The 60,898-nt window shown below is 34.3% G+C and overlaps 2 protein-coding genes across 20 annotated transcripts; both read left to right on the top strand.

The window, feature by feature from the left end:
• Nucleotides 1-6,066: 6,066 nt before the first annotated feature.
• LOC18427805 (monooxygenase 1) lies at nt 6,067-38,783 on the top strand. Of its 10 annotated transcripts, XM_088851263.1 has the most exons (7): nt 6,104-6,235; nt 7,073-7,219; nt 9,960-10,016; nt 33,089-33,129; nt 34,713-34,878; nt 36,399-36,630; nt 38,204-38,783. In XM_088851263.1, exons 5-7 carry the CDS (start codon nt 34,723-34,725, stop codon nt 38,737-38,739), a joined length of 924 nt encoding a protein of 307 aa, XP_088707389.1. In that variant the 5' UTR covers nt 6,104-6,235; nt 7,073-7,219; nt 9,960-10,016; nt 33,089-33,129; nt 34,713-34,722; the 3' UTR covers nt 38,740-38,783. The 10 variants fall into 10 exon arrangements, 9 of the variants coding, with proteins under 9 accessions (XP_088707392.1, XP_088707387.1, XP_088707388.1 ...); XM_088851266.1 differs by lacking the exon at nt 7,073-7,219 and having other exon boundaries at nt 6,067-6,235; XM_088851261.1 differs by lacking the exon at nt 7,073-7,219 and having other exon boundaries at nt 6,067-6,235; nt 33,079-33,129.
• Nucleotides 38,784-39,221: 438 nt separating this feature from the next.
• On the top strand, nt 39,222-56,348 carry LOC18427804 (monooxygenase 1). 10 transcript variants are annotated; one of them, XM_088851250.1, is made up of 8 exons: nt 39,225-39,554; nt 42,209-42,374; nt 44,104-44,324; nt 50,938-51,084; nt 52,167-52,217; nt 53,409-53,574; nt 54,736-54,967; nt 55,654-56,348. In XM_088851250.1, exons 2-8 carry the CDS (start codon nt 42,246-42,248, stop codon nt 56,190-56,192), a joined length of 1,485 nt encoding a protein of 494 aa, XP_088707376.1. In that variant the 5' UTR covers nt 39,225-39,554; nt 42,209-42,245; the 3' UTR covers nt 56,193-56,348. The 10 variants fall into 10 exon arrangements, 8 of the variants coding, with proteins under 8 accessions (XP_088707382.1, XP_088707376.1, XP_088707378.1 ...); XM_020663284.2 differs by having other exon boundaries at nt 39,374-39,554; nt 42,186-42,374; XR_016043835.1 differs by lacking the exon at nt 53,409-53,574.
• Nucleotides 56,349-60,898: the final 4,550 nt, after the last annotated feature.

Here is a 60,898-nt window from a genome sequence, read left to right as displayed (position 1 = left end):
GTTATTATAAAAAGAAGTAGGGTGCATTAGTACACTTCTCTGGAAGCACATTGTGCACTTACTCCTTCGGGCAAAAGAGTGATCTTTTGGACAAATGTTTTGTGTTCCACATTGCAATCACCAGATGAGCATATACCATTGAATCTTAGTTTGATATATTTTCCTTTGGAGGTTGGTCGTAAGGTTGAGGAGGTCAAGTCTCCAAACTTGGGCTCCTAAAATTACTTCCAATTAAGGTTTTATCCGAGGGAGTGAATGGGTTATATGGTCTTGAAGGAGCACGTACTCCTTTTGCTTATTAAAAAGACAAAACGGTATACATACAAATAGATATCCTCTGCAAGAGAAGCCACACACTTTGAGCTTAAATCGTGAAATGAGCAGAAACGAAAACATACACTGAGTTCTCTATAGCTGCATCTTTTTATAACATGATGTCCAAGTAACAACCCAAACAAAGAGGAAAATGAAAAATAGAAAAAAGGATGCTGAAAAAACTCAGACATTAAGATATCCACTTAACTCTTGGTAAAACATTAACAATATAAGAGCATAATTGGAAGTGGCAGAGCGGCCTTGCTCCTATGATCTGTTGAGATTTAGCTCCCCGTCGCACCGATTCGTGAAGAAATAGATAAAACACTAAAAATAGTACATCATGATACACATAAAACACAAAAAACTGTTATGTTTGGTGATCGTCAAAATCACCATAGCTATATTTCATTCAAAAATTTGAGGGTATTACGGGGAAAAGAAAAAAAGGGCTTCTTTGGGTAACAAGAAAGAAAGCCCAATTGATCTCTATAAAAGAGGGCCAAAGAAGACATGATACTTATCCTTTTTAAGGTCATCCCTTTGGGGTTCATGGAAAAGGATCTCCAAAAAAGAGTCGCCAACAGAGAGAGAGAGAGGCAATATTATCATGGGATTTTGGGTTGGTTAAGTTTTCACTTTTAGAGAGAAAAAATCTCTCAGTTGCTATTTCCTGTAGCGGTATGGCGGTGGGAAAGATAAGATTGATTGACGATGTTGTTCGGTCGAGAGAGCGGGTTTAGAAAAGAAGATCAGTGAGGTCTTTTGCCGATGTTTAAAGAGAGGTATTTCTCTTGTGACCCAAAATTATAATCTTCATTGAGATAGTGGATTTCTACTTATCGAGACTATGAATGTAGGTCTTCAGGGTGAACCAAATAAATCCTGTGTTGTTGTGATGTGGTTTTTTTTTTTTACTTGATTTACGGTTATATTCATCTGATTCGCATTTAGTCAATTATCTACACGATCTTGGGTAGGATCCCAATATTTGGATTTCTAGTTCCGCAAGTTAGGGGTTCTTGAGAACCCTATAATTGGTATCAGAGCAAAAGGTGTGTATGGGGCTAAGGCTTGCATTAAGAAAAAGATGAATGACGGCGTTTGATGGTTAAATGGTTTGACGTGGAGAAATATGGAGGCAAATTATGTATACAAATTTTACAATGGAGGCAAGTGGCTAAAAATCTATTTAATGAAGGTGGTAGGATGAATTTTGTGTTTTTGCTATCAAGATGGAGATTGTTAGGTTCAGTTATAGTTAAAATCACCACACCTATGGGTAAAGAAAACTGAGGCTTCTTTGGGGAACAAGAAAGAAGCCCAAGTGATCTCTATAAAAGCGAGGGAAAATTGTAGATACTCTTCCCCAACCAATTTTTCTTCCCGCAACTCTTACCCCAAAACACACTTTTCTAGCAAATATCCCTAAGTAAAAAAATAAAGTAAAAAAGACCAAAATACCCTCCTCTTAAACTAAAGCCTCTGTCTCCAGCAATGTGGTTTGAAAAAATATGGGTCCGACACTTTATAAAGGCAGTCTGACACTAAATGTTTATGGAAAACTAAGGGGTCTGGCAATTCTTAAAGACGATCTGACAATAGGCGTTCTGGAAAAATATTGGGTCCAACATATAATACATGCGGTATGACACATTTCGATTCTCGCATATTTCGGGACCGGTAAATGTTAAAGGCGGGTCGGCATGTATTATATCGATTTGGCATGTCCTTTTCTTGGTCCGATTGGTCGATATGCTTTGTCTGCAGTCTGGCACATGGACCATAGGGTCCGGCAATATGTTCATGTGGTCCGGCATAACCATGTCCCTATTCGCCAATATTGGCCTAAGTTTGTCTTTACACATGTTTGGCAATTTTTCTCTCGGTCCAGCACTACGTTTGTGAGTCCACGCCATGTTTGGCCCAACATATTTATTTTTATACAAGAATGGCCATTTTCATCAAAGTTCATTTTAGGGTAAAAATTACGAAAAAAATTTGGTTATGGGGAGGTTTTCTAAAAAAGTCTACTTCTGGGAGGGTTTTTGTAATTTTCCCTAAAAGAGAACCAATGAAGATTCATACTCATCCTTTTGAGGGTGACTCCTTTGGAGTACATGAGAAGGGATCTCAAAAAAGGAGAGGGATCTCCGAAAGAGCGAAAGACGGCTTCCTAAAGATAAGAAGTATTCCCATGAGATTTTGGGTTGGCTAAATTTTCACTTCTACAGAAAGAAAATTTCTCAATTGCTTTCAAGATACTCTTTTTGTTAGTGGTATAGTAATGGGAAAAGATGTCAACAGGGAGAAGAGAAGATCAGTAAGGTCGTGTAAGGTTTAGAAGAGAAGATCAGTAAGGTCTTTTACCGATGTTTAAATAGAGGTATTTATCTTGTAACCTTAAATTGTAATATTTATTGAGATAATGGATTTCTATTTGCCAAGGTCATGGATGTAGGCCTACAGGGTGAACCACATAAATCGTGTGTTGTTATGTTGTGCTTTCTTTGTGTTTGTTTCATTTTTTACACTTGATTTACAGTTGTATTTATCCAATTCGCATTTAGTCAATTGTGTATACAATTTTGAATGAGATCTCGGTATTTGAGATTTCCCGTTCTGCAAGATAGGGGTTTTTGAGAACCCTACAAAAATAGCACATCATGATAGATATAAATTGTTCCCTCCATAAGACACTTCTCGATATAACCATGTCGAGTTTTTATTTAATTTCATTTATCATACTCAACTAAAAATCTTTTCTTTTATGCTCTTACCTCTCTCAGGTTTTCATCGGTTGTGAGGGTGTCAATTCCATAATTGCTGAGTCATTGAGAATGGGAGCTCGAAGAAAGGATTCCAGGGTAGGAATCAGGGGGGTCACTTCGTATTCAAGGGAGGGACACAATTTCGAGAACCATTTCATCCGATTTCAGAGTGATCGAACTATTGTAGCGAGGCTTCCAATCAACCACAACATGGTCCACTGGTTCATTCACATTTGGGTTCCTCAAGGTAATGAATTGGTAAAAGATTAATGTTCTTAATGTAAAAAAGTAGCAAAAAAAAAAAAAAGAGATTTGAGTGCATTTGTGTCAAACCAATATGAGATATGGCTAGAATTTTGGAGTAGGGAGGATTAATTGAAATTTTATTATGACTGAGATAATTAAATCTCAACTTTTAAAGCCAAATTCTGGCTGTAATTTACTAAGTAATTGGGCTTTTAGTGGGTGCTTTTGTTTCGACACTCCATTTTAGTTGCTTCTGCTGAAACAATACAAGATCAGGCAAAGAAGAAATAAATGCAGAGACCTCAGATTTGAGAAACCTTGACAATCTCTTTGAGCAAATATTGCCACTGCCAATCTCAAGTTTGAGATTGAAATGCCATTTCATTCAATTTTAAAATGAAGAAAAATTGGCTTATATGAAGCTTACTAATTAGGCAAAATAACTAAAATTCCCCTCATTTGAAAAGAGTAATATGCCTTTCTTCAAAGTACTATGGCAAGCTTATTGTTGTTTTCTATTTCTCAATTGCTATACTTTTTATCTGATGGAATGAGCAGATTCGGAGGTTTCCAAGGATCCCCTGCACATAAAAAAGGTGGCTCTCGATACTTTTAACGACTTCCCTGATGAAATAATCGAAATGGTTAAGAACAGTGTATAGAAACGAAAAGCAATCCACGAAAACTAAGAAGAAGAAACAAACACAAAAGAAAGAGACAACCAACCACAGCGCAATGATATTCGTGGTTCGGCAACGTGCCTACGTCCACGGGAGATGAGAACTTCTTTACTAGCAATGGAAAATAGGGTTACAAAAAACTCTCTTCCTCACGCCTCTCTGATTACATAGCAAACTGCGTTTTTCCTTTAACCTTAGATAAACCCCAAATCGTAACAATATATATCGAGTTTCAGATAGATGGTACAAATTACTAAAATATCTTTGGACAGATATATATTAAGTCCCAGATATATCGAATCCCATGTATAAATATATCCAAGTTTTTTCTCCGGGGCTGCCGCCCCTGAACCCCGACATGGATCGAGTCCGTCACGTCAACCGTTAGGACGACTCCTCCGGGCCTTAAGCCCTACGCGCCTTCGGGCTTTTAAAGACCCTCCGAAGTCATCTTGTTTATTCCACCTTGACAAATCTAGTTATTCAAAATACAAGACATCAATCCTCAACACAAAGTCACCCAAATTCATTGAGCATTAGTCACTTTAGATTCCTACCGCCATGGGAGCTAATCCAAACTAGTTGGTACAAAGGCACAATCTCTGTAGCCCGCAAGGCCATGCATGCTAGGGCACCATACATGGATCAGGGTTCCTCTGTTGGCCTCGAAGATGCAATCGTGCTAGGTCGTTGCATCAGCCTAGCCATACATGAATCTCGAGAAGAGAATGAGAGGCAAGCTAGAGAGGCATTGTGCTTAGCAATGGACAAGTATGTGAAGGAAAGGAAGATGAGAGTGCTAAGGCTGGCTAGCCAAATTTACTTGACAAGCTTGCTACTGAAGCCCTTATCACACCTCTATTCAACATGCCCATCCAAGTCTTTATGTTGGTTTTGTTTGGGAATCAGCATAGTGATGCCCGATATGATTGTGGGACTCTTTTGCCCCCATCATAGAATTTGTATGAAATTACTCATAAACATTTGGGTTGCGATCTTAAACAATCCAATTAAGGTCTACCTCTAAATTTTATCATAAATATAATTTAGATATAAAAAATTCTTAAGATGGCTTTAGAATCTATTTTCATCTTTATTTATAAAATTTTAAACTCTAAAAATGGTTCAAATCAAGTAAATTTATAAACACCTAAAGGTCTTGAAAATGGATGGCCAAGACAATGTGTTGCAACATACACTATTTTGCGGACTCAAAAGATTAAAACTCATTTTCTCTCCTTGTTATTATTGTTGATGTCAAGACCCTAATTACGAGAATTGACCGACCACATGATTAGTGAGGGATCTAGTCCCATCAGAACTAGATAAGTTCAACTAGAATTTTTTAAAATAAAATATATTAGACAAAAGCTTATCAAATTTGTTTGACCAATTGTTGTGGCTAAAAGTTAAAATAGGACGGTCAGACCAACCAAAATTGGGATCAACCTAGATTTTGCTTTTGACCCGACCAACCAAAATGCCTATCGGCAGTCTGACCTGTAGACTAGGTGATCTGGCTTGAGCTTGATTACTATGGCTGAGACCACCAATTTGTCTATGCCAGATCCTTGTTAATGCATACTTGAGGTGTGGGGTTTGCCCTTGCCTGGCCCTAACTCGGCTCGGCCCGGCCCTGCCCTGACCACGGCAAAGAGGCCATCACCCATGCCCGGCTAAAGAAAATACATGAAAACGAACTAAAGAAAAAACCTGATCAAACAGGGTTCGGTCGGGCCAGGCCAGCCGGCCTAGCCCAGCCCTCAGGGCCACAGTGGCTCGGCCCTGAGGCCACATTTCTTAATGTTCTGGGCCACAGTAGCTCGGCCCTGAGGCCACATTTCTTAATGTTTAGGAGCGGGGCCACCTCACCCATTGCCAGTGAGGTGGATAAAATTATAAAACTACTGTCCTACAACATACTTTCTGGAGCCCACCCAAATGCATGAAGCCAAGAAAGCCAGTCGAATCTTACCTTATCCCTACATCTGAGCCCAAATTTTCATGACAAATAATTGTGCACGATAAAAGGGACAAATAAGGATCACTTTTACAGGTTCAAGCAATAACACAGAGAGAGAGAGAGGTTAAAAATTTGGGCATTAGAACTGGATGAGAGATGGTGACAGAAGGTAAAGTAAGCAGAGTGAGAGAGATGGAGGAGGAAATAGTGATTGTGGGAGGAGGAATCATAGGCCTCGCTACAGCTCTCGGCCTTCACAGGTTTTCCCTTTTCCCTCAATTTCATTTATAAACTCATCAATTACCTTCCCATTAATCTCTCTTTTGTATTTTTATTTCATTTACCTTGATCTTAGTTTCGCTTTTCTCTTATTATTCTATTCGGGATGATCATGTAGAAAAATGGCATACAACATTTTTATACGTGGGAGAAGCTCACAAAGGATCCTTTCTAATTTTTTAATGCATGAAAAAAGAGGGAAATTTATCAAAAAACATGCGTAAGAGGTAACCTATTAAAATTTGGAAAAAGTTTACATAGTGCGCATGCTCTAAACAATCAAATTTGAGCCCACCTCAAAAATTAGTTGTTTTAATGCCCAAATATTTTCAAATTGATCATCTCGACATCAAGATGCATGAACATGATAAAAAAATGGATTTCAAGTCTTTGAAATAGTGCATCTTGTAACACATTTTTTGACCGTCAAATTTTCAAGATTTTCATATACCTACTCGATCTACACTATTTTTTAAGCTTTAAATTTTATAATTAAAAAGAAAAATATATTTTAAAACTATTACAAAGATTTTCATAAATTTCGTTGAAGGAATACCATTGATAGAGCAGAATGACATATTAGGATTTGTATTGCCAACCCTGATAGCTAAGAAAGGATACAATAAGAAATTTTTTTGTTGTGATTAATTTATGAGTTGAAGGGGCTACATCCCCAAAATTTGAACTCCTAAAATTAATTCTAAATGAGATTTTATGAAGGGATTAAATGTGCATTCTACTTCAAAAGGAGTAGACATATAATAAACTTTCATGTCTCTTTGAATTTTATTTTTTATTTCTTATTTTTGAATTGACAGAAATGGTATCAAAACCCTGATTTTGGAGAGATCCAAAGAGCTGCGCTCAGAAGGAGCGGCTCTTGGAATTTGGACGAATGGTTGGCGTGCCCTTGATGCTCTTGGCGTTGGTGACACACTTAGACATAAATCACTGCCATTGCATGCGTAATCTCTGTTTATCTTTGATTCATTCAATAGTTTTAGAAACAGGTATTGTAAACCACGGCGAACTGAATAGCTCAGGCCATGGTTGGGACCCGGATTAGTGATTCAATGGCTTGGCCTTGGCCAAGTTCGGACCATAGTTAGCAAGTCGGGGACTTTCAATAAATCGGTTTACTTAAAAAAATCCAAAAAAATAGAAAAAATCATGTTTCTCTCTCTAGAGCCACAAGCTTTTGAAACATGCAACTTACAGATAAAACCCCCATTTAACCACAATCTTTTTTCCGATGTTATAGAGAAAAACCCAAAAGAATGAAAAGGGCCATTTTATTCATTCTCCAACAAAATGTGTTTTTAACGTTATCATGAAAAAAACGCTTTTTTTGACAAACTTTTCAAAAAAATACCATTTTTAACAAAAAAAGTGACAATTAATCGCCGATTTGCTAACTATGGTTCGGACAAGCCCATCCGAGCTTGCCTATCATTGGCCCTTGCCCCAGCACAGACTCTAGGGCCAAATTTTGTGGCCCAAACCCAATTTTATGTTTTTTGGGGCCCGGGGTGAGCTACCTAGCCTGTTGCCAACCTCACAAAGAAGCCACAATCACTTCAAGTCGTCCGATATCAAATCCGACAGCTTTGTATCATAAAATTAAAACAATTTTACTTTGAACTTTGAGATTGACTGATAGACCTACCAAAAATAAATGATCTTATTATATACTTTCCCATTTATAACATTTAAATGCTTTGACGAACAAATTTCATCTTAGAGTTCGCCATGTAGATATTAGCTTAATTTAAGTACCATTCACCTAATTTCATGAATTCCTATAGTTGAGATTCTTAAAATAATGAGAACTGCACGTACCATTGAATGTTACTTAGTTCATTCACTTTCTATAATAAAAAATGTTTATGGGAAAACATCAATACAAATAAATTATCTCCAAAAATTACCTAATTAGTAAGCTGCATATATATAAGATTAGAGCTTCCTAATCTTATATATATATATATATATATATATATATATATATATATATATATATATATATATATATATATATATATATATATATATATATATATATATATATATATATATATATATATATATATATATATATTTCTTTAATCTCTTTTTTGAGATCAGAGATTGTAGGTTCTTTTTGAGAAGTATGTTGATCACTTACTCTTTTGATAATAGCAGAGAAATTATATTCATCTGGATTTTTTATAATAGGTGATTTTGATTTATTTTTGGTAATATTGATAAATTGAGTACTTTTCTTATCAGGATCAGTTATTTTATCTATAAAATTATCTTCCTGAGTAAGTGTATGAACATTATGTTGGGGTAATGGACACTTACAATCCTCTGAGGATTCTGTATTGGTTTCAGTAGAAGAACTATCTGTTCCTATAAAATCAAGGTCGTTACTATCTATGTCTTCTGTATAAGATCCACTAGAAGTAGAAGTGGAAGAGGAAGAATCGTAGGAAATTATATTCTTTAATTTTGATTTGGTTGTATCATCTAAATTTAATGAATCTATTTTCTTTTTTAATTTACATTGGTGTTTATAATGTCCTATTTTACCACACTTATAACATACTGGGAGTTTTTTCCTTTTCTTTGTATTTGGGGAAAATTTATTAATTAATTTTCTTTTGGATTTTTTATAATATTCTTTATCCTTATTCTTTCTCTTGGTTTTATATTTTTCTTTTTTGTATTTTTTCTTCTTCTTTATGATGTAATCTGGCATATTTTTTCTATCTAAGTAATAGCCAAATTGCTCACAGAAATCTCCAAGTTCTTTTTTCTTTGTGAGCTTTTGTTTATCTATTTGTCTTTTTAATTTCATATCGGTGCATAGGGCTAAGCCTTCTGCACATATTTCTGCGGAGAGTTCTCCGAGTGTATATGATGAATATACTATTATTCCATTATGTTTCTTGCGAAGTCTTTCTTTGACTTTTTCTGCAAATAGATATGGAAGACCAGCTATAAATTTCTCCTTCCAATGATCTAGCTGGCAGTCTTCTCGTATTAAAAGTCTTGAGAAAAATACATCTTTATACCATTTATAATGAGACAAAGTAGGACAGCGTAAGTTAGAGAGCAGATCTTCTGATCTTGCTGCTAGTAATGAGGTACTGCCTACAAAATGTAAAGTGATTGTGTATATCAAAGTATTGACAGCGTCACTTTCTGTATATATTACTTCTTGGTTTTGTTCATTTCTGCCTGTCCATTGTCTAGTATTGTTTAAAATCCTTTGTTTGGTATCATCATCGACATAAAAATCCCACCATCCCCGTAACCATCCTGTAAATCCATTTACTATTGCTTTCGCAACTTCTTGATCATGGTTGCTTGCCATTTTATTTGCAGAGGCATACATGGTCATAGGTCTCATGACATCTAATATTTTTAGTTCTGATAGACCATCGATTTGCCAATTGATTATAGATCTTCCGGAATAAGATACTGCCTGTTGTATTGAATCTTCTTCCATTTGAATATCAACAGGAGTAGGTCTCTTATGATAGGGTAAGGCTGTTATGGGTTTCCAATATTTTCCATAAGCTATTTTATTGATAGTGTCCATTAGAGGTGTAGTATCCATAAATGTTTTTTCCTGATTTTGGATTGTATCCTCTATTATGGGTTCTTCCTCTGTGAGCATCATTGTTTCATGCTCAGGAATAACAGCTTTTCCTTTGTCAGATGACTCAGGTATTTGGGAAGTGATGGTTGGTGCAGGAATATTGATTTGAGGTGAAGGTACTCCTTTCAGATCTAGCTGGGATAGTTTTGATATTAATTGATCCATAAGGGATTTATTATTTTCTCCAATGTGGAATTTATTTTTATTCAACTCAGGAGGTGGTTTGAATAATACTGATTTAGGAATGGGAGATATAGTAGGTGTTTCTTTGGATACTATTCTCTCTATTCGTTCAGTTTGCTTTCCAAGAGATTGTAGATATAGATTTGTATAATTATTCTGTTCTACAATATGAGGTATGTATTCCTGTTTTTTATTTATTTCTTTAGGTATGGCTTTGTATAGTGTAGCCACTATATCATAAAAGGATGAGGAGTGTACAGGTTCATTCTTTTTTGGAATACCTGCTTTAAGTATAATACTTTTCTCCGGTGGATGTGTACTAGCTGTTGTAGTACCATCAGTACTTATATAGGTTTTTTCTTCTATTGTTTGAATTTTATCGAATGAGGGAATAGTAATATTTTTTTCTAAACACATATCTTTGAGCCAGTGAAAAAATCCTATATTTAATCTTTCTTTATGTAAAAATTTATTATATTTTTTATGTAGTAATTCCAGTAGTCTAGGTGGCTGAAATCTTTTTAAATACCATTCTCGGATCTTTTTATTTTTTTCTGATAAATAATATTTTTGAATAAAAGCTTTATTTATTTTTCTTTGTTTCCTTTCTAGCTTGGCTGCTAGATAGGCTGCTATATATTCTTCTGAATATTGAGTATTATCCTCTTCAAGTTGTAATGTACAAACTTGGAAGTCTTGTAATTCTTCTATACTGGGTTCAGTATTAGAAGTTGTGGGATGAGGTTTTGATGTATATGTTGGAATTACAATATGATCTCTAGTCCTATGTGTGCCTTGAAATTGTATGTTTGAATTGGATGAATTAGATGAATTGGATGAGGACATTTGATTAGGAGGAGGTAAGATAATAACATTTGGGCTGTGAGAAATTGATTTTCTACTTGGTATGTTATGTTTACTATTTCTCTTCCTATTTATTTCAATATCATCCTGTACTTGTAAATTTGTATTTTGGAATTGTATTTCTACATTTCCATCTGTATGTTCTATGATATGGTTGGGAATATGATGTTGAGGAATTTCTTGTGGTTGATTGGCATTTTGTAATGCCCATGATTGGGGTAGAATTATATCTGACCATTTTATGGTTTTGGGAACTATCATATTAGATTTTTCTATATTTGTTTGGAATAAAATCTTTTGATCTTAAAAAAGAGATTAAAGAAATAAAAACTGAAATAGTACAATTGAAAGGAAGAATTCAAATATTAGAATTACAACAAATGTCTCAACAGGATTCTGAGACAGACGAAATAGAATTTAATAATTTGATCACTGATAATCCAATAGAGACTATTGAATCCTCAAAAGAATTAACAATACCAATTCCTTCAGTTAATTTGATAAATAAAATAGTTATACAAAAATGGTTTGTCCAAGTGAAAATCATTGTTGCCAAAAATTATAGTTTTGAAACATCAGCTCTCATAGACTCAGGAGCTGACCTCAATTGTATAAATGAAGGACTTGTACCTTCAAAATATTTTGATAAAACTACTCAGATATTAAATACAGCAGATGGCAGTAGATTATTTATCAAATATAAATTATCCAACGCCTCTGTATGTAATAATCACCAATGTATTGATACACCATTTATCATGGTTAAAGGATTAAGTCAATCAGTAATTCTAGGAGTTCCATTCCTAACATTGCTGTATCCTATAACCATAGATGAAACAGGAATGTCATCAACAATTCAAAATATTCCAATACATTTCAACTTCATACATAAACCTAAATTAAAAGAATTGAATAATGTCAAAAGCCAATTACAAGACAAAGAAAAATTTCTTTGTACACTTAAACAGGAAGTCAAATACAAAGTAATTGAAGAACAAATACAAACGCCTTCAATACAACAAAAAATTCAATCAATACAAAACCAAATAGAAACATCAATCTGTAGTGAACATCCTAATGCTTTTTGGGATAGGAAAAAACATAGTATAAGCTTACCATATGAATCAAACTTTACTGAAAGCCAAATCCCTACCAAAGCTAGGCCAATACAAATGAATACTGTTTTATTGGAAATGTGTCGAAAAGAAATAGCAGAACTCCTACACAGAAAGCTCATACGACCAAGTTCTTCACCTTGGAGTTGTGCAGCTTTTTATGTTAATAAAAATGCTGAAAAAGAAAGAGGAGTTCCTAGATTAGTTATAAATTATAAACCATTAAATAAAGTGTTAAAATGGATAAGATACCCAATTCCAAATAAAAAAGATTTATTAGATAGAGTTGCTCAAGCATGTATATTTTCAAAATTTGATATGAAATCAGGATACTGACAAATCCAGATCCAAGAACAAGATAAATATAAAACTCCATTTAATGTTCCATTTGGTCAATACGAATGGAATGTAATGCCTTTCGGTTTAAAGAATGCACCATCAGAATTTCAAAAAATAATGAACGATGTATTCAACTCTTACTACCATTTCATGATAGTCTATATTGATGATGTCTTAATATTCTCTGAATCTATAGACCAACACATTAAACATATAAATATATTTATCCATGCTGTAAGCTAAGCAGGCTTAGTACAAACTTGGAAGTCTTGTAATTCTTCTATACTAGGTTCAGTATTAGAAGTTGTGGGATGAGGTTTTGATGTATATGTTGGAATTACAATATGATCTCTAGTCCTATGTGTGCCTTGAAATTGTATGTTTGAATTGGATGAATTAGATGAATTGGATGAGGACATTTGATTAGGAGGAGGTAAGATAATAGCATTTGGGCTGTGAGAAATTGATTTTCTACTTGGCATGTTATGTTTACTATTTCTCTTCCTATTTATTTCAATATCATCCTGTACTTGTAAATTTGTATTTTGGAATTGTATTTCTACATTTCCATCTGTATGTTCTATGATATGGTTGGGAATATGATGTTGAGGAATTTCTTGTGGTTGATTGGCATTTTGTAATGCCCATGATTGGGGTAGAATTATACCTGACCATTTTATGGTTTTGGGAACTATCATATTAGATTTTTCTATATTTGTTTGGAACAAAATTGTTTGATCTTTTTGATCAAGTTTTAAGGTATTGGGACTTAAAGTATTCATGACCTTATAGTATATTCTATAGACTATAGCAAGATTTTGTGAACCATGGACCATATTGAATCCATGTGTTTTGAGATTTATTGTCAATATATCTAGAATATTTGGGTCGGTTGATGTTGTGTTACTGATAGACTTTCTTCTACAGTCTTGATGGCATAACCCATCTTAAGTTTAAATGATCCTTTATTATAGACATCATGAATTGGTACCTTAGGAATATTCCAATTTTGAATATTTTCCTCAATATCATTTATAATAATTTGTTCTTTATTCTTAACTCTAAGTTTTGAAGGTGAAGGTACAGTTTTACCAGTAAGATTCTTTATGAGATTTGCCATCCGTAGGTTGCGGATAATGACAATCTGGACATTCAGTGGCCTTAGCTTTTTTCCCTAAGCGGTTCTCCTGGCCTTGGCGGTACTTTTCGCATCGGCTTTCACTTGTCTCTTGTCTTAACTCTCGGACCAACTTTCTTGGTGGTCAATCTCACTTGGTTTCTTATGGTAGAATGTATCTTTATCTTAACCTATGGAGTGAAAAGAACAGTTTTACAAATTCTGCAGTTGTAACTGTTTGCACAGTTCCACTGTGGAATAGTTCTACTGTTGTAATTTGTTTTGACAGTATATCACTGTATGGCTCTGATACCACTTTGCGCCAGGATCTACAGCACTGTCATTTGCGTCGTTTTGACGACTTTTTATTTATTGGATTTTATGTTTCAGGTTTTCAAGATTATTTGAGAGATTATGATCAGAAATTATAACAAGTATGTAAACAGCAAGCTGTTGTACTGTATTAATGATTGTAAAATTCTATAATAATTTAGACAGAATAATATGATTCCTATGAACGAAACTATTGAGATATCAAGCACTATCCACTGGGCATAACTAGTGTTGCCTATTTTGATATTAAATAAAATATTAAATTGCATATCAGGCAATCATAAATTTATACTAACAGGTAGATAGAAAGTCACACTAGCATACTTTATTAATATTCACATCTGCTTACAGGTTTCAAGATGAAAACAGGGAGATATTACAGAGAAAAGAAAGAAAGATATTACATGAAAACAGGAAATAAAATAGAGAAATAAAACAGAGAGGGATAAAATAGAGCGGAATAAGCTAGAACGAAAGTAAGAGACTTACTGAGCACACAAACAGTAACTGAAAAATAATTTCCAGTGATGAGGGCAATACGAAGGTAAATCTGTGATATTACAATCACACATAAGTATAGACTGAGGTAAGAGAGAACCTGGTTGAGCTATGAGGGCGAAGATAGCTTCAGATAGGAACGGTATGAACTGTTGCAGAGGTTTGCACAGGTGTATGATGGCAGAGGTTTGGTTGTGATAACAGGATTGTTGCGGTTTAAGGTTCAGAGGTCTGGTTCAAGGTTCAGAGGTCTGGTTCAAGTGCAGAGGCTCAGTCGAGGTAACAGGGTTACAGAAGTCTGTGGCTTGGTAGAGGTAACAGGGTTACAGATGGTTCAAGTGCAGAGGCTCAATCGAGGTAACAGGGTTACAGAAGTCTGTGGCTTGGTAGAGGTAACAGGGTTGCAGAAGCTGCTGAGGTTTTAGAAGGCTCAGAGGTTTTAGAAGGCTTAGAGGTTTCAGAAGGCTTAGGCTTCGGAGGTTGAAGATAGGAGAAGAGGGGAGAAGTTAGGCCCTTCCGCTGAAGACGAGAAGGGGCTTTCCTTTTATAAGGCTTGAAGGGAATCTTTTAGGCTCAGATGGACCAGCTGGCAAAGCATAGTCGGCAAGAGAAGACAAAAGAGAGAGGGTGTCGGCAGGATGCGACAAAGGAGAGAGGACAGAGTGTCGGCAGGATGCGACGAAGGAGAGAGGACAGAGTGTCGGCAAGATGCGACAAAGGAGGGAGAGAGAGATGCTAGTGGACAAAAGTAAGAGCATAAGAGGATGCTCTTTGTGCAAAAAGACAAAAATAAAAAAGTAAAAGCATCTATGCACAGTGGCTCTTTTGGCCTTATTACAAGTGGAGTACAGTGTTTGCTGTCGGTGGTGGGACCCTTGTTTGTCCCATATGATGTCTTGTTATTGTCGCTTATTGCTTCTGGATGGTGATGTCATGGATGATGAATTTATGGTCTCTGACTGAATTCTTCTGGATCATCCTCTTCCGGATCCGTTTCTTCTGGATCTGTTTCTTTTGGATCCTTCTGATTGAGTTGGAGGTACCTATTGGTATGCAATGGAGAAGACTGAACTGTTTCTTCGGAAGATGTAGGTTTTCTTCCTGCTTCAGCAAAGATTTCTTTCATTTGTTTCTCCAGTTCTTCTTTGGAGGCATGTGGGTTGGTTTGAAGCATATTTCTAAGGTAGGTTGGAAAATCAAAAGAAGTGTTTGGAGTATTTGGGTTTTCCTGGTATATAGGTGCTTTAGGTGGTATTCTTTTTGGAGTGGTTTTGGTGAGATCCATTTGAAAGATATCCCACCATTTCACAGAGATGGTTTTTCCCAAACAAGGGATGTATGTATAATCATTGGAAGTATTGGGTGATATGGTATAATCCCATTTCATAATCCAAGGGATTTGATACAGGGCCATGAAGTAAAGGTGAGTGTCAACTGAATTATTGATATTATTGTATTGTATAAATTGCTCCTGCAACTCCTTAAAAGCAGGAGGTAAAATCATAGCAGTTGATCCCCACACGAAATACCAGTTTTGAAACCAAGTGGGGAACCTTTCAAAAATTGGTAGCCGGAACTGTAAATACCAGCTATGAGTATTATTAGGGTTTTGATAATAGAAAAATTTGTGCCAAGCTTCTATGTACTCAGCATATTTGAAATACTTATAAGAAAATTCAGGATTTTGTAATTTCTTTCCTTGTGCGGGATTAGAACCCCACTCAGTATAAGAAAGCAGTTTCTTTATCTGTACTTTTGAATAAGCTATGATTCGGGTATTCTGTTGAAAGTAGTGGACAACAGAGATGGACCCTGTTTATATAGCAGCCTATCTAGCAGCCAAGCTAGAAAGGAAACAAAGAAAAATAAATAAAGCTTTTATTCAAAAAGATTATTTATCAGAAAAAAATAAAAATATCCGAGAATGGTATTTAAAAAGATTTCAGCCACCTAGACTACTGGAATTACTACATAAAAAATATAATAAATTTTTACATAAAGAAAGATTAAATATAGGATTTTTTCACTGGCTCAAAGATATGTGTTTAGAAAAAAATATTACTATTCCCTCATTCGATAAAATTCAAACAATAGAAGAAAAAACCTATATAAGTACTGATGGTACTACAACAGCTAGTACACATCCACCGGAGAAAAGTATTATACTTAAAGCAGGTATTCCAAAAAAGAATGAACCTGTACACTCCTCATCCTTTTATGATATAGTGGCTACACCATACAAAGCCATACCTAAAGAAATAAATAAAAAACAGGAATACATACCTCATATTGTAGAACAGAATAATTATACAAATCTATATCTACAATCTCTTGGAAAGCAAACTGAACGAATGGAGAGAATAGTATCTAAAGAAACACCTACTATATCTCCCATTCCTAAATCAGTATTATTCAAACCACCTCCTGAGTTGAGTAAAAATAAATTCCACATTGGAGAAAATAATAAATCCCTTATGGATCAATTAATATCAAAACTATCCCAGCTAGATCTGAAAGGAGTACCTTCACCTCAAATCAATATTCCTGCACCAACCATCACTTCCCAAATACCTGAGTCATCTGACAAAGGCAAAGCTGTTATTCCTGAGCATGAAACAATGATGCTCACAGAGGAAGAACCCATAATAGAGGATACAATCCAAAATCAGGAAAAAGCATTTATGGATACTACACCTCTAATGGACACTATCAATAAAATAGCTTATGGAAAATATTGGAAACCCATAACAGCCTTACCCTATCATAAGAGACCTACTCCTGTTGATATTCAAATGGAAGAAGATTCAATACAACAGGCAGTATCTTATTCCGGAAGATCTATAGTCAATTAGCAAATCGATGGTCTATCAGAACTAAAAATCATTATTGCCAAAAATTATAGTTTTGAAACATCAGCTCTCTTAGACTCAGGAGCTGACCTCAATTGTATAAATGAAGGACTTGTACCTTCGAAATATTTTGATAAAACTACTCAGATATTAAATACAGCAGATGGCAGTAGATTATTTATCAAATATAAATTATCCAACGCCTCTGTATGTAATAATCACCAATGTATTGATACAGCATTTATCATGGTTAAAGGATTAAGTCAATCAGTAATTCTAGGAGTTCCATTCCTAACATTGATGTATCCTATAACCATAGATGAAACAGGAATGTCATCAACAATTCAAAATATTCCAATACATTTCAACTTCATACATAAACCTAAATTAAAAGAATTGAATAATGTCAAAAGCCAATTACAAGACAAAGAAAAATTTCTTTGTACACTTAAACAGGAAGTCAAATACAAAGTAATTGAAGAACAAATACAAACGCCTTCAATACAACAAAAAATTCAATCAATACAAAACCAAATAGAAACATCAATCTGTAGTGAACATCCTAATGCTTTTTGGGATAGGAAAAAACATAGTATAAGCTTACCATATGAATCAAACTTTACTGAAAGCCAAATCCCTACCAAAGCTAGGCTAATACAAATGAATACTGTTTTATTGGAAATGTGTCGAAAAGAAATAGCATTTTAACACTGTCATTTGCTTTCCATATGAAGGGGAACCTTCACCCCTGAATATTTGCTCACCATCTCAATCCCTAGTTCATCAAATTACATAACCAGAAGCTCGAACTTCAATTCCTACCTTTTCACCAGCCCAGTCAAAATCCACTCTTCCTACCAACACTCCAAGATCAGAATACATTGAAAGAGCCTTTCTGATGGACATTACCATTGATGAACATCAGGTTCACATAGATCCAAGCAAGCTTGCACCATTATACCTACTAAATCATCTTAATCCTATCAATGGGGTTAAGACCCGAGAGTATTACGAAGCCATTCTAATGGAAACAGGGTCCATCTCTGTTGTCCACTACTTTCAACAGAATACCCGAATCATAGCCTATTCAAAAGTACAGATAAAGAAATTGCTTTCTTATACTGAGTGGGCTTCTAATCCCGCACAAGGAAAGAAATTACAAAATCCTGAATTTTCTTATAAGTATTTCAAATATGCTGAGTACATAGAAGCTTGGCACAAATTTTTCTATTATCAAAACCCTAATAATACTCATAGCTGGTATTTACAGTTCCGGCTACCAATTTTTGAAAGGTTCCCCACTTGGTTTCAAAACTGGTATTTCGTGTGGGGATCAACTGCTATGATTTTACCTCCTGCTTTTAAGGAGTTGCAGAAGCAATTTATACAATATAATAATATCAATAATTCAGTTGACACTCACCTTTACTTCATGGCCCTGTATCAAATCCCTTGGATTATGAAATGGGATTATACCATATCACCCAATACTTCCAATGATTATACATACATCCCTCGTTTGGGAAAAACCATCTCTGTGAAATGGTGGGATATCTTTCAAATGGATCTCACCAAAACCACTCCAAAAAGAATACCACCTAAAGCACCTATATACCAAGAAAACCCAAATACTCCAAACACTTCTTTTGATTTTCCAACCTACCTTAGAAATATGCTTCAAACCAACCCACATGCCTCCAAAGAAGAACTGGAGAAACAAATGAAAGAAATCTTTGCTGAAGCAGGAAGAAAACCTACATCTTCCGAAGAAACAGTTCAGTCTTCTCCATTGCACACCAATAGGTACCTCCAACTCAGTCAGAAGGATCCAGAAGAAACAGATCCAAAAGAAACGGATCCGGAAGAGGATGATCCAGAAGAATTCAGTCAGAGACCACGAATTCATCATCCATGACATCACCATCCAGAAGCAATAAGCGACAATAACAAGACATCATATGGGACAAACAAGGGTCCCACCACCGACAGCAAACACTGTACTCCACTTGTAATAAGGCCAAAAGAGCCACTGTGCATAGATGCTTTTACTTTTTTATTTTTGTCTTTTTGCACAAAGAGCATCCTCTTATGCTCTTACTTTTGTCCACTAGCATCTCTCTCTCCCTCCTTTGTCGCATCTTGCCGACACTCTGTCCTCTCTCCTTCGTCGCATCCTGCCGACACTCTGTCCTCTCTCCTTTGTCGCATCCTGCCGACACCCTCTCTCTTTTGTCTTCTCTTGCCGACTATGCTTTGCCAGCTGGTCCATCTGAGCGTAAAAGATTCCCTTCAAGCCTTATAAAAGGAAAGCCCCTTCTCGTCTTCAGCGGAAGGGCCTAACTTCTCCCCTCTTCTCCTCTCTTCAACCTCCGAAGCCTAAGCCTTCTGAAACCTCTACGCCTTCTAAAACCTCTGAGCCTTTTAAAACCTCAGCAGCTTCTGCAACCCTGTTACCTCTACCAAGCCACAGACTTCTGTAACCCTGTTACCTCGACTGAGCCTCTGCACTTGAACCATCTGTAACCCTGTTACCTCTACCAAGCCACAGACTTCTGTAACCCTGTTACCTCGACTGAGCCTCTGCACTTGAACCAGACCTCTGAACCTTGAACCAGACCTCTGAACCTTAAACCGCAACAATCCTGTTATCACAACCAAACCTCTGCCATCATACACCTGTGCAAACCTCTGCAACAGTTCATACCGTTCCTATCTGAAGCTATCTTCGCCCTCATAGCTCAACCAGGTTCTCTCTTACCTCACTCTATACTTATGTGTGATTGTAATATCACAGATTTACTTTCGTATTGCCCTCATCACTGGAAATTATTTTCCAGTTACTGTTTGTGTGCTCAGTAAGTCTCTTACTTTCGTTCTAGCTTACACCGCTCTGTTTTATCCCTCTCTGTTTTATTTCTCTATTTTATTTCCTGTTTTCATGTAATATCTTTCTTTCTTTTCTCTGTAATATCTCCCTGTTTTCATCTTGAAACCTGTAAGCAGATGTGAATATTAATAAAGTATGCTAGTGTGACTTTCTATCTACCTGTTAGTATAAATTTATGATTGCCTGATATGCAATTTAAAATTTTATTTAATATCAAAATAGGCAACACTAGTTATGCCCAGTGGATAGTGCTTGATATCTCAATAGTTCCGTTCATAGGAATCATATTATTCTGTCTAAATTATTATAGAATTTTACAATCATTAATACAGTACAACAGCTTGCTGTTTACATACTTGTTATAATTTCTGATCATAATCTCTCAAATAATCTTGAAAACCTGAAACATAAAATCCAATAAATAAAAAGTCGTCAAAACGACGCAAATGACAGTGTTCATTTAATTTCGAAACAAATATTTGCCCGCTGGCAGGCTATTCTCTCTGCCTTCGACTTCTCTATTGAACATCTTCCCGGGTCTTCTAATTCTTTACCCGATTTTCTGACCCGTGAATTTTTGCAAAGGGGGGCAACACTGACGCCAACGACGAATCACCACTTTCACTTGCACTTCAATTATACCAAGATAATCTATCTGATAAGGATCTTTCATCCTTAAATATGGGCTCCCGAGGCAATACTCGCCGGGGAAAACAACCCATGCATTCTTTAGTTCCATATGAAGGGGAACCTTCACCCCTGAATATTCGCTCACCATCTCAATCCCCAGTTCATCAAATTACATACCCAGAAGCTCGAACTTCAATTCCTACCTTTTCACCAGCCCAGTCAAAATCCACTCTTCCTACCAACACTCCAAGATCAGAATACATTGAAAGAGCCTTTCTGATGGACATTGCCATTGATGAACATCGGGTTCACATGGATCCAAGCAAGCTTGCACCGTTATACCTACTAAATCATCTTAATCCTATCAATGGGGTTAAGACCCGAGAGTATTACGAAGCCATTCTAATGGAAACAGGGTCCATCTCTGTTGTCCACTACTTTCAACAGAATACCCGAATCATAGCCTATTCAAAAGTACAGATAAAGAAATTGCTTTCTTATACTGAGTGGGCTTCTAATCCCGCACAAGGAAAGAAATTACAAAATCCTGAATTTTCTTATAAGTATTTCAAATATGCTGAGTACATAGAAGCTTGGCACAAATTTTTCTATTATCAAAACCCTAATAATACTCATAGCTGGTATTTACAGTTCCGGCTACCAATTTTTGAAAGGTTCCCCACTTGGTTTCAAAACTGGTATTTCGTGTGGGGATCAACTGCTATGATTTTACCTCCTGCTTTTAAGGAGTTGCAGGAGCAATTTATACAATATAATAATATCAATAATTCAGTTGACACTCACCTTTATTTCATGGACCTGTATCAAATCCCTTGGATTATGAAATGGGATTATACCATATCACCCAATACTTCCAATGATTATACATACATCCCTCGTTTGGGAAAAACCATCTCTGTGAAATGGTGGGATATCTTTCAAATGGATCTCACCAAAACCACTCCAAAAAGAATACCACCTAAAGCACCTATATACCAAGAAAACCCAAATACTCCAAACACTTCTTTTGATTTTCCAACCTACCTTAGAAATATGCTTCAAACCAACCCACATGCCTCCAAAGAAGAACTGGAGAAACAAATGAAAGAAATCTTTGCTGAAGCAGGAAGAAAACCTACATCTTCCGAAGAAACAGTTCAGTCTTCTCCATTGCACACCAATAGGTACCTCCAACTCAGTCAGAAGGATCCAGAAGAAACAGATCCAGAAGAAACGGATCCGGAAGAGGATGATCCAGAAGAATTCAGTCAGAGACCACGAATTCATCATCCATGACATCACCATCCAGAAGCAATAAGCGACAATAACAAGACATCATATGGGACAAACAAGGGTCCCACCACCGACAGCAAACACTTGTAATAAGGCCAAAAGAGCCACTGTGCATAGATGCTTTTACTTTTTGTCTTTTTGCACAAAGAGCATCCTCTTATGCTCTTACTTTTGTCCACTAGCATCTCTCTCTCCCTCCTTTGTCGCATCTTGCCGACACTCTGTCCTCTCTCCTTCGTCGCATCCTGCCGACACTCTATCCTCTCTCCTTTGTCGCATCCTGCCGGCACCCTCTCTCTTTTGTCTTCTCTTGCCGACTATGCTTTGCCAGCTGGTCCATCTGAGCCTAAAAGATTCCCTTCAAGCCTTATAAAAGGAAAGCCCCTTCTCGTCTTCAGGGCAAGGGCCTAACTTCTCCCCTATTCTCCTATCTTCAGCCTCCGAAGCCTAAGCCTTCTGAAACCTCTAAGCCTTCTAAAACCTCTGAGCCTTCTAAAACCTCAGCAGCATCTGTAACCCTGTTACCTCTATCAAGCCACAGACTTCTGTAACCCTGTTACCTCGACTGAGCCTCTGAACCTTGAACCAGACCTCTGAACCTTAAACCGCAACAATCCTGTTATCACAACCAAACCTCTGCCATCATACACCTGTGCAAACCTCTGCAACAGTTCATACCGTTCCTATCTGAAGCTATCTTCGCCCTCATAGCTCAACCAGGTTCTCTCTTACCTCACTCTACACTTATGTGTGATTGTAATATCACAGATTTACCTTCGTATTGCCCTCATCACTGGAAATTATTTTCCAGTTACTGTTTGTGTGCTCAGTAGGTCTCTTACTTTCATTCTAGCTTACTCCACTCTGTTTTATCCCTCTCTGTTTTATTTCTCTATTTTATTTCATGTTTTCATGTAATATCTTTCTTTCTTTTCTCTGTAATATCTCCCTGTTTTCATCCTGAAACCTGTAAGCAGATGTGAATATTAATAAAGTATGCTAGTGTGACTTTCTATCTACCTGTTAGTATAAATTTATGATTGCCTGATATGCAATTTAATATTTTATTTAATATCAAAATAGGCAACACTAGTTATGCCCAGTGGATAGTGCTTGATATCTCAATAGTTCCGTTCATAGGAATCATATTATTCTGTCTAAATTATTATAGAATTTTACAATCATTAATACAGTACAACAGCTTGCTGTTTACATACTTGTTATAATTTCTGATCATAATCTCTCCAATAATCTTGAAAACGTGAAACATAAAATCCAATAAATAAAAAGTCGTCAAAACGACGCAAATGACAGTGTTGTAGATCCTAGCGCAAAGTGGTATCAGAGCCATACAGTGATACACTGCCAAAACAAATTACAACAGTAGAACTATTCCACAGTGGAACTGTGCAAACAGTTACAACTGCAGAATTTGTAAAACTGTTCTTTTCACTCCATAGGTTAAGATAAAGATACATTCTACCATAAGAAACCAAGTGAGATTAACCACCAAGAAAGTTGGTCCGAGAGTTAAGACAAGAGACAAGTGAAAGCCGATGCGAAAAGTACCGCCAAGGCCAGGAGAGCCGCTTAGGGAAAAAAGCTAAGGCCACTGAATGTCCAGATTGTCATTATCCGCAACCTACGAATGGCAAATCTCATAAAGAATCTTACTGGTAAAACTGTACCTTCACCTTCAAAACTTAGAGTTAAGAATAAAGAACAAATTATTATAAATGATATTGAGGAAAATATTCAAAATTGGAATATTCCTAAGGTACCAATTCATGATGTCTATAATAAAGGATCATTTAAACTTAAGATGGGTTATGCCATCAAGACTGTAGAAGAAAGTCTATTAGTAACACAACATCAAGAAGACTTTCACCTACTCTCGAAAAAAGTAATAGAAAAACATAAAGAAAATAATTACAAATATTTACACATTGGCCTCATTCAAATAGCCGTCAAACCTTTGACCCGACTAGGGTTGAACACTTCTGTGCTTGTATGCCTAAGAGATACAAGACACAATATATTCACCGACTCTCTACTAGGCATGGTTGAATCCAGCCTTTTGTAGCGGTCCAATTTATTTTAACTGTTTTCCTAATTTTTCTGTTCCTTTAACCAACCCAAATATCCTAGATATATTGACAATAAATCTCAAAACACATGGATTCAATATGGTCCATGGTTCACAAAATCTTGCTATAGTCTATAGAATATACTATAAGGTCATGAATACATTAAGTCCCAATACCTTAAAACTTGATCAAAAAGATCAAACAATTTTGTTCCAAACAAATATAGAAAAATCTAATATGATAGTTCCCAAAACCGTAAAATGGTCAGATATAATTCTACCCCAATCATGGGCATTACAAAATGCCAATCAACCACAAGAAATTCCTCAACATCATATTCCCAACCATATCATAGAACATACAGATGGAAATGTAGAAATACAATTCCAAAATACAAATTTACAAGTACAGGATGATATTGAAATAAATAGGAAGAGAAATAGTAAACATAACATACCAAGTAGAAAATCAATTTCTCACAGCCCAAATGTTATTATCTTACCTCCTCCTAATCAAATGTCCTCATCCAATTCATCTAATTCATCCAATTCAAACATACAATTTCAAGGCACACATAGGACTAGAGATCATATTGTAATTCCAACATATACATCAAAACCTCATCCCACAACTTCTACTACTGAACCCAGTATAGAAGAATTACAAGACTTCCAAGTTTGTACATTACAACTTGAAGAGGATAATACTCAATATTAAGAAGAATATATAGCAGCCTATCTAGCAGCAAAGCTAGAAAGGAAACAAAGAAAAATAAATAAAGCTTTTATTCAAAAAGATTATTTATCAGAAAAAAATAAAAATATCCGAGAATGGTATTTAAAAAGATTTCAGCCACCTAGACTACTGGAATTACTACATAAAAAATATAATAAATTTTTACATAAAGAAAGATTAAATATAGGATTTTTTCACTGGCTCAAAGATATGTGTTTAGAAAAAAATATTACTATTCCCTCATTCGATAAAATTCAAACAATAGAAGAAAAAACCTATATAAGTACTGATGGTACTACAACAGCTAGTACACATCCACCGGAGAAAAGTATTATACTTAAAGCAGGTATTCCAAAAAAGAATGAATCTGTACACTCCTCATCCTTTTATGATATAGTGGCTACACCATACAAAGCCATACCTAAAGAAATAAATAAAAAACAGGAATACATACCTCATATTGTAGAACAGAATAATTATACAAATCTATATCTACAATCTCTTGGAAAGCAAACTGAACGAATAGAGAGAATAGTATCCAAAGAAACACCTACTATATCTCCCATTCCTAAATCAGTATTATTCAAACCACCTCCTGAGTTGAACAAATCCCTTATGGATCAATTAATATCAAAACTATCCCAGCTAGATCTGAAAGGAGTACCTTCACCTCAAATCAATATTCCTGCACCAACCATCACTTCCCAAATACCTGAGTCATCTGACAAAGGAAAAGCTGTTATTCCTGAGCATGAAACAATGATGCTCACAGAGGAAGAACCCATAATAGAGGATACAATCCAAAATCAGGAAAAAGCATTTATGGATACTATACCTCTAATTGACACTCTCAATAAAATAGCCTATGGAAAATATTGGAAACCCATAACAGCCTTACCCTATCATAAGAGACCTACTCCTGTTGATATTCAAATGGAAGAAGATTCAATACAACAGGCAGTATCTTATTCCGGAAGATCTATAGTCAATTGGCAAATCGATGGTCTATCAGAACTAAAAATATTAGATGTCATGAGACATATGACCATGTATGCCTCTGCAAATAAAATGGCAGGCAACCATGATCACGAAGTTGCCAAAGCAATAGTAAATGGATTTACAGGATGGTTACGGGGATGGTGGGATTTTTATGTCGATGATGATACCAAACAAAGGATTTTAAACAATACTAGACAATGGACAGGCAGAAATGAACAAAACCAAGAAGTAATATATACAGAAAGTGACGCTGTCAATACTTTGATATACACAGTCACTTTACATTTTGTAGGCAGTACCTCATTACTAGCAGCAAGATCAGAAGATCTGCTCTCTAACTTACGCTGTCCTACTTTGTCTCATTATAAATGGTATAAAGATGTATTTTTCTCAAGACTTTTAATACGAGAAGACTGTCAGCTAGATCATTGGAAGGAGAAATTTATAGCTGGTCTTCCATATCTATTTGCAGAACAAGTCAAAGAAAGACTTCGCAAGAAACATAATGGAATAATAGTATATTCATCATATACACTCGGAGAACTCTCCGCAGAAATATGTGCAGAAGGCTTAGCCCTATGCACCGATATGAAATTAAAGACAAATAGATAAACAAAAGCTCACAAAGAAAAAAGAACTTGGAGATTTCTGTGAGCAATTTGGCTATTACTTAGATAGAAAAAATATGCCAGATTACAAAAAAGAAAAATATAAAACCAAGAGAAAGAATAAGGATAAAGAATAATATAAAAAATCCAAAAGAAAATTAATTAATAAATTTTCCCCAAATACAAAGAAAAGGAAAAAACTCCCAGTATGTTATAAGTGTGGTAAAATAGGACATTATAAACACCAATGTAAATTAAAAAAGAAAATAGATTCATTAAATTTAGATGATACAACCAAATCAAAATTAAAGAATATAATTTCCTACGATTCTTCCTCTTCCACTTCTACTTCTAGTGGATCTTATACAGAAGACATAGATAGTAACGACCTTGATTTTATAGGAACAGATAGTTCTTCTACTGAAACCAATACAGAATCCTCAGATGATTGTAAGTGTCCATTACCCCAACATAATGTTCATACACTTACTCAGGAAGATAATTTTATTCTAGATATTATAGATAAAATAACTGATCCTGATGAGAAAAGAGCTATCATTACTCAATTTATCAATATTACCAAAAATAAATCAAAATCACCTATTATCAAAAATCCAGATGAATATAATTTCTCTGCTATTATCAAAAGAGTAAGTGATCAACATACTTCTCAAAAAGAACCTACAATCTCTGATCTCAAAAAAGAGATTAAAGAAATAAAAACTGAAATAGTACAATTGAAAGGAAGAATTCAAATATTAGAATTACAACAAATGTCTCAACAGGATTCTGAGACAGACGAAATAGAATTTAATAATTTGATCACCGATAATCCAAAAGAGACTATTGATCCAATAGAGACTATTGATCCAGTAGAGACTATTGAATCCTCAAAAGAATTAACAATACCAATTCCTTCAGTTAATTTGATAAATAAAATAGTTATACAAAAATGGTTTGTCCAAGTGAAAATCATTGTTGCCAAAAATTATAGTTTTGAAACATCAGCTCTCATAGACTCAGGAGCTGACCTCAATTGTATAAATGAAGGACTTGTACCTTCAAAATATTTTGATAAAACTACTCAGATATTAAATACAGCAGATGGCAGTAGATTATTTATCAAATATAAATTATCCAACACCTCTGTATGTAATAATCACTAATGTATTGATACACCATTTATCATGGTTAAAGGATTAAGTCAATCAGTAATCTGTATCCTATAACCATAGATGAAATAGGAATGTCATCAACAATTCAAAATATTCCAATACATTTCAACTTCATACATAAACCTAAATTAAAAGAATTGAATAATGTCAAAAGCCAATTACAAGACAAAGAAAAATTTCTTTGTACACTTAAACAGGAAGTCAAATACAAAGTAATTGAAGAACAAAAGATTTCAGCCACCTAGACTACTGGAATTACTGCATAAAAAATATAATAAATTTTTACATAAAGAAAGATTAAATATAGGATTTTTTCACTGGCTCAAAGATATGTGTTTAGAAAAAAATATTACTATTCCCTCATTCGATAAAATTCAAACAATAGAAGAAAAAACCTATATAAGTACTGATGGTACTACAACAGCTAGTACACATCCACCGGAGAAAAGTATTATACTTAAAGCAGGTATTCCAAAAAAGAATAAACCTGTACACTCCTCATCCTTTTATGATATAGTGGCTACACCATACAAAGCCATACCTAAAGAAATAAATAAAAAACAGGAATACATACCTCATATTGTAGAACATAATAATTATACAAATCTATATCTACAATCTCTTGGAAAGCAAACTAAACGAATAGAGAGAATAGTATCCAAAGAAACACCTACTATATCTCCCATTCCTAAATCAGTATTATTCAAACCACCTCCTGAGTTGAATAAAAATAAATTCCACATTGGAGAAAATAATAAATCCCTTATGGATCAATTAATATCAAAACTATCCCAGCTAGATCTGAAAGGAATACCTTCACCTCAAATCAATATTCCTGCACCAACCATCACTTCCCAAATACCTGAGTCATCTGACAAAGGAAAAGCTGTTATTCCTGAGCATGAAACAATGATGCTCACAGAGGAAGAACCCATAATAGAGGATACAATCCAAAATCAGGAAAAACCATTTATGGATACTACACCTCTAATGGACACTATCAATAAAATAGCTTATGGAAAATATTGGAAACTCATAACAGCCTTACCCTATCATAAGAGACCTAGTCCTGTTGATATTCAAATGGAAGAAGATTCAATACAACTGGCAGTATCTTATTCCGGAAGATCTATAGTCAATTGGCAAATCGATGGTCTATCAGAACTAAAAATATTAGATGTCATGAGACATATGACCATGTATGCCTCTGCAAATAAAATGGCAGGCAACCATGATCAAGAAGTTGCCAAAGCAATAGTAAATGGATTTACAGGATGGTTACGGGGATGGTGGGATTTTTATGTCGATGATGATACCAAACAAAGGATTTTAAACAATATTAGACAATGGACAGGCAGAAATGAACAAAACCAAGAAGTAATATATACAGAAAGTGACGCTGTCAATACTTTGATATACACAATCACTTTACATTTTGTAGGCAGTACCTCATTACTAGCAGCAAGATCAGAAGATCTGCTCTCTAACTTACGCTGTCCTACTTTGTCTCATTATAAATGGTATAAAGATGTATTTTTCTCAAGACTTTTAATACGAGAAGACTGTCAGCTAGATCATTGGAAGGAGAAATTTATAGCTGGTCTTCCATATCTATTTGCAGAAAAAGTCAAAGAAAGACTTCGCAAGAAACATAATGGAATAATAGTATATTCATCATATACACTCGGAGAACTCTCCACAGAAATATGTGCAGAAGGCTTAACCCTATGCACCGATATGAAATTAAAAAGACAAATAGATAAACAAAAGCTTACAAAGAAAAAAGAACTTGGAGATTTCTGTGAGCAATTTGGCTATTACTTAGATAGAAAAAATATGCCAGATTACAAAAAAGAAAAATATAAAACCAAGAGAAAGAATAAGGATAAAGAATATTATAAAAAATCCAAAAGAAAATTAATTAATAAATTTTCCCCAAATACAAAGAAAAGGAAAAAACTCCCAGTATGTTATAAGTGTGGTAAAATAGGACATTATAAACATTAATGTAAATTAAAAAAGAAAATAGATTCATTAAATTTAGATGATACAACCAAATCAAAATTAAAGAATATAATTTCCTACGATTCTTCCTCTTCCACTTCTACTTCTAGTGGATCTTATACAGAAGACATAGATAGTAACGACCTTGATTTTATAGGAACAGATAATTCTTCTATTGAAACCAATACAGAATCCTCAGAGGATTGTAAGTGTCCATTACCCCAACATAATGTTCATACACTTACTCAGGAAGATAATTTTATTCTAGATATTATAGATAAAAAAACTGATCCTGATGAGAAAAGAGCTATCATTACTCAATTTATCAATATTACCAAAAATAAATCAAAATCACCTATTATCAAAAATCCAGATGAATATAATTTCTCTGCTATTATCAAAAGAGTAAGTGATCAACATACTTCTCAAAAAGAACCTACAATCTCTGATCTCAAAAAAGAGATTAAAGAAATAAAAACTGAAATAGTACAATTGAAAGGAAGAATTCAAATATTAGAATTACAACAAATGTCTCAACAGGATTCTGAGACAGACGAAATAGAATTTAATAATTTGATCACTGATAATCCAATAGAGACTATTGATCCAATAGAGACTATTGATCCAATAGAGACTATTGATCCAATAGAGACTATTGAATCTTCAAAAGAAATAACAATACCAATTCCTTCAGTTAATTTGATAAATAAAATAGTTATACAAAAATGGTTTGTCCAAGTGAAAATCATTGTTGCCAAAAATTATAGTTTTGAAACATCAGCTCTCATAGACTCAGGAGCTGACCTCAATTGTATAAATGAAGGACTTGTACCTTCAAAATATTTTGATAAAACTACTCAAATATTAAATACAGGAGATGGCAGTAGATTATTTATCAAATATAAATTATCCAACGCCTCTGTATGTAATAATCACCAATGTATTGATACACCATTTATCATGGTTAAAGGATTAAGTCAATCAGTAATTCTAGGAGTTCCATTCCTAACATTGTTGTATCCTATAACCATAGATGAAACAGGAATGTCATCAACAATTCAAAATATTCCAATACATTTCAACTTCATACATAAACCTAAATTAAAAGAATTGAATAATGTCAAAAGCCAATTACAAGACAAAGAAAATTTTCTTTGTACACTTAAACAGGAAGTCAAATACAAAGTAATTGAAGAACAAATACAAACGCCTTCAATACAACAAAACATTCAATCAATACAAAACCAAATAGAAACATCAATCTGTAGTGAACATCCTAATGCTTTTTGGGATAGGAAAAAACATAGTATAAGCTTACCATATGAATCAAACTTTACTGAAAGCCAAATCCCTACCAAAGCTAGGCCAATACAAATGAATACTGTTTTATTGGAAATGTGTCGAAAAGAAATAGCAGAACTCCTACACAGAAAGCTCATACGACCAAGTTCTTCACCTTGGAGTTGTGCAGCTTTTTATGTTAATAAAAATGCTGAAAAAGAAAGAGGAGTTCCTAGATTACTTATAAATTATAAACCATTAAATAAAGTGTTATATATATATATATATATATATATATATATATATATATATATATATATATATATATATATATATATATATATATATATATATATATATATATATATATGGGAGGAAATCTCTTAGAGAAAAGATAGCTTCTTATGAATAGAAACATTGCGATAGTGGTATCCTCTTAGAGAGAAAAGAACTTCTTATGGACAGAAAAGATTGAGATGTTTGTTTTTAGTAGAGAAATAGTTCCCATGGAGATTGTTAGTAATGGTTGCCAGAAGTAAAGAGAAAAAAGGAATAGTTGTTTAAAAAGGTTTGCACTATGGGTTTTGTCGAGGGTTAGAGAGGTAATTCTATGTTCTAAAATCTATGATATAATTTTATCGTGCCCGTGGATGTAGCCCTTCTAGGGCCAAAAATCAACATGTGAGGACTACTGCTTCCACGGACAACAAGTGGTATAACAATAAAGATTTCAAATGCAAGGTTCCACATAGAAAAATTTGATGGCAAATACTATTTTTCTACAAGAATGATGAAGACATTTATGTGGAAAAAGATGAAGAATTTTTAAAGTTATCCAATGGACGTTGGCACAGACAATTTTGATATTAAGGTGGAGATGGATTTAGTGCTATCCAAAATTACCCACATAATGAAATCCCATTTTATGTAACTCGAGACTACACTAAGATGGACTACACTTCGTTCGCTGGTAAATACGGATTGATATTATATTTGATAAGTTTACTTAAAAAAATAGAAATCCAAAAATATTAAGACTCTTGGATATATCTCTTGGTATTGAGATATATGTAACATCTATAGGAAGTTGCATATTTAATGTGGCTTTTTAATCTTATATATGGGATGAAAGTGCAGAGAATTAATATGCTCTATTTTGGTCATCATATGGGAATGAAGGTTTTCTCTAGAGAGAGACAGGGGCAGGGCCTCTTGTGCATGAGATGCAAGGTTTCCTCTTAAAGAAAAGAGAATTTATTATGGATAGAAATATTGCGACAGTGCCTTTTGTAGACTCTGAAGGTTTCCTCTTAGTGAGAAGATAATTTATTATGGATAAAAATATTGCGATAGTGCTTCTTGTAGACTCTAAAGATTGAGAGGTTTGTTTCTGGTAGATAAGTAGTTTCCATAGAGATTTTGGGTGGTTCACCTTTTAGTTAGAGAGAAAGTCAGTTTTCCGTTGCTCTTGCGCTCTCATGTCTCTATCTGGTGTTGTTGGGAAAGAAGGGAGAGTAGTTTAAAAATGTTTACCCAACTGGGTTTTGTCGAGGGTTAGAGAGGAAACTCTATGTCCCAAAATCTATGATGTAATTTTCATTGGTATAAATGGATTTCAATTTGTCATGCCCATGGATGTAGCTCTTTTGGGCCGAACGACGAAAATCTTTGTGTTCTTATGATATATGTTTCATACTTTATTTCTCTCACTTTATTTGCCAAAAATCAACCCGTCGGGATTAAACCTTTCACACACAACATATAGGTCTACTTGATTTGAACAATTTTAAAGTCTAAATCCTATAACTAGAGATGAAAATAGTTTCTCAAGCCATTCCTAAGAAGTTTTCACACCAACATTACATTTATGATAAAATTTATAGGTACGGCTTAATTGGATTATTTAATATTGCAATCTTATGCAAAACACACCCTTTTTTAATATCTATTGTTTCAAATTTGAAATTTGGAACAAGTAGGGCCAAAGCCAAATCATCCAATTGCCTGTTACTATTCATTTATTCAAATCTGAATAGGTATTTTTTTAAAAGAAAAATATGATGAGGTACTTTAGTAGAATGATCTTATTTAACCATTTTAATGATTTTTTTCGAAGTGATTTGACCATTTACAAAATGATTATTTTCAGTTATTCTACTTTGTAATCAATCTCTGAAACAGAATGACACAGGTTTCACTTCGAGATGGTAGGCAACAATCAACGCCTTGCGGGTACGTCTTCTTTAACAAACATACAAAGCTTTTACTTAGATTAGCTAACAGAGGGAAAGTATTATATGCTCGCATTAGTGTTCCTACATTTTGCTAGCCCCTTCTCAACCGTTAGATGTCAGTAATCGATAGTTGGGATTGCTACTTTTCCACTCAAAGTATTCCAGTGTAATAGTATATGAATGGTCAAAAAATCAAACCGGTCTTTAACCGTCCTAACCTGGCAAGTGCTGATAGGACAAAAAAAGTGCTTTTTTAAAAAATAAAAAATAAAACATAAAATTTAAAAATATGAAAAAGATATTTAAAGCATGATTAAACAAAGCACATCCTAATGAAATTGAAAATTAGTGAAAGAATGGACTTTAAAAAATCAATTTGTGCTTAAGAGTATTTTTTAATTTTTTTAAAAAAGATGGGAAAATGTAAATATAAGCATTCATGACTTTCTAATATTTGCCAAAATGATAAAAACATTCAAAGACGCATTACAAACAAATTCCTTATTTTATGGGATTTTATATATTTATTTTTGATTTTTTTTTTTTTTAAATATCCAACCAGATCACCAAAATCAACTAAAACCGGAACCAACCAGTGCCCGGTTCCTAGTTGAACCGACCGATATTGTGAACACTTGAGTGGAGGAAGGACACAACCCGACTATTAGTTCTTGATATATGACCGTTCGGGCAGTGCTTGTAAGCTATAGGAAAACCAAATACTAGCATCGTATACAAAACCTACTAAAGAAACAGAATGGGGAGTATTTCATACACATTCATCTATGGAATGTCATGCACCATAGAAACATCAGCCGTCCATTATCGAGGACAGACAACGGCGATTAACTATAGGGACATGACATTCATCCGGGTATGGTATATCCGCAACTGTCAACCACAAGGAATGGACGGTGATGCACTTAATGCCATATTTCAATCTTCTCTTTTCGGTTTGCAAGCCAAAATGACTATAATACCTCATGGGTAATTTCATGGCTCACATAAATAACCTCTAGAGATATTTAAAGTTTTGTTTTAAAATATTTAACTTAGGTTAGATACATATGATCATCCTAAAACTAATATTACCCCCCCCCCCCCCCCCCCCCCTCCCCCCTCCTCCTTCTCTATTTTTGAGATGGATTTTAAGATTCAATTTTTAAAGACAGATAATATTTAATATGGAGATTATAAATATGAATAAATAAATAAACTTTAAAAACTAAAAATAATATTTCTAGTACAAAAACATTTGGATCATTAGTTGTTGCCATTGTTTTTAGATGGAACACCTATTTGTATCCATCTTTAAGATGGATGCTTTACACTTTCTGGACCATATATAGAAATGCGGTCCAACCCGCATGAAACAATTTTCAAGAAAAAAAAACCACAAAAAAAAAGGTTCGCGTCTCGATTGAATGAGGGACTCAAGCTAAAAGAGATCTGGTTCTGGTTTGACTTGGCTGGGTCTGATTCAAACTTGTTATTCTTTTACTATGATTTTAATAAAAATAAAAACTATATAATAAACCTAAATGCAAAGAAAATTTATTATTTTGTCTTTTGAATTGGTAGGAAAGAAGAGATGCGATGTATGAAAAGGAGTGATCTTATGGAAACTCTAGCATATGAGTTACCACCCGGAACCATCCGCTTTAATTGCAGAGCAATCGGTGTCGAGATTTCTCCAAGTTCTGATTCCATTCTTCACCTAGATGATGGCACAACAATAAGATCAAGGGTAATTTTCAAATAAAAAGGTTACTATTTCACCACGATATTAGTTATGGAAAAGCATAGAATGAGACTATTTACCTTTGGCAATTAATCCTGACAATTGGGTGTGAAATTGGGTGGTAACATTTATCATTGATCAAGCTCAAACTTCAAAAGAAATTTTTTCAAAAATTGTAGCATACTAAGCTATCAAATTTCACATCCAATGGTTGTAAGTAATTGTGACCACCTTGTATCAAAAATAAATGGTCTCATTGTGTACAATCTCATTACTCTAGTAACGAATTACTTATGAGGATACTTTGGATTGAAATTTTAGGATCCATGTTGAAATCATTAAATGAGTAATTAACAAGAAAATTTTGAAATTGCGTTTCCAAGCACTTAAATCTAACTGTCCAGAAATCAGGGAGTCTTTGTTCGATCCTAGCTTAAGTTGTTCAGTTATTCAAGCACATATAAAGCCTTCTTTTCATTCTTTTTGTTTTCTGAAGGGTGATCCCATGAGGAAAATAAACCCCAAAATTTGGGGTCCTAAAAGTACTTCTATCTGAGATTTTTATCTGGAGCAGTAAATGGACTCTATGCTCCTAGGGAGCATTTTTCTTTTTTTTTTTATTTGAAAGATAAACATTATGTATGCAAAAATATAAGCCTCCCTTAAAGAGAAGCCATACACTCTAGATCTCTTACTAGGAACTAGATCACACACTTAGTTCTCAGTAACTACATTTCTTGAAAAAGGAGCAGTTTCTATATGGTGTCAACCACACCTCTAAATATTGCTAATCGATGCAACTTTGGTGCTGAAAGCACTTACGATGACCTCGACATCTGTTTTCAACCCTGATTATAAAATTTAAATCTCCAAAAAGAAAGTAGATCGAGCAGATCTATAAGAATTTTGAAAATTTGAAAGTGGATGGCCTGGATAATGTATGACAATGTATACTATTTTAGGAATTTAAATTCTTTTTCTTTTTATATCCAAACATCTTAGGTCCCAGATGATCAAATGTAGGTCAGAACAACCTTTTCGGGTGGATCTGTGGTGCACCTAAAATCTATATCATAAGGTTGACATCTTAAATAAAATTTTTGCTTTTGAAAAAGATGTCTATACCTACTACAATTTGCGAAGATTCAGCCCCGTGTTGCACCTATTCATGTAAAAAATGGATAAAACACCAAAAAAAAGCCCATCGAGATAGATATACAATATTCCCTTCAAAAGATATTTCTCTATATAACCTTCTTGAGTTTTCATGTAATTTCTTTTTTAAGGTTGTATATAACAATACTACTTATCTTTAATACAATGATATTACAATCACTCATAGTTATCATATGTCAAATCCAAAAAATATGGAGGCTTCACAAGGTTTAAAAAAAAAAAAAATTAAAACTTTATACAGACATTTTCAAACCACTGAATTTCAAATCTAACTTAATAGAATTATTGTGACCTCTTTATATCATATACATCTCTACATTTAAATCATTGCCTTCTCTCTCCTTAGACAGGTTGTAGTCGGTTGCGAAGGTGTCAGTTCCATAATTGCGAAGGCATTGGGAATGGAGGCTCCAAGGATTGATTCCCGAATAGGGATTAGGGGGCTTACTACTTATGCAGGAGATGGACACAATTTTGAGAACCAAAATTTCCTATTTAGGACTGATAAAATTGTATTTGGGAGGCTTCCAATCAACCACAACTTGGTCTACTGGTTCATGAGCCCCATTAGGGTTCCTCAAGGTAATGAATTTGCAATTAGATGTTTTTAATATTAAAGAAAAAGGGGAAAAATGAAAAAGTATCAATATCACCTAAACTATCAAATATTAAATATTTTATCTATTTATCAAAATACTGCTGACGTTCAACTATTATGACTCATGATTAGTGTCCTTTGCTGTGTATATTGAAATTAATTTTTTTTAAAAAAAGGTAAAATATCAAATAGTTAGTCAAACATTTTAATAAATCTTCAAAAAAAAAAAAAAAAAACCCATATAAGATAGGGCAAGAATAAGATAATTATGTTGGATTGATAGAAGCTTTATTATGAATAAGATAATTATGTTGGATTTGGTGCTATCTAAACACCAACATAAAGAAATTCCCTATTTTATGGGATTGATTAAGAAATTCCCATATTTTGTAGGAGTGAGATATTTCCAAATTTTGTGGGATTGAGATATTCACATTGAGATTGATATTGATAAGTTCTTAAAAGAAATAGAAATACAAAAAGATTAGGACTCTTGGATTTATTTGTTGGTCTTTTGAGATATATGTTATATCAATAGGAAGTTTCCTATTTTGTGTGGATTCCTAAATATATATATGGGATGAAAGTGTTAAAAATTCGTGTGCTCGATTTGGGTCACCATATGGGAATGGTGGTTACTCTAGGGAGAAATAAAGGTAGATCATCCTGTGCATAAGATGTGATTTCCTCCTAGAGAAGAGATCTTCTCTTTTAGTTAGAGAGAAAGTGAGTTTATCGTTGCTCTCAAGTCTCTATCTGGTATTATCGGTAATGATTGCCAAAAGTAAAGAGAAAGAAGGGAGAGTGGTTTAAAAGAGTGTGCTCGATTGTGTTTTTGTCGAGGTTTGTTTTAAAATCTTTGATGTAATTTTCATTGGTATAGTGGATTTCTGATTGTCGTGCTCATGGATGTAACCCTTTTAGAGTGACCTATGTAAATCTTTGTATTCTTGTGATGTGTATTTTATTTACCAAAAATCAACACATCGAGTTTAGAGCTTCCACACACAACAAGTGGTATCATAGCACAACAAGTGATATCAAAGCACAACAAGTAGTATCAGAACACAACAAATTACATGCTATATTTCACTAAAAAAGTAGGGCCTTTATAAGGTGTTATGGGCTTGATAAGCCATCTTAGTTGCGTAGTAAAATTTGGAACCTTATTGATTAGGCAAAGAAGAAATAATTCCATAAGCCTAAGATTTGAAAAGCCTTGACCCAAACTCTCTTACCAAATGTTGCAGGTGCAAATCTACTTAAATTTTAGTTCAAAGGCCATTTCATGGAATTACAAAACAGAAATTTATATAAAAAAAAAATACAGCTAATTTGTCAACTATTTATCATTTTAAACTATTCCGATTCATGATCATGTGCGTTTCAATGGGATCTTTCGAATTCGGTCAAAAGAAATAAGTACACTACTGTATATTTCATGTTTTAATGTTTTCTATATTACATTTGTGATACTTTCGGAAAACAAGATGATCTCTCCTCAGTCCTCGCAAAAATGCTTCCGACAGCTGATGATTTGTATGTACAATTGAGCAGATTCCGATAATTCGAAGGATCCTGTGCTCATAAAAAAGCTGGCTCTCGAAACCATTAATGATTTCCCAGAGGGAATAATCGAAATGGTTAAGCAAAGTGATCCAATTTCATTGAGCCTCACTCGGTTTAGGTTCCGGCCACCATGGGAGCTGATGCGAAAAAGTTGGCACAAAGGCACAGTCACTCTGGCTGGAGACGCCATGCATGCCATGGGACCATATCTGGGTCAAGGTTGCTCGCTAGGCCTAGAAGATTCGATCGTGCTAAGCCGGTGCATCGGGTCAGCCATGCGCAAAGCTCGAAAAGAGAATGACAGGCAAACCAGAGAGGCTATAAGCTCAGCAATTGAAAAGTATGTGAAAGAAAGGAAGATGAGGGTGCTAAGGATGTCTAGTCAAACTTACCTTAGTGGCTTGCTGGTAAAGCCGATATCACCTGTGTTGAAACTGGCCATCCAAGTTGTTTTGTTCGTTTTGTTTGGGAAACAGTTCAGTCATGCTCAATATGATTGTGGAACTCTCTTGGCCATATTGTAGAAGTGGTACAAATCATTAATCATAGACATATTGTTATTTTGAAAGGCTCAGTATCATATTACCAGAGAATATTGCCAATTTGGGAAAGGGGTTGGGGTGAGAGTGGAAGCACCCCCAATGCCTCTGTTTCACGTTGTGGCTTACATTTCCATTATAATAAAATGTTTTGGATATTAAAATTATAATTATGACAAAATTTAGATGTACGATTTAATTGGGTTGTTTAAAATTGCAACCTCATGTAAATCACACCCTTGATAAAAACCTCCCGAATAGGTTTTATAAACAAGAGAGTAAATGAATAGCATGCTCCTAGAGGAGCATAATATACGCTCTATAGTGAGAAAAATGTCGATCAGTCATACGAGGAAGTAAATGAATAGCTTGCTCCTAGAGGAGCATAATATACGCTCTAGAGTGAAAAAAATGCCAATCAGTTAGACGTGAGAGATCATAAAGATCAACGAGAGAAAAAGTGATATGTCAGATCAATGGTGAGAGAGAGAGATCACATCAATGAGGAGAGAGAGAGGAGAGACAAAGAGAGGTGGTTAGTGAGAGAGGAGAGAGAAAGAGAGGTAGGTTGGTGAGAGAGGAGAGAGAATAGAAAAAGAGAGGTGGGTTAGAGAGGAGAGGATAGAAAAAGAGAGGTGGGTTAGAGAGGAGAGAGGAGAGAGAAAGAGAGGTGGGTTAGAGAGGAGAGAGGAGAGAGAAAGAGAGGTGGGTTAGAGAGAGTTGAGTTGGTTGGAAGAGGTAGAGACAGTGATCGTGGGTGGAGGAATCATAGGGCTCGCCACAGCCCTCGCTCTGCACAGGTTCTTCCCTTTCCCTTACTCTCAATTAACTCTTTCAAATTTAAGCAATTTATCAAAACAAATTGAGCAATCTATCAAAATAAATCGAAGTATATGCGATCGAATGCGTATTTTGGCAGTAGGAATAGAGGAGACATGATTTTCTTTTCTTTTTTTTAACTTTAATCATGAAAGATGAAACTTGTTTGGTTTCTAATATTTCTCAAAAGAGAGAGAAATTGGATGGTTATTTGACAAAGAGGGGAGACATGAAACTTGTTTACTTTTCCATAGAGAGAGAGAGAGAGAGAACGGGTATTTGACAGAGATAGAGAGGGTGAGACGTGAAAATCCTCGTCACAAACTTGTTTAGTTTCCTGTTTTAAAACCCAGCGATTTTTTTATCTCAGATCCAAATAAGAATCCTTCCCCTGCATATATTTTTTCTTATGCTTATTTGATAGTTTTTAGATCCCTTCTTAACTTCCACCCTATAAATTTATATTTTAATTTTTATTTCTATTTTATTTATTTTTTAATATAATTCTAGATACTGATCCAGCTATTGACATGGATAAATGGGTATCCCACTAATCGAAGTTTTGAAATACTAGAGAGAGGGAGATTAGATGGACATTTGATAGAGCACGAGGAGATTGAGTGTGTATGTGAAACCTGTGTAGTTTCGATATATTTAGATTTCATTTCAAGTAGTAGATTTCAGTTCAAGTAATTGTGAGCATGTCACTAGACTCAAAGTTTAAAGGAAAAAGTTTATATGAGGATGCAACCATATAATGTAGAACTATGGGTGCACCTCAAAAATCAATTGGAAAAGGTACCCTTTGATCGACCATCTTGACATCGAGATATATGATCAAAAAAAATAACAAGATTTTAAGTCTTAAAAATAGTACATTTTACCACATATTATCTATACCGCTTATTTTCAAGATTTTCGTATGTTTATAGATGTACTTAATTTTAATTATTTTTAAAATTTAAAATTTTATAATTAAATATAACAATAGATTTTGAGATAATCTTAAGAACATTTTATATCAAAATTATATATCATGATAAAATTTGGCGGTGCATCTTACCTCTTCAACAGATGCATCCGTATGCCAACTGCGCCCAAGTTTAAAATATTTTTTTTTCAAAAAACATCCTGAGCCGTCTAATTTGACATTTAATGATTGAGAGTAATTGTGATCTCCTCGTAAAAAAAAATGAATACGCTCATTGTATACAATCCCTTTCGTGATGGTGTACTTTTTTTGCTTTGAATTTCTCTTGTTGTTGCTATAGATTTTAATTGATGAAGGGTTGGTATTAAGAGCGTTGTCTTGGAGAGATCCAACGGTATGAGATCGTACAAAGAATTTTGGACGGTGATGAGGGTAGGTAAAATCAATGTTTATTTTGGCCTATAAGCGTTAGAAAGATTTTTCCATATATATATATATATATATATATATATATATATATGAGAAATGTTTATATGAGACCCCAACAACATATAACTTCGGTGACCCCACTTTTTAGCAGCTCGATGTGAATCGAATGGCTACCATTGTTCATACCCTAATGTCACGCTAAACACTGTTTTATTTACCTTTTCTTTTTCTTTTTTTTTTTTACAAATTATTTTTCAATGAAAGTTTGGGCTTCCAATCATAAAATTAGGGTGAACCTAGAAAAACTAAAAAAGTAATATTTTTTATAAAAATAAATAACCAAAATGCCCTTGAAATTTTCAGGAGTATTCTGATAATTTTTTAACAATGAAAATATTTTATTATTATTTTATCATGTGTGCCCTTGTCGTATCTATGCATTCTCCAAATTTTGCTTTTAAAATGATTTATAGAATAAAAATTGAAAATAAAAATATCTAATATGTTCGATCAATATCTGATTGTTAAAAGTCAGTTTGTGACATTGCGACTCAAGCTATCTTAGCCATGTATTCAGATCTGATTGCGACTCAAGCTATTTTAGCCATGTATTCAGATCTGATGGCTGAGACTAGGGGTCACATATACTATGTATGTGAGGGGGCTAGAAACACAACCTTCCCTATATGTAATGCTTCTAATTGATATAAAGAGCTCCATCGGGTTAGACGATAATTAGCATTATCATAATCAAGTTGGCTATTGAACTAGTTAGGAGTTGGTCCAGTCAAAATTGCACTCCTACGAGTCAAACTAGTTAGACCGAATTAAAAATAAAAATAAAAATAAAAATAAAAAATAAAAAATAAAAAAAAAAGGAAAAATAATCTAGGGATATAAAATATATTATAAAAAAAAGAGTGAACCATTGATGTGTATCACTTATTTGCACAAAATTTGAAAATTATTTTTTTATACACAATTGTTGTTATACTCCCAGCCACCCCATGTCACGTCTAGTGGCTAGGCATATCATAGTCTTTTTGTATCGAAGGTCATTGTTCTCATCTTATCATCATCATCATTATTTGAGTGTTGTCCTCGACTATTTGGGATTGACTGCCCGAATTCGATATCATTCTTTTACTCAATCAAGCTCAGACGAAAAAATAAAAAGGTTATGTTAGTTTATGATTTCCCTAAGAATCTAAACTCTACAAAGCATATGAATTATGTTTAAAAATGAAATTAGGTGATTTGCTGCGCAATTGGCAGGGAAGAAGAGGCGCGTTGTCTTAAAAGAAGTGATCTAATGGAAACCCTAGCACATGCATTGCCACTTGATGCCATCCGCTTCAATTGTAGAGCAATTGATGTCCAAATTTCTCCAAATTCTTTTCCCATTGTTCATCTTGATGATGGGACTACAATATACTCCAAGGTATATACTCTAACAGAGTTTCTTTTATTTTCCTCATGATATAGGAATGGAATTCAAGACGTCTTTTTATGACAACGTATCAAATTTTCCACTTAAGTTTTGTGAAATCTCAACCATTGGACAAGACAGGGAGCTTTTTCGTAAGATAACGGTGGGTAATAGGCAAGGAGTTCAATGTAAAAATTAAAGAACATAGACATTAGCATTTAAATCTACGGCCCATAAACTCAAGGGCCCATATAATTTGACCCACATGTTCACGATAACAACATGATCCGGAGGTTGTCAACATTCCATCACTGAGTAGGAAGGTGATTGTGAGAGTGGGCCCATCAATTGTCTTTAGTTCATCGATATTTCTCATTGCTCCTCGATACCGTCAAATCCATTTATTTGGTAGATGCTCATGTTGTTGTTGTGACCATATGGATCAGGGTAGTGATTTAAAAAACAGATTGGTGACCCGGATCGAGCACCCCACAAATCGGTCCGGATTGACGAATCAACAGTCTGAATCACCGTCTTATTGTACGAATAAAATAGTAAACCAAAGAGAAAACATGAAAATACAGTGAACATGCCAAAAACCAGTCTAGATTGGCGAATCAACAGTTTCAACCGTCATTTTACTATGCATAACTGTCGGTTCCCTTCTCGGCCCAGCCGCTTTCTTATATATACGTAGAACTGGAATGGGGTGACCAGCATCTAGGTTGGATTAGGAGATTCTGTTCCGACCCGTCGTTTTTTAAATAAGCGGATGAGACTATTTTTTCTTTAATAATAAATATCATGAAACAAAAAGCGATCTTGAGAGAGCACACTGCACACTTACACGCTCGGAAAAATGGCATATTTAGCAAGAAAAAATAAAGAAAAATATGCTGAGTTTCTCAACATTTAAATTTGTCAAAAGAAAATTTGTATACTATCTATTGAATCTTAGGATGCTATTTTCTTCGAGCACGTATAAATTGTCGGGAAAATTTTTTCATTTGTTCAAGGAAAAAGCTTGGGCGCAAGGTTGAGGAGGTTTTGCTCTAAATTTGAGATCCTAAATAGGGTTTTGGCTGGGAGTGAATGTAGAATATGCCATGGGTCGAACATCTTATAATCTTTTGGCTATATGTTTCCCTAAATGCGACTCTACTCCATATAAATAATTTGGAATTTTTTTTTTGGTGTACAAAAATTGAACCGGCCTTGGAAACTGGCCATGGGCATGTATCGAGTACCCAATAAACCAAGCCTAACTGGGCAAGTCCCAGCTAGTAAAAAAATATTTAAAAAAATACAAAAAAATTTAAAAATTATGAAAAATGTATTCAAAGCATGATTAAACAAAGCACATCCAAATGAAGTTAAAAAAAACATACATTAAAAAAAAAAAATTCAATTTGTGCCCAATGGTATTTTTAAAATTTTTCAAAAAACATGGGAAAATTTAAAAATGAGTACTAATGGCCAAAACACTTTTCAATTTTTGCCAAAATGATAAAAAACATTCAAAAATACATTACAAATAAATCTCTTATTTTTGGGATTTTATTTGATTTTTAAAAAAAAAATTTTAAATATCTGGCCTCATCACCAAAACCAATCAAATAGGAAACTGCCAGTGACCGATTTGAACTGCCCGAGTTTGCCAACATTCTTTTAAAAAAAAAAAATTAAAACTTCATTTCTTGTACTTGAACTACTAGTTTTGCTTGGTCTTACTTATATCCAGGTTGTAGTTGGATGCGATGGTGTTAATTCCATAGTTGCAGAGTCATTGGGAGTTAGAGCTCCAAGTTTTGATTCCATGGGGAGAATAAGGGTAGTCACCACCTATCCAGGCAAGGGCCATGATTTTGGTAACAAAAGCAGCAGAGTAACAAGTACTCAAATTGTATTGGGGAGGATACCAATAAATCACAACTTGGTCCACTGGTTCATAACCTACTCGAGGTAATAAACAGTAAGATTAAATATATTTAGAAGATCCTATAAGACCATTTGTCATTTGTAAAAATATAGGTTCAATTATTCTTGGCTGTTATGATTTGAAATCAAGTGCCTGTTAGATTTTCAGTTCAAAAGAAAAAATTTAGCCCAAGGATGAGACATCTGATGGCCACATACTACTATGACCTCGTTTTACCAAAAGTAAATGGTGTTATATTATATAAACCTATATCTTTAGGAGGTAATTATAATAAAAAGGGACTTCTGATGTGAAAGTCATTGCATTTGCAAATGGATTATATAATATAGACAATTTTTTTTTTTGGTACAAGATAATTACAATCATTTCTAGTATGTGAAATCAGATTACTAGTGTCATTTGTTTAGAAGTTTGAAAAAAAACTATGTCAGATTTTGAGCACAGTCAATAGCACACCCCAATCTACTGAATTTCATATCTAATAGCTAGTGATGATTGTGACTTTTTCGTACAAAAAAATAGAAAGTCTTATTGTATATTTTTTATTTTTTTATTTTTTTTTGATGAGTCAGTTGGGAAAAGGCCTCTACCCTTGGTAGGAATTGAGTCTAGGACGTAGCCTTGCAAATTATCAGGTGCTGACCAATTAAGCTCAGGCTCTTTTCCTATATTTTCTCTTTATTAAGTTACAGAACAAGGCAAATATACCATTCACCAATGAAACAAGATGATTGAGATGCTCCCCATAATAAAACTACAAATGTTCTTATTGCATTATGCTGAGTACCATTACTAGCATATTGTTGCTTGCTATTCTCCCCGAGCACACACATTAATTATGTGTGTAGGATCCTAGGCCGTTTCATCTTAATCTAACGACCCTGAGCCCCTTCAACAGCCGGTTATTTTAGTGGAGTACTTTTGTGATGCCACCATTATTTCGGGCCCGTGAGACATTAGGCAGCTCAGGTTGTCGAAATGCCTATATCTCCTCATGCATATAGTTAATATGTATGTGGGGAGACGAAAAGAAAATCCTCCGTATGTCGGCCTAACCATCCGAATGTATGAATAGATTTTGAAATCTCAAAGGACCCTGTTCTCATAAGAAAGGCAGCTATGGAGGCTGGAGCCTATTTCCCAGAGGAAATTATCACAATGGTTAAGAACTGTGACTTGAGTTCATTGAGCCTGACCCAATACAGGTTCAGGCATCCACCTGAGCTCTTGCTAAGTAAATGGCACAAAGGCACTGTCACTTTGGCTGGAGATGCCTTGCATGCTATGGGACCATACATGGGTTAGGGTTGCTCTGTCGGCCTCAAAGATGCAATCGTGCTAGGCCGGTGTGTCGGCCTAGCCATACGTGAATCTCGAGAAGAGATTGAGAGGCAAGCTAGAGAGGCAATATGCTTAGCAATGGAGAAGTATGTGAAGAAAAGGAAGATGAGGGTGCTAAGGATGGCTAGCCAAACTTACTTGATAGGCTTATTGGTTAAGGCCTCCTCTCCTTTAATGAAGGTGTTCTTACGAAATATGATGTTGGTTTTGTTTGGGAGTGAGCGTACTGACACTACATATGATTGTGGAACTCTCTTTACACCCATCTTAGAGATTATAAAAACCAAGAAGGCCATAAAAATCTTTGTGAATTTCAAATGATGTTCATTATTTGTATAGATTTTCTTTAGGAACCCGGCAGTTAGCCGTTGCTGGTAGCAACAATACATCTCAAATTCGATTTCTACCTCTGGACTAGAAAATGCATAGATTTTCTAATGCAGGACCACCACAAAGGCAAGGGTGCAATTTTAGTTATAAATTGAATCAAAACCAGAGGGAATGGCCCGGGTGGTTAAGGGGAAAGGAATCTCAATGTACCGTCGGACGCTCCATTCCCACTCTTAACTTGGAAAGAAAAAAAAAAAAAGTAAAACTAGATTTATTTAGTGTTTTAAATCAATTTGAATATCTTCATCATCATTATCATAGCCTTTTTCCAATTAATGGTGTCGGCGGCACGAATCCCGCCTCTATTAAGGGTTGTACCCTCAGTGAAGCCATTCAAATTAACTTGAATATAATTTAGCGAACTTGGTCTTGAACTAGAAGAATTGAGATTTTATTCTTTTTTATCAGCAAAAATGACTAATTGGATCAATCTTTGTTAGTGACTTAAGGTTGTTTTTTTAACTATTTAACTTCAAATTTTCCCGCCTAAACTCGCTAGAAGTAGTTAGAAAAGACCAAATGCCATTATCATAAGGCACCTGAGTTTCCTTTGTGGTTATCCCACGTGCTCCCAGTGACTATAACTTCGATTAAATGAGATTGTAACATGTGTCATCCTTTCTACCTGCTCCCGTTTTATCGTGCATACACTCCATTAACAATCATTTTTGTCCCTTAACATTTAAAATGGGTGGCGGTAAGAGTGTCATTGAATAGACACAAAGTTTTACAAAAAATATTCTTGGACTTCATGACTCATCCCAAGCATTTCAATTTGAAATCTAATGAGTGCAAATAATTATGACCTTCATGTACAAAAGATAAATGACTTCTTTAAAAACAATTTTTATCACTTTGTGACCTTCTCTCAACGGGGGTGGGAATCTTCGCTCCCTACATGCATGGAGATATAAAAGGTTAGATTTGAAGTATGGATATATAATAGCTAAGAAGATTCGATAAGGGTCTTCATTTGAACTACTCCATTCAATCTTCCTAGGAAAACACTGAGAAGCAAAATAAATTTCATTTAGTTGTGCCTCACCCTCCATTCCCACTATTAACATATCAACACAAAAAAGACAAAAAAATAAATTTCATTTAGTTGTGCCTCACCCTCCATTCCCACTATTAACATATCAACAAAAAAAAAACAAAAAAAAGAATTATTGAGTTGCATGGAAAAAGTATTATCACTAAGGGAAAGAGAAAGGTTTGTTGCCTTATTATCTAAGTGGTGGTGGGGATTTAATAAATATCATCATTATGGCATAACAAGAATGGAGTGGAAAAGGATACATTGCTAATTGTGAATGGAAAAAATAATTAAAGGGATTATCCATAAAGAAACAATTAATCTTTTGTAAATAGAGGTCACGATCATTTTTGTCTCTTAAATTTCAAAATTGAATAAACACAAAGTTTCAAGAAAATGAAATATTGAACTTTTTGACTCACCCCAAGCCATTGAAATCTAATGTGTGAGAATAATTGTAACCTTCATGTACAAAAGATAAATGATCTTTTGTAGACAATCACATGATTAAAAGGTTGTCAAGATTGTTTAAAGATTGTGTGGAATGATGATAAAGGAGATGAAACTTTGTTATGCTTGTTGTATTTACTACAACCAGTTGATATTATTAAATGTTTGCATACAGTAATTAAAAAATAAGATATTATATACTATGAGATCATTTGTTTTTTTGTACAAAGTGATCACAATGATTTTTAGTCATTAGATGTGAAATTCAATAGATGAAAGTGTGTCACAACATTCGAGATTTTTTGTTTTAAACTTTGTGCGCAAACAATGACACATCATCAACCACCCCATTTCAAATCTCACAGAGTCAATGATGATCGTGACCTTTTTGCATGAAAAGTAAATCGATTCGTTGTATAAATTTTCTAAAAAAAGAAAAAGAGCATTTGTCAATTTTCAAAGAGAGAGAGAGTTTTCATTAGCGAATTAGAGGGACATGGCTATGGGAACGCAAAAGATGGGAGGTCACCTGAAAGATGTGAAACAAAGGAGGACCACATACAAGGACTGCCGCCCTATTAGGAAAATCCTTGTAAAAAGGTCGCATGTCAAAATGTCCATGGTAGATCCTAATACAGGCTTTTGTTTTTCTTGAACTTTATCCCAATAGAGGCAATTATTGTTTGATCATCGGTTCTGGATCCGTCGAGTGAGGGCTAGCCGGACCCATACTTATCAAGACCGAAATGGACTGGTAGTCCAACCAGTCGGATCCACAATTGGTGTATTGGTCGGTTTGGTACTGAAAAAAAAATCAGATTTGGTAAAAAAAATCATCCAACGTTAATGCCCTACAAATTTTAGCCGAGCTGATTGACCGGTTTCGACGGTTCAACAAATCAAACAAAGTGGGCAGCTTTTTTTTTTTTTCTATTTTTATTTTTTAATATATGATTTTTTTTAAAACTACTATTTTCATTTTAAAAATCCCATCAAACTAGTTCGACCAGTTGTCGAGCCTATTTTGATAAACTAGAGCCCCCACAAGTTCAGTGGCTGGTCCAATCCTAATAACACTTGTCAGACATACTAAATTATGTGTGAATGAGTCAGGTTTTGAGTAGCCGGACCATACTAGAATTACACCCAACTATCAAGAAATGTTATATGTCCTCAAGTAATAACAAATCTAACCAAACAAACCCCAATGCGTGAGAATAACCAAAACAGGCATGATTACGGCATGCTTAAGGCGACCAAGGACCACGCACTGCAATTTGCAAAAGATCGGACCATAATGAAAAATAATGAATAAAAATGAATAAAGAGTAAGAAGCAGAAGAGAAAAATAGGGATTGTACACTATATGAGACCATTTAGTTTTTTTCATTTTTAACCATTTGATGTAAAATGTAATATATAAAAGTGTCACAACGTTCTAGAAATTATATTTTAGATTTTACGCTCAAATAATGACACATTTTCAACAACTCAATTTGATATCTAATGATTAATAATGATTATGTCTTCTTTCTATAAAAAAATAAATGTCTCTCACAAGTTACATAACGAAAAATACACAGGGTAGCCTACACAATTTGAAAAATCAAAATGATTTGTAACTAACACATGCCATGAACCACGAGGTCAAAGCTTGGCATATAATGGAGTTCTTAAATCATATAAGAAGCTATTATTTTTGAGAAATTTGTGAAAATCAATTATCTAAAAGATAAACTATTTAACATTCTATCTTTTCCTTTATATTTAATTCAAACCATACGATCATAGTCATGAATTGGAATAATTAAAAATAGGTAAAAATTAAAATTTAAAAATCTAAACATCCCATCTATACTTTTCCATTTTTTAAACATTTACAAAAGGTTTATATATAGAAAATATTTATATAGAGCCGAGGCTCTAAACAATCAAATTAGAGCCCACCTCAAAAATTTCACTAGAAGATGTTGTTTTGATGCCCAAATATATTCAAATTGATCATCTGAACATCAAGATGCATGAACATGAGAAAAAAAAAAATGGATTTCAAGTTTTAGAAACAGTGCATCTTGCAATGCATTTTTGGACCATCAATTTTTAAGATTTTCAAGTTTTCATAAATGTACTCGATCTACACCTTTTTTTAAGCTTTAAATGTTGTAATTAAATACAAAAATATATTTTAAGGTTATCAAAAAGATTTCCAGTATTGAAACCACATTTATCGACACTATTTGAAGGTGGACTTTATTTTGATTGTTTAGAGCCTCGGCTCTATACAAATCGCATTATATATAAAGGGAAAGTATATAATAACTCTATTTAATTTCGGTCACAAATGCTTTCTCGTTATAAGATGTAAAATCGGGCGGCTGAGATGTGTCATTGGCTGCTCTAAATCAGATATTGAAATTTTTTATTTTATTTTATTTTCCGGATGATATGCCAAGAGAGAATACACTCCAAATACCTATTTTTTACATCAGACGGCTTGAATATATGTGACCCTTGGGCATGGAAGTTAATGGTCTCATTTTATACAATTTCACAAATATATCAATAAGGTATATGTGGCATTTTTAGAGAGAGAGAGTGACCAATCAAAGGATAGGTTAGAGAGAGAGAAACAATAGATTATAGCATGGATATATAGATACATTGGAGTACAAGTAGAAGAGAGAAAAGAGATTGGGCTGTTTAGAGAGAGAATATAAGAGGTTGTTGGTCTAGAGAGAGAAAGAAGATGAGTTACATGGAGGAGGAAATAGTAATTGTGGGAGGAGGAATCATAGGCCTCGCCACCGCCCTCGGTCTTCACAGGTCTTCCCTTTTCCATAAAATTACATGTTAATACAAATTGAAGCATATTGAGTACATGCATGAGTGTGCTCAAATGGAAACTCGCTTAATTTCTTTCTTTTTTTCACTTTTTAAGAATATTACTTTCGAATTTGTAATTTTTTTTAAGGAAAAAGTTTATATAAGGGCGAGGCCCTAAACAATCAAATTAAGGGGTACTTCAAAAATTTCATTAGAAGAGGTTGTTTCGATTCCCAAAAATCCTCATTTTGGTCATTTCGATCTCAAGATGCATGACCGGAGACAAAATGGATTTTAAGTCTTGAAAATAATGTATCTTATAATGTATTTTCGATCAGTCAATTTTTAAGATCTTTAAGATGTGCTCGATCTACATTATTTTTGAAGCTTTAAATTTTATATTTAAAGGCAAAAATAAACTTTCAGGCCGTTACAAATATTTTCATGATCATCTTTTGACACTATCTGAAGGTGCGTTTTACTTTGTTTGTTTAGAGCCTCGGCCTTACACAAAACCACGCCCTTTTTTAATGTCGTTTTTATTGTGAGAAGGGCTCTTTTTTAACGTCTCTCTTTTTCTTCTGAATTTGTTGAAGGCATGGAGTGAAGAGCCTGGTTTTAGAGAGAGGAGAGTTGTTGAGGTCAGAAGGGGCAGCACTGGCAATGTGGACCAACGGTTGGCGTGCCCTTGATGCTCTTGGTGTTGGTGAAACACTAAGACACAAATCAATACCAATACATACGTACTTTCTATCTCTTGGACGTTCTCTCTAAATTTTGTTAATGCACTCTCTCTTCAATATCAATACCTGCATACTTCTTTCTCTCCATGTTTTTCCTTCTCTCTCCATCCCCTTAGGACTTTGTTTAGACGGGACCAGTACCTGGTTGCGGCCTTTTTATGGTATCTTTGACTTTCACTCGCCTCTCTCAGGCTCTCTCTCACCCTCTCCACTCTTCTCCCACTCGATTTGGAGAAAATCGAGTGACGGAGAAGAAAACGGAAGAGCGAGACCAAAAGAGAGACGGAGTGCTAGAGATATGAAGGAGATGCATTATCTAGACCGTCAACTCTCTAGATTTTTAAGTGTTCATAGATTTGTTCAACATAAATTATTTTTTAAACTAGAAATTTCATAATTAGAAATAAAAATAAAATTTCAATCCATCATAATGAATTTTGATTATGAAAGGGCATCTTTTGATACTATTTGAAAGCACGCCTTAAGTTGATTGTTTATGGCCTCAGCCCCATCCAAACCATACCCTTTTAATATTTGGACACCATAGTCAGGGAGGGAAATATTTGTTATATTATTTCATGGAAAAGTATTTTGGTCGGCTGACTCTTACATCTACCGTAATTTTCAAAGGTTTTAGGACCCCAAACACATACCAAATCGTCGTAAATCTATTCCATCTCAAATCAATGAAAAATTTAAATTTCCATAACATAGTAGTTTTGAGAATCAACAATTTTTGAAGAATTAAAATTAAATTAACAATTCAAAAAAAAAGTAAAAAATAGGCCATTTTTAAAGCTAAGTACTTTTTCTCTTTTTTTCCCTTCAAATCCAAGATCGTGAACCGCAAAATTCTTTATCTAAAGTCGTTGGGAGGTGGATTCAAAATTTTGATCCAAAATCGAGTCCCTGGACGCACCTAAACACTATATTGATATTATTATTATTATTATTATTATTATTTTGGGTTTTTTTTTTTCTTTTCCTTGACATGTTATCAATGGGAATGGAGGGTGAGACGTTATGTAGAGGAATGATTACACTGGCAACTCACCTTTATCTCATATTTTCTCTTGAATCAGAGTGACCGACGTTTGTTTTGAAGAAGGTCGACAACGATCAATTCCTATTGGGTATATCTCCTCTCACATGTATACAACTTTTTAAAAAGGGTCTGTCTACAAAGATACCCCATTTATTTTTCGCACAAAGAAGTTATAATTATTCTTATATTTCAGATTTCAAAATAAGTAGTTGTAAGAGTGTCATTGATTAGACATAAAGTTTAAAAAAAAAAAAAATATCGAGCTTCATGACTCACCCAAAGCCATCCAATTTAACATTTATTGTATAAAAATAGTTGTGATCTCTTTATACAAAAATCAAATGGTCTCTTTATAGATAATCCCTTTAAAAAATACTCTCATGATCAAGGCACAATTACCTTAAAACATTTGTTTTATGAAAAGACAAAAAAGTTTCAAAAAATTTCAACATCACTTCAAACATAGCTCAGTTTCCAAAGTCTTTTGTTTTAGAAAAAGACAGAAAAATAGTTATCGAAAAATTCCTACAATACTTCAGTTGAACAGCCCAGCAATTACATATTTTTCTACATATCAAAATTACCTCAAATATTTAGGGCATATGCTGCTATGAGGTACGCTTAAAAATATAAAATAAATAATATAGTAATAAAAATGATCAAAATACCCATACAAATATTTCAAGGGCATAAAGATACCTTCATATTTTTATAATTATTTTCCTCTTTCTCTTTTTGGGTACGTGATGGTTAAAGATGCACACGACCCAAATTTGAGGTAAACATGATTTGTAAATAAGAATAATAATAATAGTTCAAATACTATTGGACGACTGTAGTTATCTGATACACGTTAGATAGTGATGAGCCATAAATGAGTTACTACATAAATTTTGCTCATTTGTGTTTTTTAAATATGCACAAGAATTAGGAATTTCAGAGAACATTAAACCTTTCCCAAATTTTCAAAGGCATCTTAGTAATCAGTATGCAAGGTATTCCTGCAAAACATCCTAAGATATTTCACTTTGTACGAATTATTTCATAATTCTTTTTCCTGTTTTTCTAAAGAGATTTTCAGAAATCCCTTGGGCTTGATCTCATGGCGAAACCATGAGGAAGAAAGAATAGATAAGAGGCAACACATTTTTTTGAAATCAAATTCCGAAAAATTTTAAGAAAAAACAATATCTCCTTGAGAATTCAGAGTAAGAAATACTAAAAAGCCCATGAATCTAAATATAAATAACAGAATTGGCTAATTGTTGCCAATTGACAGGAGAGATGAGGTACGTTGTCTGAAAAGGAGTGACCTCATGGAAACCCTAGGAGAATCATTGCCACCTGAAACCATCCGTTTCAATTGCAAAGTTGTTGGGGTTACAATCTCTCCATTTTCTCATTCAGCTGTTCATCTTGAGAATGGGACCACAATCTCAGCCAAGGTAATCTTCCATGAAAAGTCCTTGCCCTAATAAATAAATAAATACGTAAAACAAAAAATTTAATAGAAGTCACTAAAATATAGTAAATGTGACAGGGAAAGTGTATGATCAACCAAAAAAAAAAAAAAAGAGAGAGAAAATGAAAGGACAATTATCTACAAAAAAAAAAAAATGATTGTTTATAAAGATACCATTTATCTTTTGTACAAAAAGATCACATTCATTATTGCCCTTTAGACTTCAAAATAGGTAGTTGTAAGATTGTCATTGATTAGATACAATTCCAAAAAAAATGATCGGACTCCGTGACTCACCCCAAGCCATCCAATTTGATATCTAATGATTAAAAATAGTTGTGACCTCATTGTGCAAAAATAAATAATCTCTTTATAGACAATCCCAAAAAAAAAAAAAAGAGAAAGAAGGGGAAAAGACACTAGCATTATATGACTACATGAATATATAGCAATGAGGATCACCATCCAATCAAGGGATTAGATAGTGATAAGAGATAGGGTGGAAGAGTGTCAGAAAAACCACGTGGTCGTCTAGGGACTCGTTTGAGTCGGCAGCTTAGATTGGGAGCGAAGTGATTGTGGGCTGGAAAACCCCGGAATCGCAAGGGTTTCCCGTTCTATTCATCATTTTCAAATTTTTCTAAATAAAGTTGCTTGATCCGATTCAAACTTGCCTGAGTCAAAGGGGGTGGACTAAGATCAAGCTTTGTTGAATTGGAGCTGAGTCTGACTCTTTAATCACTGGTTTAGAAGTCATAGCATGTTTCATGGGTCCCACTCGCTCTCCATCACCATCCTAACCATTGATTGGACCATAATGGCCCTTACTACCATGTCATGTGCTCAAATCATGGCATACATTTCTTAAACAACACCACAAAAGCTAATAAAAGCCCAACAAAACTTACCCCGCCCTAAACCAAAAAAAAAAGAAAATATTTTCTTTTCTTTTTTTATATTCTTGATACGTTACAGTTAAGGACACATATTAAACCAATTTTCTTTTCTCAATAACAACTTCAATTACAGGTAGTAAAACCACTATTTCTCTCAGACTGTTTCTTGTTTTTTACTTTCTTTTCCTGTTCAATGGCCAGTCTGGACTTTAAAACATCGATTGTTCCTATGATGTCACCTGCATCAGGTTGTACTAGGCTGTGATGGAGTTAACTCAGCAGTTGCAAAGTCATTAGGATTGAGAAATCCATGCTTTGATTCCTTTGCTGCTATAAGGGGATTCACAAGTTATTCAGGCAAGGGGCATTGTATCGGGAATCAAATAATCCGACTAAAGAATGATCGCATGGTCGTTGGGAGGCTCCCAGTCAACCACAACTTGGTTCATTGGTTCATAAGCAGGGCATGGGTTCCTCAAGGTAAGAAATGTAAAGCTTTCGAGTGAATGCCCACAAAAACCTCAGGTGCATAATGGCTGCAAAGAAAAGTCTCAGTGATCAACCAGAATTTCGCTTAAATAAGGAGACATATGAAGCCATGCCCCAAGTTAAACCATCATTGGGTGAAAATTGGAAAACTACACGGGTTTTCAGCTCTAATACTCCATTTCAGCAGATATCTGCTAGATTTAAAGGCAACGAACAGAAAAAAAAATTGCAAAAACTACTAAATGTCTCTAGTGTTAATCTCAAAAGTGTTAGTGTACAGTCGATTTCATCAAGTCATGAGAGCCCACTAGCAATATACAACTCATTCATGTGGTCAGATAACTAAAATGCCCCCAAAAGATCATCATCATCCAAGCCTTATCCCAATGATTTGGGGTCGACTATTTCAAAATTCACTATAAGATGTGGCAAAGTTTATGCTGACTGGACTTTTTTTTTTGGGTAAAAGAAAGAGCCAACGGATTTAAAGAAAGCATCTCTACCTGGACGTTAAGAGAAAGTTTAAGATCCTCATCCTTATTAGACCAAAATGCACCCTAGAACAAAAATATAAAATCACCCTCACATATAAAGATAAAAATATAAATAAAACACCAAACCATCCCCCTATTCTTCTTACATCATTGCCGCCTAACCATTCAAACTGTATCAAACAGATTGCGAGATTTCAAAGGAGCCCAAACTCATCAAAGAGGCAGCACTTGGAGCCATTTCCAAATTTCCAGACGAGATAACCGAAATGGTTAAAAGTTGTGACCAAAGTTGTTTGAGCCTTACACAATATCGGGCTCGGTCCCCATGGGAACTCTTGGTAAGGACGTTGCACAAACACTCAGTAACCTTAGCTGGAGACGCAATGCATGCTATGGGACCATACACTGGTCAAGGATGTGCAGTAGGGCTCGAAGACTCTGTCGTGCTAGGACGGTGCCTAGGGTTAGCCATGCGTGGGTGCCACGAGGAGAGCGAGGATCAAACTAGGGTTAGGATCAGCATGGCTTTAGAGAGATATGTAAAGGAAAGGAAGATGAGAGTTATAAGGATGGCTAGCCAGACCTATTTAGTGGGCTTGCTAGTAAAGCCCTCCTTTTCTCCATTGAAGCTGATTGTACTTGTTGTTTTGTTGCTTTTCTTTGGGGGTTTGCAAGGGGGCACTCAGTATGATTGTGGTACTCTACTCAGCCCAAAAAGTTAATTGTGGCAATCTCTTGGCATCATCTCAGAGGTTTTAGGTTCAATCTTGTTTTGTATCTTTTATTTTTCTTTTGGATACGCTTGGGTGTGGCATAAGACTTGTTTTAGACTTGCTTGAAGTACTAGAGAGAAAGAAGAATGGGAATTGAAATTCAAATGATGAGCTGAGAATGTCAAATACAATAAAACACCCTATGCTGATACCACTGTCTGTGACAAAATTTGTCCACAATTTAGTTTGGTCGCCTAGGTAAGGACCCGGTTTCTATGCGGCCAAGCCCGCATATGTAGAAATACGGGTTTCTTAATAAATCTGTTTTTGAGATGGATTTTAAGACTTAATTTTTAAAGACATGTAATCTCTAACATGGAGATCATGAATATGAATAAATAAAAAAATTAAAAATAATAATTCTAGTAAGAAAACATTTGGACCGTATGTTTCCATTGTTTTTAGATGGAACATCTACTTGCATCCATCTTTAAGATAGATGCTTTACACTTTCTGGACCGCATATGTAGAACGCATGAAACAATTTTCCCCTGGATAATGGGATGACAACCCTCAATTCCCACATCAGTAAGTTAAGGCAGAAGTTGGCTCTTTTTCCTCCTCCTGAATCAGCTGGAACACATGTAGAATATCCAAACAATTTAGGCCAAGTTTTGTCTAAGAGCATGTATGCTATGCTCCTGAGGGAACATACTATACATTTACTCTCTCAATTAAAAACCTACTTAAGAGGATATTTTTAATCTGAAATTGTGTGATCCACATTAGAATCACTAGGTAAGTACTCCCGAACAAAAACAAAAATTGGATTTTGAGCTCCTCAGCACTTGGATCTAATCATCCAAGGATAGGATTGTCCTCGTTGAATATGAGGATGTTATTCTTTTTAGGAACTTCCAAAGTGTGTGCTATTTTTTCTCTTGTTATTTTTCTTTCTTTCTTTTATTTTTTATTTTTAACATAATCACATGGTTGACAAGGTAACATTCCGAAATTTTGGGGTCCCCAGAATGCTCCAAGATAGACCTGAGGAACTGAACCCCTCCAAGATGCTCCCATGGGAGTGTAGAACCTTTGACTTTGTCTACATTATGGTTGAAATTCATCCATACTCTTTTGAAAATCGGTCAAGGTTTTGATCAAAAGTTGGTACACCAAACTGCAAAAAATTTCAAATGATAAATCTGTTTCATTTAAAATAGGGTGCTGTTTGTGTAGAGCCTAGGTTCTAAACAATCAAATTAGAGCTTGCCTTCAAATAGTGTCGAGAAATGTTGTTTCAATATTGAAAATTTTTGTGATAGCCTTAAAATATATTTTCATTTTTATATATAAAGTTTAAAGCTTCAAAAATAGTGTAGATCGCCAAATCTATGAAAACTTGAAAATCTTGAAAGTTGACGGTCTAAAAATGCATAACATAATACATTAGTTTCAAAACTTGAAATCCATTTTTTTCTCATGTCCATGCGTTTTGATGTTGAGATGATTAATTTGAAGATATTTGGGCATCAAAACAACCTAGTGAAATATTTGAAGTAAGCTCTAATTAACTTTTCCCTTTAAAATATGGTCGCTTCTTTGCAAAAACTAAGTAGTTGAAATGAATATCGCTAAATTTCACGTTTTGGCTTCAGTAAGCTTGAATGGCTATAGAATTGTTATCAATTAATGCTTCCTTATGCATTAGGACATGACATTATAGGTGATGTTGCACTTATTTTCTTTAGTTTTTTAACTTTCTAGCAAGTTTTTTTTTTAAAAAAAAAGAATTAAGATTGTATGTAAGTATACGTTTACAATGCAATGAAGTTATAAATTAATTGGTAAAATATGAAATAGCTTAATTACTTACAAAATATAAATATATAAAATAAACTAAATATTTTCTATACTTTATAGTTTATTTATTTTTGCATTATAACTTAATTTTATAAACTTATACCTATATTTAAGTTTAATTTCTTTTTTCATTTTCAATTGCTAGAAAGTTTACATGTATCCTAAACCTCTAAGTAAAATGGTAGAACATGATTCATGTAGCTAACTCCAAATAGTTCGGATAAAGGTTAGATGATGATGAATAAAAACTATTGGATAGTTTACACAAAATGTCATGTCCAAATGCATGACCCAAAACATTAAATAATAGGGAAATTATCATGAATATACCTTAATTTTTAAAAAAATCCCAAAAAAAAACCTCAACTTCCCAAAACCTCGCCCACACCCTTTTTCTCAATTTTCCACATTTTTTGGACGAAAATACCCTTTATGGTAGTCTTTCTACCGTAATGCATTGTGACCATTACGGTAATTAAAATACTCTTGTTAATAGAGATAGACTTACGATACTTCTAGTACCGTAATAACGTGAACATCTATTATGGTATTTTAGTTACCACATTAACATAATTAAAATACCGTAATACCTTAAAGTAGTAATACGGTAATTTTATTACCGTAACATTGTCTAACTCAAAGCAAAAGATTTTCTACTCAAAACATAAGGTTGATGACGACTTGGTTAAGTTGTGGTCCGAATCATTCTTGTCAGATTTGCTTCGGGGTCTTTTGTCGATTAGGTGGTGAGAAAAATAAAACAATTTGGTGCTTCGACCAATTCTGGAGAAGACTTCGAACTTTTCTAAAATTTAGTATAAAAAAATTAGATATTTATATATAAAATATATATAAATTATTGAAAAAAAATATATACTTTTATATAACTATATCTTTGATGGCCGAAACATACCTGAAACAAAACCAAAGCGATTCGAATTTGACCAAAACAGCCCGAAGCGGTCTGATTCTAACTGAAGCGGTAACATCAGGCTTCACTTTTTTTTCTGTTCATGCTTTAAATCTGAAAGCTTTGGCCGGAAAAGAATTTGATAACTGGTCCGAATAAAAGAACAAGTTTCCCTATCGACACGTGCGCCCGCACCAAAGGAGATGAGGTTTTGGTTTGAGCCCAACGTTGGGCAAGTGGATCTCCTCGTTCTTGTCAACCACTTACCGCTCTTGATGGCCTCGGATAATTTGGTGCTCATTTTTGTAATCCTCTTGGCTAAGTCTCTCTTGGGAATTGATCCACTTGGCTAAGTCTCTCTTTGGAATTGATGCTCAAGCAGATAGGAAAACTAGTTTTCTGTATTTTTTTATGGTATATAAGTTGTATATTTTTTCAGCTTGATATGAATGAATGGCTGAGATGGATCCAATCACATGTCATGCTACTACATTATTCAATTTTTTTAGTTTTTTACAAAATGTTTTGACTTCAAATTTTGGTCATTCACTCCTCTCCCAAAATTGCATTGCAAAAAATATAAAAGAATATTCCAAATAAAATAAAATGATCAAATTCTCCTAAAAGTTTTAAGGGTATTTTGAACATTTAATTTTATCAGAAATATTTTTCTAATTTTTTTAGGTACACCTCATCGAGATGATGGCACGTACCAAATTCTACATTCATATTATTTGTAAAAAAAAATAAAAATAAAATATTGTAAAGTGTCGGATCTAGATGAAATAGTAAGTGACTCAATTGATCTAAATGCATAGATAGGATAGAAGGATATAACTTATATAGAGCATAGAAAGCTTTCAAAAGCTTTCCCGAAGAAAAATTATTGTTTATCAAATGTTTTCAAGGAGCAACAAAGTAGAATAATAATTTTTAATGTGGGCATGTAAGTTTCTCATTGGGGTAGAAGGAAATTGAAGAATGAGCACTATATTGCATGAAAAAGTACATAAATACAGTAAGATCAAGAGCACCAAAGTTGTTATTGTTCTAGAGAGACGAAATTCGCACAAGAAAGAAGAGTTCCAAAAGCAATGTATACAAAGGGAGAAGTTTGAGTCCTATATACACAGGAGGAGAAAATGTCATTTCAACTTCAGTCATTGTTCATTGCAATTGAAAGACGAAGAGTTGTGACTCTTTGTATCTCAACTTTAAACTAGGTTAAGATGATGAAATTTTGATTTTAGTGAGGCTTCATCATCCAAGTTCTTTTTTTTTAACCCCAAGACGTGGTTAGCATGCGGCCAATCCCGCACATGTAGAAATGCGGTTTTAAAAATAAATATATTTTTTAAACGTAATTTGATATTAATTTTTAAATCATAAATAATCTTTAATATGGAGATCATGAATATGAAAAAGTAAATAAATTTTGAAAATTAGAAATAATAATTATATTAAGAAAACATTTGGGCCATTAGTTACAATTGTCTTTAAGATGGATGCTTTATACCTCTGAACCTCATCTTATATAAATGCAGTCCAGCCCGCATGAAACAATTGTTATTTAGTTTATTATGTTTCAAATCTCAAATAAACAATTTGAAAATTGTTTCAAATTGTTTGTATTTAATCCCATAACTATGAGACCGTTTGTTTTTTGTACAAAGAGGTCACAATGATTTTTAACCATTGGATGTGAAATTCAATAGATTAAAGTGTGCCACAATATTTGAGAATTTTTATTTTGAACTTCATGCCCAAACAATAACATATCATCAACCACCCGATTTCAAATCTCACGGTCCATAATGATTGTGAACTTTCTATATCAAAAATAAAAAATCCCATTGTATATATTTCCTAAAAAAAAAACATTCGTGAATTTTAAAAAAAAAAGATAAAGAGAGAGAGACAAAAGGTGAGGTAGGTTTCATTA

Source organism: Amborella trichopoda, chromosome 11 (genome assembly GCF_054954075.1).
Source record: "Amborella trichopoda isolate Santa Cruz 75 chromosome 11, AtrichopodaSantaCruz75HAP2 v2.0, whole genome shotgun sequence".
NCBI classification, from domain to species: domain Eukaryota; kingdom Viridiplantae; phylum Streptophyta; class Magnoliopsida; order Amborellales; family Amborellaceae; genus Amborella; species Amborella trichopoda.
Note: the sequence above shows the minus strand (reverse complement) of the source record. Positions and strands in the feature narration are given on the sequence as shown.

Coding starts and splice junctions, on each gene's coding strand:
- LOC18427804 (XM_088851250.1), top strand. CDS start 42,246: ATGGAAACCCTAGCACATGCATTGCCACTTGATGCCATCCGCTTCAAT. Junction 44,325..50,937: donor TGGTTCATAACCTACTCGAG/GTAATAAACAGT, acceptor AATTTGTTGAAG/GCATGGAGTGAAGAGCCTGG. Junction 53,575..54,735: donor GGACCACAATCTCAGCCAAG/GTAATCTTCCAT, acceptor CACCTGCATCAG/GTTGTACTAGGCTGTGATGG.
- LOC18427805 (XM_088851257.1), top strand. CDS start 6,132: ATGGTGACAGAAGGTAAAGTAAGCAGAGTGAGAGAGATGGAGGAGGAA. Junction 34,879..36,398: donor GCACAACAATAAGATCAAGG/GTAATTTTCAAA, acceptor CTCCTTAGACAG/GTTGTAGTCGGTTGCGAAGG. Junction 36,631..38,203: donor CCCCATTAGGGTTCCTCAAG/GTAATGAATTTG, acceptor ACAATTGAGCAG/ATTCCGATAATTCGAAGGAT.